The sequence below is a fragment of the Perca fluviatilis genome, chromosome 1, assembly GCF_010015445.1.
Source record: "Perca fluviatilis chromosome 1, GENO_Pfluv_1.0, whole genome shotgun sequence".
NCBI lineage: Eukaryota > Metazoa > Chordata > Actinopteri > Perciformes > Percidae > Perca > Perca fluviatilis.
This window is the reverse complement of record NC_053112.1, coordinates 11,080,443-11,152,531: the sequence shown is the minus strand read 5'-3', so window position 1 is coordinate 11,152,531 and position 72,089 is coordinate 11,080,443. Positions and strand designations below refer to the sequence as shown.

The following is a 72,089-nucleotide window of genomic DNA, read 5'->3' as shown; positions in this document are numbered from 1 at the left end:
AAGGAAGGAAAACGTGCTCTGGTTTATTGGCATTTCTTTAAACCGCACGCAAGCTCTGCACGGAGCCACTGCAAAATAGCCTCGGGAAGGAACTTTTTTTGGTGGAACATGTACGTTCAAAAGTTGTTTTAGTCATGTGTGAGAAAACTCAGATTGGACAGATAGTCTAGCTAGCTGTCTGGATTTACCCTGCTGAGATCTGCGGAGCAGGTAACAATAGTCCTCAGAAATCCACCGGAGAATTTCCTGCAGCATCGGAGCAATCCCGGAAGTGGAACGTCAAGGATATAGACTATAACTATATAACAGTCTTGGGATTGCATAAATTGGGTCTGACTGGAAAGCTGAGGCTCTTTTGGATTCAATGAGCCCAATTGTAATCATGTGTGATGATGTTAGTCCCTGTAGTTTTCAGAAAAGAAGTGCTCGCCCTCCGACAACAGCCATTGAGACACAATTAAGCATGGTGATGGCCAATGTATACTTACAACATAAGGACAATTACACATATGAACACAAACACACACAACACTGGTTCTGTGAGAAGGTTACTATGTAGATAATAAAGAATATCAAAAGAAGTGACAACACATAATCTTAGAGCAGTGAAACAAACACAATATAGTGAAATCAAGGAGTGAATAACCCGGCAAGGTTAAACACCAGGGAACTTCCAGTATAAAAACCAAAGCTCTGATACGAGCAAAAAAAAAAACTTGTTTATCCTGTCTTTATTATTTATTTACTGCTGCTGCACTGATTGCCACCAACGCAATTTTGTTGAGTTCATACAATGACAATAAAGTATCTTGAATCTTGAAAAATTTCAAAACCGTACGGCAAACCCAGTTACTTTTGGCTTACTACTAGTAGAAACTTCAAAGATGAGAGAAAATAACAAAGGTACTTCACAGTCTCAGCGGGAGGTGGGGAGATTGGGGACTATGAAAAGGGGGAAAGCAGGGGGGGAAAAAAGTAAAATGTATAAACTGATTTTTGTTTTTATTCATGTGTTTCTGCTTGTTTTGTGATTTTTGTTATGGCATGTCTTAATTGTAAGTCTTTGTATGGTCTTTGTTTTTATTGTTGAAAATACAAAAAGAGGAAGAGAAAGAAGGATGCAGCGAGGATATGGAAGAAAGCACAACACGAAGAGCATTAAAGGAGAGAAGAGGAGGTGAATGTGTCAGAAGAGCAGTCGGGGTAAACCCTGTGGGAAGCCGCTGTATCTACCTCCTCAGGCAAAAAGAGAGAGAGAAAGAGGGTGGAGAACAAGGGAGACCAAGAGAGAGAATGTAGAAAATGAGAGCGAAAGAAAGTTAGCAAACAAGAGAAGGAAAAGAAAGTGACGCAGGGGACGGAAAAAAACAGCTCCTTGTTTTCAAATTGCCTTATTTTGTGTTGAAACGAGAACTTGTATAACCCATTTTAAAAAAACACACACACACACACACACACACACACACACACACACACACATACACACGCATATAAACACACTCTGTGTAAGCGGTAGAAGAAAGTGGGGAAGCCTGGCAGTTTATTGGGTCATTGTAGATTCCTCTGTGGATGAAATATGCTTTAATTTGTGAAACGCAGGAGGGACAGTCGATATCTGTGTGAGACGGAGAGAGGAGTGAAGGAGGAAGGAGACAGGGAGGGAAAGATGAAGAAGAAGAAGAGGAAGGAGGAGAGGGAAACAATGATAAGGTTGAGAGTGGGAGACCGGAGGAGGGAAAGGGAGGGTGAGAGGGTGAAGCGATGGAAGGAGGGAGGTTTGACAGCACGTAGCGGTGGACATATGAGGCTGTGGGGACCAGGGAGGGAGAGGGAGAGGAGGATAAGAGGAAGAGAGGGAGCATGGAAGGCAGTGGTGGAAGAAGTATTCAGATCCTTTACTTAAATAAAAGTGCTAATACCACACTGTAAAAATAGTACTGCATTGAAAATGTTACTTAAGTAAAAGTATGTAAGTATCATCAGGAAAATGTACTTATAAATATTAAAAGTAAAAGTACTCAATGCAGAAAAATCCTCACATTTTAGAAACTGAAGACGATCCAAACAGATCTGTCTCCCAACTAAGTGTTTAATGGTCTAATTATTTCAGCTGAATTTGTAGGCCATTATATTATTGGGTAGTTTAATTTATAATAAAACATTGTATATTATAAACTACGTGTGTTTTGTGTGCAGAAATCTTAAAATGCCCATATTATGAAAAAATCACTTTTTCTGGGATTTGGGGTGTTATTTTGTGCAAGGCTTTCTACGTCACAAGCTGGCTAACCGCAACCGTTAGCATGCTAGCGGCTAACGCTAGAGGCTAACGCTAGCATGCTACCTCGTTCTCAATAGCAAAGCACTGCTACAACACACACAAGTTCACCATAATCTACAATGTGCGCCCTCGTTTACAATTAGTCTCCCAGCTAATCCTGCCTTGTAACTGACCAAAGTTGGAGAAACAGCCTTTCTTTTACTGTCTATGGAGCTAGCTGACATGATCTACATCTGAGCTACTGCTACTAATGTGCGAGTGCAATCAAAGATAGTACAGAAGAAGAAAAGAGGTCTCACTCTGTAGCTAAAACAGAAACCAGGTGAAAAGAGGAGCTGCAGCAGTGAGAGAGAGCTGTGCAGTACAACAAAAATATGGTGTTTTTGAAAATGAAACCATGTAAACCTATTCTGGTACAACCTTAAAATACAATTATGAACCTGAAAATGAGCATAATATAGGGGTTTAAATTTGTAAAGGAACTAGTAACTAAAGCTGTCAGATTTATGTAGAGGAGTAAGAAGTACAATATTTCTCTCTGAAATGTAGCGGAGTAGAAAGTGGCATGAAAAGAAGACTCAAGTAAGATACAAGTACCTCAAATCTGTATTTAGTTACAGTACTTGTGTGTGTGTGTGTGTGTGTGTGTGTGTGTGTGTGTGTGTGTGTGTGTGTCATGTTTTCTCAGGAGTTTTGAACTTGTTCTTTAGGTTACCAAACATTAAGGGATCCACAGACTACTAACCTTTTTCCTTTCTAAAGCCACAGAGTAAAATGTACACCTTGGATCACAACCAGAGGGAACGGAGAAAGAGCATGAGCTCATGATTTTCGCTCGCAATTACCATACAAATAACTTCTATATATATTGTATAAAATTGAGTTGTATAATAAACTGGGCCTACAATGACATATTGTGTGGCCTAAAGCCTATATATATATACCTTTTTATGGTGCCCTACAAAACTAAGCTATTAAAATAATTATTTACATATTCATATATCATGATGTTTTAATTTCAAACATACATGTGGAAGGCACAGTGAATCCATAAGTTACCTGTATCTGTAGATGGCTACCAAAGTGGCTACCTTACAGGCCAGTAAGCGCGTCTCATCAATGTTGTTGAGGTTGTTGTTGTTTTAAAACAACATGCCGATTTATCTTTGCTAATAATATGTCGGATTCATATTATTATTTTCAGACATATTTTATTTTGTGGGGCGAAGAAAAACGTAAATAAAAAAGTATTAAACAATAATTTGGCGCTACAATGACACTGAGGACGACCTAGGGGTCAGGGACCCCCTGTTGAAGATCACTGCCTTATCAGACACTATACCATTACTCCTATGTCAAATGGAAAAGACATGACAGGAAGCCGTCAGGAGGGCGACCCATTCACACGTGTAGCAGGCGCCCTGTGGAACTCCAACACGGACAGCATCGCAGTCATACATCAGCCGGTCAGTGATAAATAAGCTTATTTCAATTCAAATACTAATTCTCACACCGTAAGCCAGTTATATAGCAGATTCTAGAAGACTGATCTGATACATTTTTGCCATTTTATATCAAATGTCCTGGGAACAAAGTTTTTATTTATTTTTTTATAAAAAAAAGAAATAAAAAAAAGAATAGAAAATAAAGACCGGAACACAATGTCAGACCAGCCTACATTGTAAACCTTGCAAAACCTGCTTTGCCAATACTGTAGCTGATTACAGCCGTGCTAATAAAGCGAATTCACACTTAATTTGGAAGTCATCAATCAAAGGGAGGGATAGGGATGAGAAAAGGCGAAAGAAGAGGATAAGTAGGAGCTTAAAGGGAAAGGGAATGGGAGTGAGGGCGCTATTATATGGTGAAGAAGAGGGATAATGTGAAGGGGAGAGAATATGGGAGGGTGGACAAAAAGAAATGGGGAAAGGAGGGAGAGTTAGAGAGAGCTTAGCAGGGGGCGACAGAGGAGGTAAAGGGAGAGTGGGTCAAGGGGAGAGACAGATTGAAGAAGAGAAGGAAGAGAGAGAGAGGAGCAAGACGAGGAGAATCTCAAGTGCTCCGCTCTTGGGTTCGGTCCGTTGTCATGGTAACAGCAGCGAGGCGAGACGAGCGGCAGATAGACTCGCTCTCTCCCTGCTCCAGGTCTCCCTCTATGTCTCTCGCCCAGAGATTAGTGGACAGTTCAGTTCTTCTTCTTATTATTATTATTATTCTGCTTCTTCTGCTTCTTCTTCTTCTCTCTCTCTGTGTATGTATATGTGTGTGTGTGTGTGTGTGTTTTCATTCCTGTTTTCTCTGGAGTTCTGAACTTGCTCTTTAGTGTTGGGACCATCAGGGATTGCGGCCTTCATGCAATTTCGAAGTCTGAAGGCTTTCTGTGACAAAGAAACGTGGCTTTCTTAAACAAAGAAAGGCCTGCATGTAGCTGTAGCAGCCTGACATTTCACACATCTATGAGAATTCCACGAAGGGAGGGGGTTTCAAACTGGGGAGGTCTAAAAACGACAGACGTTGTAGTTCACACCTTCTAAAACTGCGAATTCCGATTACCAGAAGCGGAACCTAAACGCAGCGTGGGTCCATGTCCAGTGGCCGGAATATAAAACTTCACGTCACCACTGAGCCCTCGTCTTACCCCGGTGGCTTCGGTCGGCAGCGTTTGTGCGGTATTTAGTTCATTTTCTGGACAAAAGTGGACTATTTTTGGTGTTCTTGCGAACGTCTTGGATCCTGGGACACGCGCCCCGTGTTTTCATATCTGCAGAAGAGGAAACAACATTTTTCTTCAAAGTCGACTGGAACCGTTCCCTACTGCCCCTCTGGGGAGAGACAGTTTTCTCCGTGAACCGCTGAGGAGCGAGTGACACGGACCGTTCTGTTTTACCGTGGAAATCTATGGACCTAACAAACGGAGTGCACACTAAGTAATTTTAATTCCTGGGCAGATTTAGAACATAGTGGGCTCTATCTTGCACTCAGCGCAATTGCCTTTATACACCGACGCATGTATCATTCCTATTTTGCACCCGACGCACAGCGGACTTTTCCCTCCAGGCGCACGTCTGTAAATTAGGGAATGTATTTGTGCTCCGGGGGGGGGTGGTTCAGCGAAAAGAAGAGGCGTGTTCCGGCGCAAACGTTCCCTGATGCTACTTTGCAGTTTCAGAAAACAATTCCGCCACTGACCAGGAAAAACCTGGTCTAAAGTCAGTGGTGCTAGTCTAAAGTCAGTGTTGCGTTATTCACATGCTATTTTAGGGGCACATGCTTGGCCATAATGTAGCGTGCGCACAACACGCATACACTTATCCCATCTACACGGACGCAGCAGTTCCCATATTTGCAAACCATACATAATTACAAGGACAAATATTACTGAAAATGCGCTTCAGGTGTTTGATAGGTCAGGAGGCACTTTAGAGTACAGTCCTCAAAAAGTCGCAGCATTCTTTGTGGCTTGTTGTGTTTTACACAACATTTCTTGAATCATGGATGTGTTGATGACATAAATGAGGAAATATTAGAGGACTTAAAGAGACGTGATGTTGAACTACGGCGGGATTGGACACGTGAGGGTCCGGGAGTGGCAATGCGCTCCTGGTGGAGCGGGTGGACGGAGATGGAGTGGGGGGAGGAGGAAGGGGCACAACAGGTGCAGGTGGTGCATTTGGAGGCCCACGCTCCATGGCTGCAGCAATCCTCTCCATACTGAGGAGATGCGCCCGAGAGGCCGCAGCAACATGGCCACCCGGCCAAGACGGGCATTTATTACTTTGCAGCATCCCGGACGCGATACTGAAATAGATTTATTTCTTCAACACTGATTTGTGTATATAGTTTTGGAAGATGATACAAATTATGTTGTCCTGCCAATAGGGGCATCAGATCAGAAAACACTTGTATGTATCGTTTTTAAGAACATGGACAAAAAACATATTTAGTTGTTTTATTTTGGGTAGCTCACCTGGTAGAGTGAGCGCCCATAAAGCAGCGGCCGCGGGTTCAGGTCCGACATGCAGCCCTTAGCTACATGTCATTCCCCCTTTCCCACAAAAAAATAATCTTTAAATACTGGAAGTTGTGTATGGTATAATGGAAGGAGGCCCAGATTAAAATAAAGTTGGTCTAACTTCACTAGGATAAAAAAGGATCATCAGTTGATATTGTTTTTTGTTTTTTTAATGGAGCAATGTATGTTCAATATAAATATGTATTTCCTCAACACTAAATATTTTACCTATTTCCTATTTCCTTTTGCCTGTTTATTTTGCCTCACATGCCATCATAACATCATCAAAGCTAATCTGAATATTTTTTGGATTATACTCATGACATATATTTCATCTATTCATTCATACACAGATGTTATTCATGCTAGCAGGCTCTATAGCTTGATCTCAGCATGTGACCTGCTCCAGTCTCCGAGTTTCAACCGTGCAAAAATCAGAGCCCAGTGCATTATGGTCCATGAATCAGAATAGCTGAGTGGCTTATAGAATGAAAGAAAAAAACCTTTTACCATAGTGGTGCCAACAGAAATGTATCACAAGCAGACTCAAATGCACTCCAGCAGGAGCTCAGCGGAAATGAATGTGAGCATCATAAAAATGTCCTCAACACGGTAACAAATTACACAGCAAACTTAAAATGTGCTACAGCAGCAGAGCTTTATGGCAAAGTGGTGTAGTGTGACGATTAGTAGCCTGAGGGTAATCAATGTGAATTAGCTGGATTTGATGCAGAACACATTTGCTGCTTTAACTCTTGCTTCAGCTCCTGTTTGTAATATCTTCCCAGCCTTTGGTTATATATTATTCATCATTCACTGGAATTATGTCAGCTCTCTGACCTTTGACCCTTTTAGTTGCTTGTAATGTTCGTTGTATATGTTAATTTTCAATAACTCAAATCTCAGTCTGTTTTCAATCTTAAAATGCAGACATTGAAGGATGTAGCTCTTCCAACTGTTTGCAATGTATTTATTTGAAATCCAGTGTTTCCCCATACATATGTTCAATTTGGGCGCCCTGAATTAAAAAAAATTTCACCAATCAACGGTGTATTTTTCACAGCGCACACAGACCAGCAGCCTCCAGCCCCTCCCCCTCGTTCATGACTGCATCAACACTGCACTTCAGGCTCAGGGCCTTTTTACAGTCGCCGCAGCCGATGTGACGTCAAAATGATGTAGATCTCACTGGCTCTCCAGGATTTTAAGTGCGCGACCGGAGGTCCACCACTGCAAGTCTCTCTTGTAAACCTAATGGGTTAAGATGAGTTCTTTTATGGTGAATGAAAGGCTTGATCCGACGAAGTAGGTCATAAAATCAAATCGAAGCATTGACGTCAATGCTGCTGCTAGTTCTGCCGTTGTTTACCTTTTTTTTCTTCTTCTAGTCCGTAGAAAGAGCAACGTCGGTAGCCTTCGTTCATTTAGTGACGCCTCTGTTCAGGAGAAGACTGCAACTAGTGTCGTCACCACCACGTGTGAGTATAAATAGTCACGGCGCTCCCATGACGTCACATTTGCGCACGACAGGTCGGCTGCGGCAAGTATACCACACATTTCACCGTGCAGATCCACCTGGCCGTGCGACATTTCTGTTGCGCCACGCTCCACTTTAATCCTATGGGTGACGTCAAGCGACTTTAACGCGCCCGCAAAGCATCCCGTGAAGATGCGCTGCATTTGAAAAAATGCTGCTCGTCAAAATGCTGGCCGATGCCCATCTTTATGCAAATTAATCCGTTGAACGCAACGTGACTATTCAATAGAAGTATAGCACAGGGGAGACTGGGGGAAGTCTTTCGCGGGTCCTTTGTTCTAGACGTCCTACTCAGAAAATGCTCAGGAATCTTTAGTTCCGAGTAGCGAAAATGAACGCGACACCACGCTTCAGTCGTGTCGCAAAAGTGGATCCGCAGCGTCAGAGGCTATCGTTATCAGAGCCCAGTTGTCACCCCTGTCCACGGCAGTCTCCTCTGCTCCATATCTTTATGAGCTGACTGGAGCTAACCGCTAACCAGGAGCTAATCGTTGCTAACCGAGCCTTCAGTTCTCCGTGCCTGTATCCATTAACTGTACCGAATAAAATCCGTCATTTTAATTACATTGGTTGTAAAAGTTTTGAACTACAACTCAGAGTTCAACAGGACATGCAGCCTATAGTACAAAACAGCATAAGGATCCCAAAAACACGGATTAAAACACTTCAAAAAAACGAACAATGATCTAACAAATGAAATGAACAAGAATTAATCTTTAGATAGCCCAAGTCTTTTATGATTTAACAGGAGTTAGGAGGAGACAGTGTTGAGCTTTATAATAACATAGCCTAACTATCTGTATGGACAATATTATAGTATTACAATTAAGTTATTTATAACATTTGGCCTCCATGTAATCAGGTATTTTATCACCTGAACCATTAATATTTGGCAAAACATTTTTTTATTGACAAAGCACATCATGCCTACACTTTCCTTTCATTTTCATTTTAAATTCAACCAGCAATTTGACGATTTTAGCAGAATACTGAAAGTAGCAATATTTTCATCTGTATCATCTTTTTGTCTAATTTGTTTAATATGTAAATAGTTATTTCTTTCAAAATTATCTGTTAATGTTATGTAGTCATTGTTTTAAAAAACAAATAGTTCCTAAACCTTTGTTTGACTAGTTTATTGCTAAACCCAGCCATCACGCACCGCGCCATCACATCCTGCACCACCCACCACCACAAGTAAATTATTTTCAGTGGGAAACACTGTATACACAACATAATGATGGGCAGGGAGGGAAACAATACAAGGATTGAAGTAGCTCAAAAAAACATTACAATATCAGCATTCTTATAAAATATCATATCAGCAAGTCATAGCAGAGCCAATGTCCAAATGTGTAGAATGATAAGCCTAATAACAAACAATGATATGGGTCATCTTGCACATACAGGTCTAGGCTGATCATGGAGAGGGCAGAGGAAGACCCTGCAAGGTCTCAATATGTCTATGGAAGGGCTGCCAAACCCATTCAAATTTGGAGGTGGAGCCACATAGTGTATGTCTGACTTTTTCTACCTTCATAAAATGAAGGACATCAGCCCCCTATCTTGTGTGTGTGGAGGGGAGGGCACTTGTCCAATAAAGTAATACAAGTCGCCTGGCCAAAAGTGTTACAAAGGCAAAAAAGTCACGCTAGTAGGCAGGCAGTGAAGTATCTGGTGGGAGAACACCAACAAAAACAGCAATAGGAGAGAGCTCAGAAGGGCAAATGCTGGTTTCCAGAAAGGGGCAAGAGCCAGAACATGTGTAAGAGAGTGGCAGGGGCTTGGTGACAACGAATACATGAATACATGTTACCCAATACTTGGGTCAAATCTGGCCAGTCTGCATCTGGTCCAGTGAGTTCTAGGAACAAGTTCGAATTGAATTCCCTCATGCCTGGCTCGGAGGGTAGAGCAATGAACTCTGAGCAAAACGGCTTTCCAGGTTGGGTCATGTATAGCACCACGTACAGTATGTCTTGGGACCAGGCTGCTGAACATGTGGAATTTGCTTATTATCTAATTTCCAGAGTAAGACAAGTCCATACATACCCTTCTCATCTCCGTGCGTGCTGTAACGCTGTCTGACGGCTCCAGCATTAGCTTAGCCCAGCACAGATCCTGCAGGTAACTGGTTCCAACTAGCCTACTGCTCCGAATTGTGACAAAAGACAAAATAACGCCAACATGTTCCATGTCTCATGTTACGTTGTTTTTTGTACACGCTGTGACTCTACAAATCACAACATGTAAATAGGAACATGTTGCCGTTATTTTGTCACTTATTCGGAGCAGTAGGATTACTGGAACCATTCACCTGCATGTTCTGTTATAGGCTGATGCTGCTGGAGCAGTCAGACAGCTTTACAGCACGCACGGAGATGAGAAGGGTATATATCGACTTGTCTTACTCTGGGGGTTACGGTGAATAAGCTAAATTCCCAATAAATCAGCGTGTTCCTTTAAGGTAAACGATACAAGAGATTATAGGGCAAAAAGGTAGTTATAAAGCATAAAAATGGCCCCTCTAAGATTAGGGTCAAATTTTAGAAGAGTAAGGGATAGAGTGAAGAGTGAGGGATAGAGGGAAAACCAGGACAAAGTTCATAACCTGAAAATATGTATAGCTCTTCAACTGTTATGCACTTTTGAATACTCACAAGTTTCTGTAATTTTAGACCTTGCCATGCTTCACTTGCCCACTAGACACCCTAAATGTGTTTTCCTGCTTCTGAGTATCACCTGGCTCAGATGACCCCCCAACAAAAATAAAAGAAACCATACTGATGGAAGCAGAGGGCACAGGAAGGAATATAATGAGTAAGGAGACAAGTATGAAGGGACGTGCCCATTTAGAGTTTTGTCATCAGATACAAGTCTCATCTGACATGGAAAGGGAGCCAATAAAGGGAAGCTAAAACGATTTAATCATTTGAAGACTTTTAGTACTACGTAGATGCCCAAAATGTTTTAATAACCAAGTCTGGATGAAACAAAGATGTGAATTGGGATCTCTGCATCGCCCATGTTGCTTAGGTATAAAAAGGGTTGTCTTGGTGATTTATTTAATGTGTTGATCAGAAGAGAGAGTAGGATCAAATGTAACACCAAGATAAAACCACTGGAAGAGTCCTTTCAGAGTGTCCGATAAGTCTGGAAGACTTTTTTTGGTCCAATGGAAAGTTGAGGCTGTGCAGTAATTTTACTCACATTGTGTGGGCATTGATAAACAACCACATAAACCTCTCAGATACAGTATATTATTGTGAACTATAGGGCAATAAACCTTTTTGCCTCTCACAGGCAGCAGCATATTGTTTTTTTTCAAAGATTATTTTTTGGCAGGTGACCTCTGGAATAAGATTTCTTCTTCTGCGAAAAGAGGGTGACTACTTAATTGAGTGTCTCCCAGCAGGGTGGACAGCAGGCAGGGTGGCTATGGACCTGCCTGACCCGAAACTCCATTAGTCATCCCAGACCGATCCTCAAAATCTTTTCCCATAGGCGCACGGACGGCCAGGCCAGATGCGTCGTCTCCCCAGCAACAGGAACGTGAGCGAAATGCAGAGCATAAGAGCCAAATAGCCGGGATGTCCGAGGATGACGTTGGCATCTTCGGGGCTGAAACAGAGCATGTGCCCAAGGGAAAACAAAGAAAATGTCAAGTGCGATTAGGGGAGCAGAGGATGCGAAAGGATCTGGAGAGATGGTGAGGATTGTGGAGAGGAAGGCTTTGCATTTTGATGTGTAAGGGGAGAGGGATGTCTGTGTGTGTGTGTGTGTGTGTGTGTTTGTTTCTGTGTGTGTCGTCCCGCCTTACTGACTCGCTGCTCCGCCACCTGCCAGCTTGTTTGCAAGAACGTGTGTGCTCATGCATGGTCATATCACTGCTGGTTGTACTGTATGAAGTCATGTCTCTGGCTGTGGTTCATTTTATTCACGCAAAAGTAGTACCTTAGAAAGAAGCCCATCCCCACCCCCACCACCTCCCTCTCCACAGTAGAGATTTAGCTTTGTAGATATAGATCAACCTAAGAGTATTCTCACATTGCCAGACAGATCTCCACAGCTGGAGTAAGGTGTGGCTACACCATACATTAATTTTAAGACAGGAGGGGGAAAAAAATAATTTTTAAATTAATTTTTTTTTTTTAAACCAATCACAATTATCTTGGGTGGCGCTAAGCTTTAGACGCAGCGACGGTGCCTCTGCAAAATAGTCTCTCGAAGAAGCTTGTTTTGGTGGAACATTTGCACATGGAGAGGCAATCTCTGGAATGGTTAATTAGCCACAAAAGAAAACACATCAAATAATAAATGAAGTTAACTGTTCACACAATACAGTAATGTGATCTATTTAAATTAGCTGGATCAATGGTTAAACGTGATTTGCTCTTAAGAAAAATATTTCTTCAATGACAAAAAATATCCTGCAAGTACAAACTAAAATCTTTCAAGTACAAAAAAAAATCTTTCATGTACAAAAAAAAAATCCTTCAAGTACAAAAGTACAAAAAACGCCACGTGACTTTTGGCACTAATTTTCCGCCTTGCTGATCCACACACAAATGCCCTCAGATCCACACACAAATGCAGGTACATTTTCTAAAAAATTTCCTGTAATTTGCAATCCACAACAGCAGGTGGCGCTGTTAAGTCAATTTAAGCCTACCAGGACCATAGATATATACACGCGGATTTTTTTAAACGTTATTAAACTGAAGTTTAATAACGCCCTAAACACCTCCGAACTTCATTATCTAAAGATATAGCTACTCTGGATGGTGTTGTCCTGGCCTCCAGCACTACTGTCAGAAATCTAGGAGTTATTTTTGATCAGGATATATCCTTTAACGCCCATCTAAAACAATGATCGAGAACAGCCTTTTTTCATCTTCATAACATTGCCAAAATTAGGAATATCCTGTCTCAAAACGATGCTGAAAAACTAGTCCATGCATTCGTTACTTCCAGGCTGGACTATTGTAATTCCCTACTGTCAGGTTGCTCAAATAAGTCCCTTAAGACTCTCCAGCTGATCCAGAATGCTGCAGCACGTGTTCTGACGAGAACTAAGAAAAGAGATCATATTTCTCCTGTTTTAGCTTCTCTGCATTGGCTTCCTGTAAAATACAGGGTTGACTTTAAAGTCCTTCTCCTGACCTACAAAGCCCTAAATGGTCAAGCACCATCATATCTAGAAGAGCTCTTAGTACCTTATTGTCCCACTAGAGCACTGCGCTCCCAGAATGCAGAGTTACTTGTGGTTCCTAGAGTCTCCAAAAGTAGAATGGGAGCCAGAGCCTTCAGCTACCAGGCTCCTTTCCTGTGGAACCAGCTCCCAGTCTGGGTTAGGGGGGCAGACACCATCACCTCATTTAAGAGTAAACTGAAAACTCTCCTCTTTGATAAAGCTTATAGTTAAGAAGTGAGGAGTTGCAGCGTCCGCCTAAACCGGCCCACCTGCTTCTCTTTGTAGTCATCAGATTTATTGATCATATAATCAATAATATAGTGAGAGTAGAGGGAGGCAGGCCAGTACAGCCTCTCATCAATGTTTTCATTTGTTTCCTTTTGTATGCATCCTGTCCCAGAACTGCTTGTTACTAACCTAGCTCTGGGGAGTTTACTCCCCGGAGTCCTTATGTTTCTTCTTCGCAGACTATGCTTGCGATTCCCTTCAACGCCCGGCCTCGTCCTGCTGCGTCCGCCGCATCCACCCATGCTCTGCAGCACCACGTTACATCCCACAACGTCCTGCTGTGACATGAACTACAACGACTACCTTCAAAGTCACTGGTCCACTATCTTTAATGCGACTATTATCGCCATCACACCCCCAACCGGCCCCCTCAGACACCGCCTACCAAGAGTCTGGGTCTGCCGAGGTTTCTTCCTAAAAGGGAGTTTTTCCTTGCTACTGTCGCAATAGCCACAGCTAATGCTTGCTCTTGAGGGAATTACTGTAATTGTTGGGGCTTTGTAAATTATAGAGTGTGGTCTAGACCTACTCTATCTGTAAAGTGTCTCGAGATAACTCTGTTATGATTTGATACTATAAATAAAATTGAATTGAATTGAATTGAAATTGAATTGAATTGAATTATTACCGTGCATAACTTAGTGGAACAAAGCTGAGCAACGTGTTGTTGCTGGAGACAAAACCACTGATTATATATATGTATATTGAAGCGATGCTGGCGTTAAAGACCCGCTAATCGCTGTCTGATTATCTGAAATGAATGCCAGCATTGAATTGTGGGAAATCGGCTTTGCATGCGCCCAACTCTGATCATATCTGTTCTGTCTTATAGCATACTGCAATATTTCACCATTAATAAGACCAAAATAATATTATTAAAATAAAGAAATGCATACTATGATAATATCTACATATATGTTGCTAGATGTAGTATTATAATTTAAAAAATATCAAAACAACAAAGCAATCCAGCTTCCCTGGCCGAAATAGACCGAAATAATAACATTAAAAGAAATACAATTAAACCATGATAAGATCTGGTGAATAAATGTTGATTAAAACAGCGGTTATTGGGCTAAAAATAACAATAATAGCAAAGCTGTATACATCTTCTTTGTACAGAAATAAACATGCTGTGATCAGGGAATCTGTGCCATTGATGCCTGTCCTTGACCTACATAGGCATCGCATCCATGGGCCCGTCACAGAATTTTCAGCGAATCTGTGAAACTGCCACAGTTTTTGAGTTAAGGGGCCATGTTCATTTCACAGAATTCTGTGAGACCGGCAGCCTGTAGGCTACTACAAAGCAAGGTCAACATGCTGGATTTCTTTCAGTTACCCGGCTTCACCTAACCTAACAACCGCAATACAGTCGCTGCTTCCTAAAACAGGAAAAAAAGCTGGCAAAAAAAATAGCGGACGCTGTAGCCTAGATGCGTAGGCCTAAATCACATGGCTTATCAATTTCACTTCCCCATCAGTCAGGCATAATATCTGACCATAATTACACTTGTGCTTTCCATAAACTGTCGTTGCTTTAGCCTATTATTTGATCAGTTGCAACCCTTGCAGTGGAAGCGAAATACCGAAATAAAAACATAATTCAAACCGATGTGCGCATTGGCGACACACGGCTCAACAGGCCGACAAATAGCCTAGCGGATATGCAATTCCCTCCCATTAAAATCTAGTCTATATATTTCATAAAAATACCCATCAGGGAATGCTAACGGTGTTGTTGGTCTCTAAATGTTTTAACTTTTATGAGCGCATCTCTCTCTCTCTCTCTCTCTCTCTCTCTCTCTCTCTCTCTCCCTCTCTCTCTCTGCGCACCGGGCTCCACCTGATCTTTTAAGAACAGTGACGGCTTTATCAATCGAGTAGCCTATTGACTGGTCGGTAGGCGGTGCTTTTACACCAATTGATCTCTGATCTCCAACTTAACCTGCTCCCGACCAGGTTAGGTGTTCAGAATAAGTTACCACGGTGATTGTACCCGGTAACAACTGATCCACCGTTACCATCACTGTGTCACCAGTTGATAACCAGCGTCGTGACACAGGTTATGCAGGACCCCGGTTGTTTGATTAAGCCATACACACATACACTACATCTAGCAACATATATGTAGATATTATCATAGTATGCATTTCTTTATTTTAATAATATTATTTTGGTCTTATTACTGGTGAAATATTACAGTATGTTGTAAGACAGAACAGATATGATCAGAGTTGGGCGCATGCAAAGCCGATTTCCCACAATGCACCGTAATAACGTTTAAAAAAATCCGCGTGTATATATCTATGGTCCTGGTAGGCTTAAATTGACTTAACAGCGCCACCTGCTGTTGTGGAGTGCAAATTACAGGACATTTGTTAGAAAATGTACCTGCATTTGTGTGTGGATCAGCAAGGCAGAAACTTTGTGCCAAAAGTCACGTGACAGTTTTTCGTACTTGTACTGAATTTGTTTTGTACTTGTAGGATTTCTTTTTGTACTTGAAGGATTTTTTTTTTCGTACTTTTTTTTTTTTTCGTACTTGTAGAATTTGTTTTGTACTTGAAGGATTTTTTTTTGTACTTGAAAGATTTTAGTTTGTACTTGCAGGATATTTTTTGTCATTGAAGAAATACGTTTCTCTGTATTTGTTTGATAGGTAGGTTTCTTATTTGCAGAACAAAATGCATTAGTTTGTGAATGATATTTTGTATTTGCAAACCACACTGAGTTTGTTTGTGAATCGTTGGGCGTGAGTAAAACACGTTTTGTGTGTGTGTGAGGTTTTGGCATGATTCTAACTCCATATTTTTGGTGATCCATATACAATAACTGGCAAGTAGCAATTCTTTTGTCCGTTATCGTGTCCGGCATAATGAACTGTAGCTATTCTCCCCTTTGACTGAAGGTCCTCCATTATCACTGTGTTTAACGTAACCCTTGATAGCTCATTGCAGACTATAGGCCATGCTTGTAAAATAACCAATGGACAAACATGCTAGCACGTCCCTGTTGGATATTAAATGCTGTAAACATATTATTTTTTAAATTTGAACAATCATTCAATGAAAGAACCAAGCAGGCCTGCTTTATTGCACGATCCAAATATTTATCAAAACTTGCCATTTTCAGCATGTGGCTTGATAGCTCAAAAGGTTGTTGTTGTTTGCCGTAGCAAAGGGATTTTGAGAATGGTAACACACAGATAGCAGAAGCGGAGGAGCAAAGCCTGACTGATCTGGCATGGAGACATGACAAGTAGATTTTTATTTCTGCTACTATTTCCAACTATGAGCTCAACCAGAATGCACTTACATCATGTAAACACTTTGATCAGAATAAACCGACCCATTCCAAAACAAACTTTTTGTCTAATCTCTTAGATAAAATGAAAATGTGTCACGGTAATGTTCTTTCTGAATGATGACTATGTTCAGATATGTTTTATCCTTGCCATGAGTTAGATGAGAAGATTAATACCACTGTCATGGATGCACTGTAAATATGAAGCTACAACCAGAAGCCGATAAGCTTAGCTTAGGTTAGCATAAAGACTGGAGGAACAGAGGGAGACAGCAGCTTCTCTCTTCTTTCCAAATGTAACAAACCCCACCTCATACCAACACCTCTGCAGCTCACCAATTAACATGCTTTGTCTCGGTTGTTCAATCTGTACATATGCTGTGACTTTCTGGAGTTTCTTTTGGTTGCCTGGCAACCTGGCGTCCTGTGATAAGCACCCATGAAACCCAAAATATAATGTTTTGTGTCCAATTTGGTTTTTCAGATAGGAGTTGTCGCAGTAAACATAGAAGCAAACCAAAAATGGTGCCAAGCCTTTGGCATTTGGCACTGGTCTGTTTTTTTAAGAGTTGTCTCATCATAGAGCGCTGGATTTGGGGTATTGGACATTACTGTAAGACTGATTCTAAGTATCTGTGAATTAAAGACAGATATTTTTATGCAACTTTCAAATAATTCTAGTGAATATTCAGGTGACGGTTTGTAAAATTGAAAATTGCTGCAGTCCATGTGCTGTGTGATCTTTTTCAGCTACTCAATAGATATACGTTCAGAGGCAGATGCATTTTAGTGACTTTCATTCAGTATGTTTGTTCTTCAAGAGATTTGTGGAACTCAAATTGTGGCACAAACAAGCCCTCAAAAAGTGAGGTGTGAAAGAGAAAACTCACTTCATTGAAGTGTGTGCTTCAGCTGTAAGATAAATCCAGCGCGACTGGCTCCCTACACCCTGAAGTGTCCTTTATAATTGGAGCGGTCTCAGATCTGATCTCAGCGTCTGGGATGGCAAACCTTGCTTGCTTTCCTGACTTACTGTGAATGTTCTTGCATCAGGGAAAAAAAGCAAATCTGAATTTTCAAACCAACCATCTTTCTAAGGATCTTCTGATGTTGTTGTGTTAAGGAAATAGCCAATATGTACATATACAGTTAACCATTACATTTATTTATTTGTTTTAACGTCTTATAATTTCTATGGCTTTAGTGTTTATACTTATGTGTACGTATGGTCTTAGTTATTTTATAACGATTCATACGGTTTTATACGTAGAAATAAAATGGATAGAAAGGTCATTTCCATTCAAATCAACGTAGCAGAATGGTCAGAGCAGCAGCCATTTTTATGTGTACCATTGCCATGGTAACGTAGAAACTTCCGATAATACGTTTGTAAAGTGTCTATATGTCTATATGTTTTGAAATTAGCACTTTGCCAGCAAGCAGTACTTTGTGGGCAGTTATGCTAAAGTTTGCTTGCTAACATGACATAAACTGGCTGGCAGACACCTCGCAAATAACTGAGATACAAAGGAACCATGACGCAGAACTCCAAAAGGGTCACAACGCCGTAGGAGCGACGCCGTAGAGTTTACAGCTTAGAGTTTACGCAGAAGCATAAAACAGCCTTAACAAGTAGCGGAGTAGTAACGTCCATTTTATTTCTATGGTTTCATATTATGATTGATATTGTTTTAAACATTTCACTGTTTTTTATATATATATATATATGAATAATATATATATATATATATATATATATATATTATTCATTTTTATTCATCTAAGTGTGCAATAGTCTCTAAATCGATTTTTATTTTCATTTCTTATTATTCCTTTATCTTGTCAGATATTTTTCAATCACTGTTCAGCATTTTGTTATGTTTAAAGGTGCTTTATTAATAGGGATTGATTGATATATTGATTGATTGATTGATTGATTGATTGATTGATTGATTGATTGATTGATTGATTGATTGATTGATTGTCTGTGTCATAATGAAATAAATATAATACATACTTTACGTAGCTTGTAATTTCTGGCCTCTGCCCTTATTGTAGGGAAGTCTGAGTGAACTTGTGTACCTCAGTGCTCATCAATTGCTCCATTTAATCCAGCTTTAGAGCTTTTTTATTGTTGTTACACATTTTTCCATTCTTAAAATCGCTGTTCTGCTTTTGTCATGCTGCTCGCAGCACCCTACCAGCCTTGGAAGTAAGTCCCCTTTCATTGTATTTCTTTGTAAGAAAAGTGCTTTATAACAACATTTTTTAATATTATATTGTTCCATTACGACCTGCAATATTTAAAAAAAAAATCGTCCGCTTTCACAAAGTGTTGTAAAAGGTTTAATTAAAGTATTGTTTTGTAGATGCATTTTTTAAATTTGCTGTCAGCACTACGCTTAGTGACAAATACATTGCGTTTCCTGCGTCTGATTTATAATAAAAGCCACCCTGTGTTTTCAATGTGAAGCAGCAGTAGCAGGAAATGTTCAATTCATAAGCGATAACTTAATACAGCTCTGGTACTGTTGAGAGAAAGTAAGCACTGGATTACATACATGCTCATCTCTGATGAATCCCTAATTAGACAATTTGATTCCTGCACGGGGATGGTGGTGGACCACTGAAATTTGAAACTTCTATATAGAGGTGATTATAATAAAAACATGGGCATTGATTTCATGATCTTGGGCCAAATTCTTCCAATATGCTGCTCTGCTGACCTTTCTGCGTCCTTTGTAAGAATTAAGCCCTATTCACTTGGGATTAGGATTACCTGGGGACCTTTAGTAATTTTTTATAATTGTAGAGGAATCGTCTGTGATCTTAATTCCATGCAAATCTGCCCTGTCTATTATTTGTCAAGTAAAAATTCCACAGCAAATGACCTACCATATTTCACCAAACACAGAGGTTGTGTGATAATATTAGCCACGTGCAAATCGGCATATCTGTGATTCGGGGTAGTATTGGCTGCGTTGACAATTATGAATGAAAGTTTTGACAGAGCCTTGACATCATATGTGGGGGATAATGTCAGTAAATTTAAGTTAAGAACTGACTTTGCGAACACGAAACAGAGAATTTTTAAATCGCGAGGTCCCCTGGTAATAGACAGATCATCACAGCCAACACATTCTTAAGATCATGGAGTAACTGATGTAATTTAGTCTGTCAAGTTTCAAAAGTTTAACTGTTATTGGGAGTTCCCTCTGTTTACCTACTTACATGATCAAAGTTGCGTAAATTATTCATTAAAATCATTTTGTTTGAGAAGTTGCTTGTTTTAATTGGCTCTATTACCTGAACATTTACGCATACCATGTGGAATCGGCAAATTTGCAGCATATGAACTGACAACCTAAGCGGAACAACGCCAATCAAAAATGTGTTTCAGTACTGAAAATTAATATTCTCTTAACAACACTGCAATTACTTGCAAGAAATCACTGAATAAGTTTTGTTCTCCACTTAATCACTGTTTAGAAAACGAAACTATAATACAGGACCTTCACTGTCTACTAAAAACAGATTTCAAACCACTGCACTTAATGTTATAATTATCAAGTTCTTGTTCACCAGCATCCTTCACCTGCACACTGTCAGCTCCTTTCTGTTGTTGTTTCTAAATCCTTTTAGCATTGTGTTTTCAGCTCAGAGTGCCACGTTCTATAAAACAAGAGTGTACTCAGTCAGATGAAGCCTTCCGAAAGTTGAGTAGCAAAGAGCATACCCGTGAGGACAAAAATGATGTGATGTTTTTACTGCAGTAGTCTAGCTTTGCCAGACCCTCCTCCACACGCTGCGGGGTTTGTCTGGCTAGTCCATATAGAATTCTGGGATGGGAGAAAAATGTGCTCTGGTTTATTGGCATTTCTTTAAACTAATCACAATCGTCATGGATGGCACTAAAATCCCCACAGAGCCGCTGCAAAATAGCCTCGGGAAGGAACTTGTTTTGGTGGAACGTGTGTACGTTCAAAAGTTGTTTTAGTCGTACAACAGAAAACTCAGATTGGACAGATAGTCTAGCTAGCTGTCTGGATTTACCCTGCAGAGATCTGAGGAGCAGTTAACCGTAGTCCTCAGAAATCCACCAGAGTTTAAAATTACAACACAAAGAAAGCGGAAGGAAGTGGACATCGGCGAAGAGAAATGGATCCGGCGGAATTTCCTGCGGCACCGGAGCAATCCCAGCAGTGGAACATCGAGGATATAGACTATTACTGTAGTAAATCAATTGAACAACAGTTTACACAGTAATTCAACTAAAACTATAAAACAGTTAAGGTGATATCAAGCAGGACTGAAGTGGATCTGCCACAAAGTCAAACTTGTGGTTGTATTAACGTTCTAGTTACAGTGTTTCTGGAAAAGATCTGTTGGTATCAGAAATGCTTATTGTGCTGAAATTGTACAAGCCTTTGAATAAAAATATAGTCAAGACTCCAATGTTTCCAATACTAAAAATATCAAATCAGAAGATGTGTATATTTTGAGTTGAATTCAATTTTTAAGTGTTGTAATGCTGCAATGCATTCTTTTGAACGGGTACCAGTCACCTGACAGTTTGCGGTCAGTTTAGTGATCGTTAAGGTTAAGTTTAGCCGGCAAAAGGTGACTGTGAGTCGGGTAGCGGTCACCGTCAGGTGACGGTCATGACAGTGGCCGTCTCAGTTAAGTTTAGGCACCAAAACTAGGGTTTGGGTTAGGTTTGGGTTAAAAGGGTTAGGGTTAGGTTTTTCTTTTACTACAACTTATATATTCAGGGTTAGGGTTATGGTTAAATTTTAAAAAAAAAATTAATAAAATTATTTTTTTTTTTTTTATTTTTTTTTTTAAAAAAAAAAAAAAAAAAAAAAAAAAAAAAAAAAAAAAAAATATATATATATATATATATATATATATATATATATATATATATATATATATAAAATATATATATATATATATATATATATATATATATATATATATATATATATATATATATATATATATATATATATATATAGGCTATATATATAGAATATATAGTATTCTTTTTTAAGTTCACAAAGATAAAGACATGTTTTCCCATCTCATGTTGAGTGAGAGCAGTTGCCAGCATTACGCTGTAATTGTAGCTATCCCGGTCAAGCACTCAGGTAGAAGCAGCTGGAGCAAATCACCAGCAGAGAGGCTAATCCTTAAAAATCCAGCAGAATGTGAGTGTTTTGTATAGACTCTCCTGCTCGTGGATTCATTTGAGCTGAAATGGAAACTGAAATTGGCTTGGTTGTTGAATACTCTGCTGGCCTCTCAATGCTAAATGGGGCAAGGAGAGGACACATACTGTATGAACGCACACACACACACACACACACACACACACACACACAATCACAGCTTGACCCGTCTTCTCCAGTTGTTTTCTATGGAAGAGAGAGGCCAGATTGGCATGACATGTAAACAAGTAATTGTAGGAAAGAAACAGACACCTACTGTGAAATTGAAGGTACTTGAAACCAATTTGGACAAACAAGATGGTTGGAGGGCTGAGATGGTAGAAAGTCCTTTATTTTTTTTGTCTTTTATTTCTGTGTTCATATCTTTCTGTTTTTTCTATGTACTGTATTTCTCTCCGTTCTCTTTACTCACATTGTTTTCATCTTTTTCCACCCTTTGCTCTTTTCCTGCCTCCCTCTTTACCTCTGTTTCCAGCCTTATGATTTTTTACCCTTGTGTTAATTTTCCCATTTTCCTGCATGACTCTGTTTCTGTCACTCTTCGCCTCATTGTCTCCCCTCCCTGCCCTCATTTTCCACCAGAGCCGCTGGAGAAACCTCTAGAAATCCACTGCTTCCATTTCCAAGCCGTCACTGGTGATCAGTTTCTGAATCTATCCAATCCATGTATCACACAGAAACTCGCCGTGACTACTTGGTAATGCAGATGAGGCCATACCGCTCCCATCTACATTCCCTGTCCCTCTGATTCAAGCTGTTCCGTTCATTAGTGGGTGTTTGTTGGCAGGCTGCTGCCTCTTGGTGGCTGCTGGGGGTACGCTTGGTGCCGTTCACACCTGGGTGGGAGAATTCTCCTTGCGCCCCTCGCCATCTGTCTCAGGGACTCCATTTCCCAACTGAACCCTCCTTCCCTGCTTCCACCTTCACCCCCCAATCTTTTTCTTCTCTCTTTTCAACCTTCTAACAGGTGTTGCTTTCCTTCTTATCAATAATTATTGCATTGTGAAAGGCCTCAAAAAGCTGTTCCATTTGCAAGCCAAGGCACAGCACCAAGGTTTTACTTCACATCCCTGTTAATTAGCAGTTAACACTGCTTGTGTCGTCCAATGGCAAATGAAGGCTGCATTTCTTGGCCACATTTCTTGGATCCTTACAAATAGGACAAGCCTTGTTGACCCATTATGACATATTTGATCTAGAAATGTTGACTTCAAAGGATCCAGGGAAGGGACACAGCAACTATCTGCCTTTTGATCTCTCTCCTCCTTCATCACTCCATATTCCCTTTTTTGTTCTTGCCAAAGCAGCATCTTCATGTATTGATCATTCCAACATCATTCCATTGTGCAGAGTGGTGGGCTGTAGGCTGCTGTTTCTGCTGCCTGCTGCTTCTATTTTTCAATTCAGTTGTACTGGGAGCTTTCCATCCTTTTTACACTTATCTAAAATTCTAAATGTATTTGGGAGTGTTTAAGTTAGCAGAGGCCTGGTTTAATAATTTGGTCAGTCGTACGATTTTACAGTCTTCCATTTTCTGATGTAGGCAGATTGTAGACTTAAACAAGGGCTGACCAAGGCAACAGTCAGTGATGTCTAAGTGCAGAAAGGGAGTTGTGAGCAGGGGGATGTTATGCTGTTGACCTATTAGATCCAATTTGTCAATGTTGCCATAAACACCTAACCTGACGCGCCAGATGGATTGTTACACAGAACCAAGGTGAATAACAATCCTGCTTGAAGAGAAATCTCTTTTACTTTTAAATCTCCCAAATAGACAGTGTTGTACAAGTTTACACTTAACAAAAACAAGCTCAAATTTCAGTTGGTTCACACAGATTAAAATGAACTAGTTAACGTTCATAGTTCACAGTCCCAAAAAAGAGAATTAGTTCACGAATAAGCTGCTTCGAGATTGGTCTGATGCTTCAACTCGATGTGTCGTTTCAAATTTGTTGCCGATGTGGACGTTCGGAGGAATAAAAAAACACAATGGACTCTTCAGAAGAGGTAATAATCTTCACATGAGTTTCTGCACGCGAAAGTCGTTGGACGACACCATGTTCTAAACAAAGCCATGCTGTGAAATACAGAAATGAAGTTGTCTTGTTTTGCTGTGTATATAAGCAGTAACTTGGTAATTATTTTATTCAATTGGATCCATAACATGTAGGCCTAAAGATGTTACCAGTTGGAAAGTGACAACATGAGTGTAGCAGTAAACACGTTTTCACTTCTCTTCCTACATCTTCACATCTGCCCTTTCTCACAGACACCCCCCCCACATACACACACACACAAACAAGAAATCATGGCTGGCAGTCTAGTCACCTGCTATGCCTGACATTTTTCTAATAAATTCAGCACATGCAGGAGAGGAGAAATACTTAAGCAGAGATATGGAGAGAAAGAGGCAGCAATGGTGAGTGATGAAACATCTGAGATTGAAAACAAAAGACGGAAACATGAAACAAAACTTGAAGGAGTAGAAATGATGGGATAAGATAGGGGGAGAGATATTACGAAATAAAGAGACTGATGTTGAGAAATCACAAGAGAATTTAATAGCAGAAGGCTGAGATTAGAAGATGGAAACAAACAAAAGAGAAATTAGACGTGCAGGCAGTAGAAAGGCAGATACAGCACAAAAAGAAATCATATATTTGCAATATTGCTCGTATTTGACATTCCTGTCAATTAAGCTTCTTTAAATAAGATAGAAAGGAGAACTGACTGACTGAATAAAACATCAGGGCAGATGAAAAGCATCTCTCTTTGAGAATCTTTAAATATGTGATGCTTTTGGAAGTTTTGTTTTTCAGCTTTCATGTCAAGAAATTACATAAAATTTAGATTTTCTCCACTATCACACATATGCCTATACTATCACAGATATTACTGCAGTACATGGTTCAGGCAAAGAGGTCCCGGTGATTTAAGACTATTAATGATTATGTTCTGAACATATTTCATACCGATTTTTTCAGATGGACACAAAACGACCAGGGCCCCCCTTTCGATGAACAGTCTTAGATGAGTATTTATCATTAACCCCTTAAACACCATCCAACTATATTACTGTAAAACAAATTGACAATATTTTTGATTTGCTATCAATCAATTTGCTTTGAAGTACAGCTGGGCGATGTGGAGAAAATCAAATATCACAATATTTTTGACCAAATACATTTATGTCGATATTGTGGCGATATTGTAGGGTTGACTTATGGTGATTTCACAAAATATTAACACAATGAGAGTTTTCATAAATAATCACCAATAATGTGGATACAGTGACAAAGTGGGTAAAGGAAAATAAACATCAGATTTTTAATGTTTCAGCTGTATGGGCAGAGTTACGGAAAAGCTGCTCTCGTGTATCCTCGCTCATAGCTCCTGGGCGATCCTCGCTAATAGCTCCTCGGAGATCCCTCCTTGATGCTCGCTCCTCGGGGCAGAAAATAAGAGCTTTGAGACGGTCTCTATGAAGGAGGGACAGAGCAACTTCCAGTTGAACTGAGGACTGAGAAGCAAGGAGCTATCAGATATGGGAAGTGAGATGCACCTAATGGCTTCAAAATTTAGCAGATGAACTAGAGATGTTCCGATACCGAAAAGCCTCCAATACTGCCTAAAATTCTAGTATGTGTATCAGCAAGTACTCAATTTTATGCACCACTCCGAAACCACGTAATTTAGCCCCAGAGAAAATCTACTTTAAAGTAGTTTATTTATGTTATTTTTCTGTTATGACTGATTGTCAAACTGGATAACAAAAAAAAGTTTGTTCATGTTTCACAAAGAGTTTAACAATGACAGCAGTTATATCACATCCATACAGAGATAGTAGGATACAGCTGTTAAAACATAATAAAATATATGTTTTTTATAACACACTGGTATCGGATCGGTACTCGGTATGGACCGATACGCAAGTTTAGGTATCGGCATCGGTATCGTGAAGGAAGAAATGGTATCGGAACATCTCTAAGATAAACTAACCAATTTACCAATCTACTAAATCGTGGGATATTTCTTTTAACAAGTAATTCAGTCAATTCAATTCAATCAGTCGGTCGGTAACACTTTACATCGTTACCCTTCTGAAAAAGGGTAACTAACCTTTTGAAAAAGGGTAACTAATCATTCGTTACCCTTTGAAAAAGGGTAACTACCCCTTTGAAAAAGGGTAACTAATCATTTGTTACCCTTCTGAAAAAGGGTAACTACCCTTTCAAAAACAGTAACTAATCATTAACTACCTATTTTTTTGTGTACCTTATTGTAAAGTGTTACCAGTCGGTCAATCTTATTGCTTGAATTAATGGGAAGTTTCTGCATTCTATACATTTCATTCTTCATTCTGGACTGAAACCTACCTGCCTCTCACTCCTTTGCTCTCCTTGCAGCCTCCCCCATCGTTTTATTCCTCCCGTGCACTCTTGGTGCCCGGCCGTCCTTTACAAGGCCCTGTCGATTTAATGTGATGGACAGAGGAGATGAGAGAGAGCGTTCCTCTGACAGCTGTAACACTCTGCCTCCAATTGACCTAGGTCTTCTGCTACCACAGTTAGTCCCATTTATGGACAGCTGAGGTCATAAATCTACTGTAAAATGGACACAGACCAACACAGGGGAGGAGGATGTAGGAATATAATTTCCACACACCTGGATAAGACGAGCTCCCTGCCTGTGCACATGAATATGCAAGATGTACATATGCAGTGTATATCAAAAGGTTCTTCAAGTCATTAAAAGGTGCAATTTGGAAGATTGCACCTTTTGCTAGATTAATATCCATAAATCATGACCAGGTTCATTATGAGATGTTACCCTAGCTGCTGTAAACAGATAAGAGTAGTGCCGAGAACTCTTTTAGCCTACGTCAGCCGTTTACTGTTTTTGCCATTATGTTGACTTTTCAGAAAAAGGTCATGTGGAATACTGACAGCTAGCGTTTAGGATGGTTACTGCAGTTCAAATTCAAAATACTGGAGCGAGTCGTCTCCCCCGGGCCCTCCTCCCCTGACTCGAAGTTCATGGGGGTTGCCAGGTTGCGAACGCTAAACCTAGCTAAAACTAGCTAGGTGCTAGTCTCGCACAGCGCAGGGTTGTTGCTAGATGCTGCTATGTATACGGTTATAAATGCCTGTGCTCTCGCAACTAAACGTGACAACAACAACCGCTTAAAAGACTGCGACCTTGCGGAGCTTTGTGCTAGACTGACAGCCACCCTTTCTCGGCTTAACGTCACTGCTACAGCCGCTAAAAAGACCCCGACCTCGCAGTTGTCTGTACCCAGGGCAAAGTCACCGTCTGTCAGCAACAACGGCTGAACGGAAGCGGGAAAGACTTTCCAGTACCCGTTATACAACTTGACTAACACTGTAAAATTGGTGTCAAAATAGGCAGTTCACAACGACACACAGGCCAAAATATAAACAGACATTCCGTCCCTGAATGGAAATTTCAAAGACGAAGATACTGGCTTTAGCATTGTTGTCAGAGAAGATGGTATTTCAACTTGGGATGATTTCTTAATATCTGATAACATATTGTGGTCATATTTTGATTACATACAGTAAATATATTACATATTGGACCTTTAAGGTTATTTTTATTTTGAAAGAAGCATCCATAATTGTTCCATTTTCACTGATATTACTAACAAACAGTCAGACAAACAGAGCTGAAGGTACAACCTTCTATGCAGAGGAGGTAACAGCCAATATGCTTCACTTCAAGATGCCTGTTTTCCAGCTGCAACACATTTTCCACCACTCTTCTTACACATTTCACAAGTGCAAACAAATATTAAGTTGGCACATCTCATTACAGACAAATGAAATGCAGAAAACAATCGAACAAAGCAAACAAACAAAACAATCTGTTATCTCAGGAAGATAATTTAATTAAGTGCTGATCAGAGGAAATTGGTTTGTTGTCTCAAAATAATGAGCTAATTAACTTGTGATGTCAAGATAAGAGGCCTAAAAAATGCTTCCCAGAGCCAACTTACTTCTATCAGACTTTAAAAACTTTGATTTTGATTTCCAAGTCAACCAGCCATAGAAATAAAATGTTGGAGGCTCCATACATAACTCCAGCTAATTTTAAGATGTTGATGTTTTAAAGACTATAGTAAATTGCCTGACTGTTTTTGTATTGTTTTGTAGGCAACTTGTCTTTTTTTCAATAGGATTCCGACCTTTAAAACACTTGCTTTGATTAAAAAGGGGTTAAACAAAAATGTAATTAAAATTATATTAACCAGCAAAGTCAAAATAACAGCAAAGAGCCAGTGTTCTGTGAGAGTGTATTAAATGTGGAGAACTAAACCATGTTGGTGCACATATGGGTTCCCTGCTCATTACTCAGAGTTGTAATTCTGTTAATGTTCAACTAATCCCATTCCAACACATACACAGATTTAATTGCCATTCAAGTGTATCAACTAAAGTGATTGTAATGAGATCAATTAGAAACCAGACCTCACTTAAAGTTGCAGCAATCAAAAAGAGGTGAACTGCTTCCACCAGATTAGTTTTTTAAAAGTTCAAATGTTATTAAAGAATAAGCACCATAAATAACCTTCACACGTTACCTCCAGCCATATTTTTACAAAAATAATTTCACACATGTGAGTTGCACATTGTGACTTCAGTACGCCTGGAGGCGTTTGATTTGGCAATCAGCCAGAAATACATGCTCTGTTAAACTGGCAGCACGCTATCGTCGCTACCCGTCAAAAAAAAACGGCAAACAAGACAAAGTGTACGACAAGCTGTTGAAGAAAGAACCATCATTTATTAGCAACATTCCTTAGAGATATTTATATTCAAGCGACCAAAACAAAGCTAAAAAGAGAACTAATATTGAACTTATATTAATTTGGTAGCCAGAAATACTCAAGCTTATTGATGATGTCACTTCATGTGTGCCTGTATACAGGGAATTATTTTATCTTTTACAGTGGTGCCGCCCTCTGGTGGCCTCTCATAATTATTATGGGGGCAGAGCAGGTAGTAAGTGTGAAGGCGGAAGGTCCGTGTACTTTTTCGTTCATTCGATTTTCATTCCATAAACGTGTATTAAAAAACAAAAAACTAATGGTTATTTGATTTTCGTTTTAAAATACAAAATTTGAAATTGAAATACAATCTGAATATGAAAAACCAGGCGTTTTTTCGTTTCCGTTTTCGAGTGTTTTTTTTTTTTGTTATGTGAAATAGAAAATGAAAATCACAGGATATTTAAAATTTCTCCCATCCCCTTTTGACCATGAAAAGGAAAAAACGCCCTGTATTTCAAATTCATTTCACCCGTTTATGAAATGAAAATCGAATGAACGAAAAAGTACACGGACCGCGGAAGTATAACGATGCTGGACTTTCACCCAGGAGACAAACGGGACAAACGGAACTACTTCACGCTTTGCGTTACCTGCATAACCAGAAGATAAGTAACTAAATCAATTATTTTAACCCAAACCACAATCTTTTTCTAGACTTAACTAATTGGTTTTGGAGCCTAAACATACCCAAACTGGGAAATTTTGAGGACGGAAAATGCTCCTATGGGTGACATTAGACAACACATTCTCACTCCCATCACGTCAAATACGGATGCCTGGTCATGTGCCTTCGGCGTTCGTTCTTGACGCTAAAAGCCTCATTTAGCATCATATGTAAATGCGCTTGGTTGGGACTCTTGGCATCACTTTTTGATGCTCTGGGTCGGGACGTACGTATAACTGACATATGGCACAAGAACGGAACGGTTAGGTTTAGGACACTATCGTGGGTGGGGTTACAAAATGTATGTTTCTGTGACAGGCGGGACGAGAACAGGACACGTACCCGGTCTCCCTATGTGGCATTTTGGTCTTTCATACTACTCGCTACCGTTGTCGTTCTTAATACTACGTTATCTTACAGCGCCGTGGTGGAGCTACTGCTATACCCGGTGCGTTCCGTACAGAAGGGTGATTTTTGCGTGGTATCTGAAGCTGAGAGCCACCGCCCAAGCGTCAGTATTTGACGAGTTAGGGGCGAGAACGGACTGTATCAGATGGTAGGAATAAAGTAACTATATCTTCGTATGGTTCCAACTTTGTTGGAATTGAACTAATGGACTGACAAGACATTTTGCACAGATATCTCTTTTTTCAAAAGTCTTTTTATATCATTTGGGAATTTATCCATGACACTGGGACTATGGAAACACATCCTCCAAACGTTGTGTACAGCATGTGCAACACCACGGTCACACATCTTTAAACACTGTCTATCATCTTACTCTCCTCTTTGAAAAGTGTGAACACATAAAAGTCCATTCTGTAACCACTGCAGTAAATTGATTTGTCAGCTCTCATTGAAGCGCTCATGTTACTCTACATGATTGGTCTCAGTATTCCCATGGTGGAGATGTGTCAGGGCCACACAGTCATTCCTGCACATTCTCAACCACTTTCCACCCACTCACATTTAAGGCAAGCCCCACCAGTCACATTCAGCAGCGTATCTGTATTCATCACATCTCCATTCACAGCAAACGAGCTATACCAACGTTCCCGCCGGCAGTGCAGTGTCATCTCTCTGCACATGGCCTCTGCCTCCTATTCCAACACTAACATTTGATTGTGAGCATTTCATTGTGAGATTTGTATTCCTGCGCCTGACCTGATCTGTCAAGCTCGATGAGATTTTGCCAGCAAATGTGAGCTAGGTAGTTTTTCTCGCCATGGTGAGGAACAGGTTTACAGGTTTTGTGATCTCTGTCAAGTCGCTTCTTATGTTTGTGCAGATTCCCCACTTGAAAGGGATTTGATGCATCCACCCTGAAATGAACTGGATTTCACTTACCGTATTTTCCGGACTATAAGTCGCACTTTTTTTCCTACTTTGGCTGGTCCTGCGACTTATAGTCAGGTGCGACTTATATATCAAAATATATATAATTGAACATGTTTTTAAATGTTAATTCATACTGAAAACATTACCGTCTACAGCCGCGAGAGGGCGCTCTAGGCTTGTGACAACTAGAATGCTGCTCCTAAAGACGACTACAAAGAGATTACAAACTGCAGGTAGTAAAATATGCAGTCCGAAAACGGTAATTGAGCAGCAGAAAGAAAGTTTGAAATGAGGGAGAAACTTGTGAGGGACTGGCGAAAAGGTGACTCTTACTGCAATGAAGAAAACAAAGAAAGCTAATCGGCTAATCGCGGGCTGAGAGCAAGACGGCCAGAGCTGGAGGAACGAGTCGGGAGGGGCTTGTCAACGGTGCAGTTACGTCTCCACGCCTTTTAATACATCCATGCTCCACGCCCTGGTAGCTAGTTGTTCTGTGTGTTATTGTATAGTTCAATAACTGTTAATGTGTTACGTTAACATACCGGACACCTACCATATTCAGCCTGTTGTTCTGTGTGCTATTGTGTAGTTGACAGATGGATTTATTTATTCTAAATAAATGCGACTTATAGTCCGGTGCGACGTATAGTCCGGAAAATACGGTAATGACCAAACACTTCTTTTCCTTCAGCAGTTCAATTTGACAGTTCCATTTTAATTATTGCTTCAGCCAAGGAAGGCATTTGGATTTTTGCAGGTCTTTAAGATGCTTAAGAGTTTAGTCTTTTCTAGCAGTAGCAGTAGCAGCTGCAGTAGCAGTAGCAGGTGAAAAATCTTTAATAAGTATAACTTTATTTACTTCAGTTATAATGGTACTGATATGTCCCATGTTTGCTTCAAGTTCCATGAGCTCACTCTAAACTGGGAAACAACTGCTTTTAACATTAGTGCCGCTGACTCCTGGAACAAATAACAGCACTTTCTTAAAATCAACTCACGTGTGCCTTTTGGACAATTTAGAAATCTGGTTTTAAACTTGCAAACTTCTACTTGTACTTGCTTTATATAATTGTACTTTTTTCAATTTATTCATCAAAATTGTATTCATCCATTTTTTTGTTTAAAGTTTTATTGTCTTTTTTTCCTTCTTATGATGGTGTACTCTTTTCTGTGTTGCTGTTCTGTTTTTGTCTTTGTAATTACCCGTCATTCCAAATGAGGGCAATTTTTGCACCTCAATGATCTCTCGAGTTTAAATAAAGGTTGAATTAAAAAAAACAAATTGTCTCCAAAAAGAAGATCAGGCTCACTCAATAGGTTTCATGGTGCGAAGCGGCTTTTCAGGCGTATCAGTTGTGATCTTCTTCGTGCTGTCAGTGGTTTGTCGTTGTTGTTGTTGTTGTTTGCTTTCAGCCATTGCCTTGGAGGAGCCAGCGAAGCAACTGTGGACAAGACTGAGTCAACAGAGAGACAGATGGAGGGGTGGAGGAAAGAAGGGAGGAAGACAAAGGTAGGAGGGAGGGAGGGAGGGAGGGAGGGAGGGAGGACATGTTTTGGATAAGGAGGGAGATGTGGGTCAGAATGGTCCACTGTGTGCAGACTTCATAGGCACAAGGGCACCATCCCCTTCATAACAACACACACACACACACACACACACATACACACAACAGATACACCAACGCCGCTACAGAGCTTCGTGACGCCGGCTACAGACCTCTGTCACAGCACGTCATGTCAGCGGCAGTTAGTAGATGTGTTTAGCCGCAAGAGAGCTCTGCGACACCGGCTACGGTGCTCCGCCAGGTCAGCGGTAGTTGGTGGTTCAATTACCCGAGAATAGGTGACTGTAAGCCGGGTACAGAGCACCATGTGCTGCCGGTCGTGGTGCTCCGTCAGGTCAGCGGTAGTTATTTGTTCAGTTACCCGAGAATAGGTGACTGTGCACCGTGTACAGAGCACCGCGAGCTGCCTGTCGTTGTTGGTGGTTCAGTTACCCAAGAATAGGTGACTGTGAGCCGGGTACAGAGCACCGCGAGCTGCCGGGTCCGTGGTTTGTATTAAAACACTCCCAAGGAACACGCATTTCCTGGGTGAAAGTCTTTTGTTTTCCCCGGGAAGCGAACTCCGCTCCTTGGCTTGAAAGTCCTGTGTGTTAACGCCCACCCATCACCCCAACCACCTCTCTACGCGGCCAGCCGCGTTCTTATACAGCAGCAGTCAATGTGGTGCGCCCAGCAAAAAAACGTGGAAATCATACGAATTACAGTAGCTTTTCGAACGTATGGTTCATGAGAACAGGCTGCACACACACGCACTAGAAATCAATAAAAAATTCAGCAACTTCAACCTCCTTCTGGTCGCACAACCTGAAGGTAATTCGGTGCAGACTGTGTAGTTTAAACCAACTTAAAATGATGGCAAGTTTGACTGAAATTTAAAATATCAAAATTTAACATTATCATTATCCATATAAATGTGTGTAAATTTTTAGAAATATGTACAATTTCATGTTTATTATTTTAAACAAAACAACTTGATGAAATTCAAGTGAAAAACACAAGTGCTGCTTTGTCTTAAGTGCTTCACACCCACATATAAAATCCTCCAAACAAAAATTCATTAGTGAAGACGCAAAAAGTCCAAAATATTTGCATGAAACCATCTGTTTGTAGCAGACAGGTGAAGTAGAGAAAAACCTTTCTCAGTTTGTAGTTAGGATCCTGTTAATATCCTCTTTTCTAAATCCACGAGTGTCCATCTGATCTGTTTTATAAGCAGGTACAGGGAAACCTGTTGAGTTGTCTGTCCTCCGAGACTTCACTTCTGCTTTGTGATTCTCCAGTTATGGTGTCTGCAAATTGTTCCATCAAATTACTGTATATCCATCGTTTTTCTCTGCATTTAGCCAATACCCAGGCAAAGTACTTCATCCAGCAGGATTACCAGCCTTATCCCATGTGTGTTTGGAAGTTGTAGTTTTCTATGAAGTGTTCAAGGACACCAGCTGGTGAAAGGATACAGCATGCAGTGGACAGTCTTAAACCTGTAGAGGACAGAAGTGATTAATAGACACATTTGTTTTTAAAAGCTTCATCACTTTGATGTTTTATGCCGTTTAAATGTTAATATATTTGTTTGCATATATTTCTTTGATACCTACTCCCATGTATACAAGGTTGGTTGGTTATGTGAAAATATATTTCATTATGCTGTAGTTGCTTAACTCACTCAGTGTTAAAAACACTAAGCACTGTCGTCCACTCATGCTGTTGCACATCCGCACTTCACGTAGCAATGTGCAATTATTTTACAAAATGATTTTACTATTTTACTATTTACTGTAATTGTAATCCGTTTAACATCTTCACATTCTCTGCTCTGTTCTTGGTAATGTGTGTTTTTATGTTTGCAGCATAAAGTTATACTTTTAATTCCGTTGCATGTACTTACAATGACAGTAAAGTAAATTCTGATTCACCGAAACATAAGTCTATATATTTTTCAGGACAATTCCTGTGCCGTCGGAAATTCCGCCGGATGTCCCTCATTTTCGGCCGGTTATCCGTCACTTTCCGCTTTCTTTGTGTTGGCATTTTAAAGTGCTCATATTATGCTAATTTTCAGGTTCATAATTGTATTTAGGTTATATCAGAATAGGTTTACATGGTTTAATTTTCAAAAAACATCATATTTTTGTTGCATTGCTGCAGCTCCTCTTTTCACCCTGTGTGTTGAGCTCTCTGTTTTAGCTACAGAGTGAGGCATCACACTTCTATTCCATCTTTGTTGGAAGTCACACATGTAGCTAGGTAAGGACTACTAGCCAGTCAGAAGCAGAGTATGAGGGCTTGCCAAGCTAGCAGCTAGGCGAGCATTATAACGTGAGTTACAAAGTGACGCACGTTTGTCTCTGGCTGGACTACAGTAGAGCTGTTTGGAGCAGTTTGTGAACAGTGTTTTCTGTTGGAGATGGTAAGTTCCTTTTGGGGTGGACTTTGGGCTTTTTCACTTTGTAAACCTATTAGGTGCTATTATGTACTCTTTGCTCACATCTTACATGACAGACCGAACCTACCGGGTAACTTGGAGAGGATCTACATCAGAACCTTGCCCACCTCTCGGGTCCTTCATTCACTCGCACAGCTTTTCTTATCACAGCTACGCAGATGACACCCAACTAATTAACTCCTTTTCAGAGTCTGAAACTCAATTAGCAGCACACATCTCGGCCTGTCTGACTGACATTTCTTCTTTGATGTCCACACACCTTCTGAAACTCAACCTTGACAAGACTGAGCTCCTTTTCCTTCCAGGAAAGGGCTCTCCTACCCAAGACCTGACTATAACAAGTGACAACTCTGTGGTAGTCCCCACCCAGACTGCTAGAAATCTGGGTGTGACACTTGACGACCAACTCTCCTTCACTGCCAACATCGCTGCAACCACCCGATCGTGTCGATACATGCTGCATAACATCAGAAGAATACGTCCCCTTCTAACGCAGAAGGCGGCTCAGGTTCAGGTTCAGGCTCTAGTCATCTCACGTCCCTCCTGATTGGCCTGCCTGCATGTGCCATCCGGCCCCTGCAGCTTATTCAGAACACAGCAGCTCGATTTGTCTTCAACCTCCCCAAGGTCTCTCACACCACACCGCTCCTCCTCCTCCACTGGCTACCAATAGCTGCCCGCATCCACTTCAAGACACTAGTACTTACATACAGGGCCACGAACGGATCAGCCCCAGCATACATCCAGGACATGGTCAAACCATATACCCCAACCCGCCCACTCCGCTCTGCATCAGCCAACCTGCTTGCTGCCCCCTCACAGCGAGGAACAACTAATCACTCAACAAAATCCTGTTTGCTGTCCTGGCTCCTAAATGGTGGAATGAGCTCCCCATCGACATCAGGATGGCCGAAAGCCTACGCATCTTCTGCCGAAGGCTAAAAACACATCTCTTCCGAATACACCTAGGATAAACATAAAAAAAGAAAAGAAAATGTATATATAATTCTTGAAGCTGCACTTTCATATGGCTCTTTGTAGTTTTGCTTATTTAAAGCTAATGTACTTGCACTTACTACTTGTTGTCTGGAGTTTGCACCTTCAGGGTTAAAAGCACTTAATAGATATATAACACAATAAAGCAAAGGGAAAAAGCCAAAAAGCATAATATGAGCACTTTAAACAGGAAAGTGCCTTACTTAGATATAAAGTCCAAGATATGTGTAATAACAAAAACTGAACCCCTCACTGACATATAAAGGTGAAACTAGTTGAATCAGATCCTCAGTAGCCTTGACAACAGGCATTCCAGTAAAACTACAATTAAAGTAATGGGAAAGAATAGCACTGTTGTTAATTTTCAGCCCATATATTATGGGCTGTAGTATGCACAGTGAACTGTAGAGTCTGTCGGTTTGCAGTGAGTCTATTAAAGGGGAAGTAAAGTTATCTGTGACTTTGTATTGTCCTCTATTAGCAGCCAGTGGAGACTGTGACAGCACTAATACACATGATCTGCTACTAAAATCAGAGAAAGCTTTAGCAGCTAAATATAGTCCGGCAGAAGCATAACGGCGATGTCATCAGTAAAATCATAATACTGAAATGTTTATGCTTCTTTGTGATTGTTACCTCTGGCAAGGAGATGGTGTTCTTGCTATTTGGTCTCTGAAATTTTAAAAACTTGTTAAAAGTTTTTAGATGGAAATTGGTGGAAAGTAAGGCACGGAACAGAGAATCAATAGCATTTTTGTATAGCTATAAATAAAACATGAGATGAGAAAATTTTCTTTTATTACATCAATTTGTTTGGACTACACTTGCGTATATTGTTTCAGTCACAGTTTTGGTTGGGTTTTACCGGATTTGAGATATTTTTCTCATATTATATATGCTTTAAGGGAAGAGACTACAGGCAAAAACATCCTTTTTCATATTTGAGTTTTTTGGCTATTTTGCGTCCATAACATGTCTTCTTTCAGACTAGTAGGAAAAAAACATCCAACATACACATTTAGGTGTTTATTTTACTACTCTTTGACTATTTGTGCCTGTAAATTTCTGCTAAATTGACCAAAAGTTAACAGAAGATAGTGGCTAATTTGCATATTTAAACATAACATTTCAAAAGACTTAACTAAATTATTGTCTTAATAGTAGTCAACTGGGGAAGCGTCGTGGTGATATCTATTGGGTAAAGTATTTTCCCTATTGACCTGCAGTGTCTCCCTTTAATATTGCGCTTGAATGTGAAACATCTGGCACACCTGCCATTATTGTGTATCCCTAAGTAACATTTCTAAACATTTTGTATTATCATTTCTATCATTCTTAGTTTTATGAGAAACATTTGCTCACAGCTGTGAAGGCCAGACACTTTCAGTAACCCCACTTTGTATATCTAACATCTTGTCCCTCAAGAATTGCTAAACTGTGAAACCATGTGAGCAACGTGGTGTCAGTGCACCAGAGTAATGACTGACAATTTGTTATTAAAGTGAACAACTTTGTCCAAACAACCTTATAGAGCCTCAGCCCTGAGGGTGTACCAGACTGTCCACAGAACTTTGTTTTATCTTTTCTTGTAATTTATTATTTATTGCATTTTCATATTACAAGATGTGTATTCTTTCTCTGAACCCATTTAGTGATGCTGTTTGCTAATCGTATTTCTCATTCTGCTACATTCACGACTTGATTTCTTTGGAAAAACAAACTTTATTTCAACAGATATACTTGGCAGTGTTGTAGTCATAGAAATAAAATGGATAGAAAGGCCATTTCCATTCAAATCAACGTAGCAGGATGGTCAGAGCGGCAGCCATTTTTATGTTTTAACGTTAAACTTCAGGAAAAGCCGACTTCTGGCGAGTTAGTCGCGGAGGTGAAGTTTTGCAGCAACAGACAAACAAGCAGTGGAGTAGTACTGTAACGAGGCTGAGAGCCAGCCGCTAAATGAGTCAATTAACTCAATGCTTCATTCACCCAAAGCACACTGTTATCGCCACGAGTGACAGCTTTATTCGGCTCATTTTCTGGAAACTGTGGTAAGGGGGTACAGCCAAGTTAGCAAGCTAACGTTAGCCAACTAACAAGTTGTTCACCAGCTAGCTGGTTCTGCCGTGCTTTTATGCCACATCGTTTACAGAGATGAGCTGAACAGCGGGCTGGATGTAACGTTAGCGGTCCGCTGACCCACTGCCGCTGGGTCTAATTGTTCCTCCTCACTCCCATGAATTTATTAAGAGACACTCCCCGCAGCGAGAACATCTCCCGAGCTGCGTCGGGCGGCTCTCCTCCCAATGAGCTGCGACCGTTGGCTGCGACAGAGTTTACGGCCCCACTGACGCGTATTGTCACAGTGACAACACAGTCGCCATGTTGTTGTGTACCAATCAAATGACCACGGGAAACAGTCCAATGGCCTTTCTATGCATTTTATTTCTATGGTTGTAGTACTCGAGATCAGTCTTGGTCTCAAGACCGGTCTTGAGACCAATTTTGAAGGATCTTGTCTCGGAATCAACGACATTTTTACTCGGCCTTGTCTCGGTCTTGGATAAAGAGGACTCTGGATTTTATTTCAAGACCGGTCAAGACCACAACTGCAGGGATATCACTAAGTTGCCTGCCGGCATTGTCTGATTTAGGCATATGTGTTAAAACTAATAACTTGACTCATATCTAATTAGAAATTTGTTACTGTAAACCCCCCTCTCCCTGCCCCCTTTGCACACACTCCCAAGAAAGTTATTGCGGGAGACAGGAGAAGAAGCTCTGGCGTTCTAACACAAATCCGGTCTTGGTCTTGACTCGGTCTCGATACACTCTGGTCTTGGTAATGACTTGGTCTCGGTTTAGGTTGTCTTGACTAAAACACTGATACTTCAAAAAAATGATTATAAGATATGAAGAAAAAGTTCTGTTTAGAAACCTGGCCAACTTTTTTTTTACTGGCCGTCAAACATTCAACCTGCCCTTGCTCTGCAGCGATGCTAAGTGTAACTCTGTGTGACACCCGTGGATGGAAACAAAAAGAAACAGCTCACTGCGGAATGCTTGTGGTGATGTGTTCTTACAGCCGGCGGAGGCGAGGACTGGGAAAGACAAACACATCTGTTGTGTTACATCAAATTGCTTTTATCTCTGACTGGTACAGAGAACATGATGAACTGGAGCAACAGGGGTGTCACTCTTCAGGTCAGATCATCTGAGCAGCAAAACAGAGTGCTGGATTTCTAAACGCAAAGTAGCTTGTAGTTATCAAGCATCTTGCCATAAAGATGAACTATTGATGTAATGCACAGGGAAATCAGCCTTACATATTAATTAATAATATGCACTTGTGCTTTACATTTAATTTCTTGATTACAGGTTTTAAAGGTCCCATATTAAAAAAAAATATGTCATGTCTTTTTTATTATAAAGCAAGTCGAGGTGCTACAGTATATATAAATACTGTTAAAGTATCAAAGCGGTCAATCGATAGAGAAATACGCACGCACAGCCGATATATTGAAACTGTGCCTTTAAACGAGCTGTCACGGGCCACTTGTGATGTCACAAATATACAATATATATGTAGAAAGTGCCACTACAGTGTCATTACAGTCATTCCTCAGCTGCAATGATGGTGAAGAGATGTCACGAGCGCAGATGCGGATGACCTGGAAATGCTGACCAATCAGAGCAGACTGGGCTTTTTCGGGAGGGGGGACTTAAAGAGACAGGCGCTAAAACGGAGCATTTCAGACAGAGGGTGTATAGGTATATTCAGACAGACAGTATGAGGAAAATAATGTTTTTTTATAACATTAAAGCGTGTTCTAGTAGAAACTCAAAATACAAGTATGAACCTGACATTTAGCATAATATGTCCCCTTTAAGTGTTAATTTCCATATTAGACGTTCAAGATTCGGAACATCTCTTTTTAGTTTCTTGTCGCACTTCTCGTCTGTGTGATATGAAATAGAGTATAATCATAGTCATATTTTCGTGAGTCCTGAGGATTTGTGTTGTGCCACCATCACATCAAATTAATCATATAATGTCAAGTTTGTTAATGTTACATTTTTTGAGAACATTCACAGTCCCAAACTTTTTGATTTTTATGATATTTACTCTTGCAAACCTCCACACGTCATCACACTAATAGCAAGACTCTTAGAATAGTTTCTGTTTTTCCAAGGCCAACAGTTTCGTATTGTGGGGTAGGGCGTACATTGCAGCCTCTAGGGGGAGAAATGTAGGCATTACGCCAGTTACACACTGCCTGCGTGGCGTGAGTGTGGCGTTTCTGTTGTGTATCAGCTGCGTGGCATTTTCTATGTCTTTACACACCAGAAACGTGTCTGACGTGGTGCTGCTGCTGCTAGCCTTGTCTGGACACATGTTTCCCATTGATAAAATGCAATACCATGTTAAACATAAATATATACTGATTTGATTACAGCAAAGACAACGTCGGCAGTATTGATGGCAAAATAGGCTACAGAGTATTTCGTTCTGTATTGACAGGTGCAATATCAGAAAATCTATTTTTATTATTATTATATACACGCAGGCAGTGTGTAAGCTCTAACCTGTTAACATGGGAGCCGAAATATAAACGGACACGCCACGCAGCTGACACGCTCACGCGGCGTAGCCAGTGTGTAACCGGCCTTAGACCTTGGATTTATTCATTATGAAGTTGGATAGCTAATTATAAGTGATGTGACTTCGGCTCAACAGTGGCCACAAGTGGTATTTACAGGATAATGGTAAATATCTGTGGGCAGATGTGTTGCTTACATATCCTGATTCATTGGTTTATAGAGTGACAGACAAACCTGGAGGGGTCTTCCTCCTTAGAGAAGCGTCCTTTCACCTCGATGCTGTTCATCTTGTTCTCAAACATCCCATAGCTCAGAGTCACCTGCAGTGGAGAGAAAACACCCACCGACACACACACACACACACACACACACACAGCTGTAAGAAAAAGTGTTATAGCATCTGCATGTGTTTCTCTGTGTGTGTGTGTGTGTGTGTGTGTGTGTGTGTGTGTGTGTGTGTGTGTGTGTGTGTGTGTGTGTGTGTTGGGGGGGTACCTGGTGTGGAATGCTTCTGTGGTTGATGAGCAGCAGGTTTTCCAGGTGGGAGTGGAATAAAGGACAGTGGACCATGGAGATGCCCAGCCTCTTCTCCACGATGAAGCCCACCGTACAGTCGTCAGGGAGACGGATCGTAGCCGACGTCTGCTCGAACTTTGAGCCCCTAAAGTACACACATACAAACACCCACACAAATATTAATTAATTAAGTTTGACAAAATTCGGAGGACTAAACACATGCTTTTTTTGTATTTTCACATATGGTGCCTTCAAATTATATAATTTTTCTCAGTGGTGGCATGTTACTAAGTACATTTAGTATTGTACATAAGTACAAATTTGATGTAGTTGTACTTTACTTACTTAGGTCTTTTCTTGCCATTTTCTACTTCTACTCCACTACGTTTCAGAGAGAAATATTGTTGACGGTAGTCAATTAAAAGCCGGGCCTCTGATAACGGCCCGGGGGCGTGGTCAACATGGACAAATAAAGGCCGGGCCTTAAATTAAGGTGATGAAAATATTAGTGTGGATCATCTCCTAAGTGCCTTTCATATAATATTACGTAAAAATAAAATTAATAAAAACCAGTCGGGGCAAGCTTCATTCACAGTTAATTTCCAAAGGGGCAAATGTTTCTTAAAAAAATTAATGATCTCTGTCCACTGGAACTCTATGGCTTTTCATTTAAAACTGTTTATTTAAAACAATTATACTTATAAAACAGATGGAATTAGAAATAAAGGCCTGCCTCTAACAAAAGCCTGCTTCAAATAAAAGCCTGGTACCTTCTGCAGTTCAGGTAAATAAAGGCCCTAGTTTTTATTTGAGGAATTACGGTATATATACGTATATAAAATATTATGTTTTATTTTAAATGAAACTACCCAACAATATAACGGCCTACAAGCTGAAATGATTAGACGATTAAAAACCGAACTGTTTTGATCGTTTCCAGTTTCTAAAATATCAGGATTTTTCTGCATTTGATACTTTTACTTTGAATACTTTAAGTACATTTTCCTGATGATACTTACATACTTTTACTTAAGTAACATGTTTAATGCAGGACTTTCACTTTTCACTTCTTATAGTGTGGTATTAGTACTTTTACTTAAGTAAAGGATCTGAATACTTCTTCCACCACAGATTTTTCTGGTTATGAGGGCAGTAATTTTCCTAAATAAAAGCTATAAAATAAAATAAAATAAAAAACTCTAAAACTGCCTAACTTTAAACCTAAAAGGAAATTGTTGCAGATCTTGCATGTTTTGGCCCATTAACTATATTGCATGTACTTTACTGCTGACCTTTTCCAAAGAACACCGTAAATTCTTAGATTGATTCCCTACCTTGTGGCCCTGGGCAGCCATTAGTCTCAGCTCTTTGAGAGCAGGATAAATACAAACTTGCAGAGACCTGAAAGTTACTTTAGATTGGTGATTCATCACTCTGAACATTTGGTCATGCTTTACTCTTTTTTTGGTCAAAGTTATGCTGCTTGCTAATGCAGTTGGCTTAAAGACGCTGTTTTGAAAATTGTGGTGCATTCAAGTGTTTGCAGGAAACTGTGACTTTGACAACAGAAAACCTGCAAAGAGGCCATCAAAAATCACATTATGTATTGTATGTCTTCTGTGTTTTTTATAGTCTCTTAAAGGCGCTCCAATCTAAAACAAAAATAATGGCGTCTCAGCGTCATTACTGAGCAACTATAACATCATTTTGACAAACATAAATACAAATAAGGGCAATTAAATGTTCACTGTGGTGAATTACCTCTTGCAAGCAAGTTTCAAGTCTCTTCAAGTTGATTTCCATTGTCAACTTGAAGTAAATTAGTTTTGCATTTAATGGACTAATAAGGGCAAACACATTAAAATAATTTCTGATAAAACCTAGCTTGAGGGAAATGATAGAACCTGCACCTTTCAAATGAAAAGAATGCATACACTTGTTTTTTAATTGTGTAGACTGTTGATTTTGACTGATCCATACATTTGGTCCCAACGTACACACACACATGTGCAGCAACCCAGTCTCACAGCAATTTGTGAAATGGTCACGTAGTTTAATCTATTGATTTGTGTACACGGATACATTTATCTCGTATTTTTCTTTTTTAAACTAATGTATTAAGAGCAACTACAGTAGCGAGTAGTATGAAAGGCCGAAAATCTGCGTGGGGAGGATGGCTGGGGTGGTGGATGGGTCAAACAACACAGGACTTTCGCCCAGGAGACTGGGGATCATGTCCCGCGTGTCACGTTTCCTTTCCCCGTTCTTCTTTTCCTAAACCCAACCCAGAATTCTTCCATGGGCCCATCATGGAATTTTTGGCGATCGTGTTCATTTCACGCCCGATTGACAGAAAGAATCGTGCTGTGATCCCGAAAGATGCTTCCCATTGAAATACATTAGTTTCAAAAACGCGCTGACCATCACGAAAAAAAACGAGATAAACGTGTGTACACAAATCACGGTGACTATTTCACGAACTGCCGTGAGACTTTGTTGTGTGCAGGGAGCATCAGTTGGTAAATACCTGGCCCATGGAGCCATCTTCTCCGCCAGCTGCCGACTCAGACAGAATCCTGCTCCTCCTGTAGCGAACCAGAACCGCACTTCCCTCTGAGTGACAAAACACACACACACACACAGATTTTCAGATGCATTATTATGCAGCCACTGTCACAGAAACAGACATATATATATCATTGTTTTTACACAAAATTCCCATCCCTAGTTTCAACGATCGAATGAGCAAATGGGGAGAAATGAAAAGTGATCACGCCTGATGCAAAACTCCAAAAATTGCAGAGAAGCGCACTGCACCAAGAAACACAGTTTGCACTTCATTTTATGGAAAGCTCTGTGTTGCCATAGGGGGGATGCCAACACAAAGGCCAGTGGCCAGCAACACACTATGTTGGTTCAATCAAATAGAAGCAAACAGCATGCAAACAATGACAAAATTATTGCTGCTGTGACAACTTCTCACAGTTGTAAAGCGGCGCCTGTTGGGTATAAATGTTATTCAGTATCCCGGCATCTGATAAGCCGCCAAGGTCCTCTTGGATTGTATTTCATTTTACCCCCTGAAGCACTTCTCCTACACCAACACAGCCTTAAACCTTTTGATCCAGTGCTGTTGCTCTTAAAGACTGAATACTGTAATGCCATTAAGGTGTAAATCACATTCTTCAAATGGGATAACATGTCTTAGTGTGTGTGTGAGGGACAAAGGCTGCCTGACGTTCAAGTGTAATGCTTTTTCCTATACTTCTTATGCCTGACAAGAGCTTTGTACCTGCTTATTTTCTTGTGAGTCTTGTTACCTCTCACACAAACACACACATAGTAACACACATCCGCAGTTACATACACATTTCAATTTTTCACATTTTCAAAGTTTTATTGTCGTATGCACAGAAAACGTTTCCCTGTACAATAAAATTATTCCTTTGCTGTCCATAGAATGCCAAGCAATGTAAAATCTACAATAAATACTACAAATATACAAATCATCTGCAGTATCATGAGTAACCACTAGGGCTGGGCAATATAATATCGATATTATATCGATATCGTGATATGAGACTAGATATCGTCTTAGATTTTGGATATCGTAAAATCGTAACATATTCAGTGTGGATTTTTCCTGGTTTTGAAGGCTGCATTAGAGTAAAGTGATGTCATTTTCTGAACTCTAGCTGTTCTGTTATGTGCCTTTACACACTTTGTCATTAAACCGACATTTCTGATGATTATTTAACAAAAATGTCGTTGTATAAATAATATTTTGTTAAAGCACCAACTGACAATCCTTCAGTATCGTTGAATATTTACATCATGGTATTTGGTCAAGAATATCGTGATATTTGATTTTTTACATATCGCCCAGCCCTAGTAACCACTTTATTTGGGAATAAAGACACCAATCCTAAACTCGCAAAATGAACACAAAATCTGTATGCCCAAAAATATTGAAAAAAAAAAATACACACAGGAATACTAGAAATATTTGACAAACTAGAGATCTTTCGCTCTGATAAACAAACTATGTCTGTAATAGGTAAGAAATACAGAAGAGTGCTTTTCTCACTGACCCTAAAATAATAAAGTGTAATTATTTTCCTTGCCTCTCCTATCTGGTTTCCCTTCAGACTTGTATTGATTGTTTGTTCTTTTCCAAACCACCTGAAATGAATTGCATGTCTTTATCTGCTAACTCTGCCATTTCACAAGATGATGTTTGTTTTATTATCTGCAGTAAAAGTGTTTAGGTGTGTTAAGACGCGGCAGCCAGATTAGGAGTTTAGGGGAGGGCACAAATGACTAGACTGTGCGTGTTTTCTTTCCTTTCCTTTCCTTTTGCTCTGCTGTACGTCTTCTGTCTTAATTTCCTTCCCTTTTATTTCTCCTTACTCTATATTATTACTATATTATTATTTCCAAGTCTTTCTTTCAACTATGTATCCGTGTTTTTTTTCATATTCTTAATTATCTTTTCCTTTACACTTTTCTTTTCCATTTTTCCAACACATCCTCATACCCAAACATCATAGGTTGATTTCCAAAGACTCCCAAAACGACACATACAGCCATTTTATTTACTGCTGCACAGTGGCGGTTTAAACATGTTACCGTAGTAATGTGACCGTTCAATTTAACGTGACCTGGCGCAGTTTCAAACACGTAGCAAACGTTGTGAAATGGAACCAGTTAAGTTTAGGCAACAAAAACAGGTTAGGGTTGGGAAAACATAAGGGATCGGCTTCAGATAAGTCCCGTAAAACTACTAAAAGGAGGCTGTAACGTGACGTCACGGACGTTACTCCGTCACATACTAAGGTTTGTACCCATCCAGTACAGACAAATACTTCACACATCTACAACGTGAGGCAGGTGTGTCAACACATTCTCACTCCCATCGCGTAAAATACGGACGCTTGGTCAGGTGCCTTTGTCGTTATTGACGCTAAAAGTCTCCTTTAGTGTCATATCTAAACACGTTTGTTCGGGACTGGTGTCACTTTTGACGCCGTTAGGTTAAGGAAAAGATCGTGGGTGGGCTTATAAAAGGTACAGTACAGGCCAAAGGTTTGGACACACCTTCTCATTCAATGCGTTTTTTTAGTTATTTTCATGACTATTTACATTGTAGATTCTCACTGAAGGCATCAAAACTATGAATGAACACATATGGAATTATGTACTTAACAAAAAAGTGTGAAATAACTGAAAACATGTCTTATATTTTAGATTCTTTAAAGTAGCCACCCTTTGCTTTTTTTATTAATAAGGGAAATAATTCCACTAATTAACGCTGACAAAGCACACCTGTGAAGTGAAAACCATTTCAGGTGACTACCTCATGAAGCTCATTGAGAGAACACCAAGGGTTTGCAGAGTTATCAAAAAAAGCAAAGGGTGGCTACTTTGAGGAATCTAAAATATAAGACATGTTTTCAGTTATTTCACACTTTTTTGTTTGTACATAATTCCATATGTGTTCATTCATAGTTTTGATACCTTCAGTGAGAATCTACAATGTAAATAGTCATGAAAATAAAGAAACACATTGAATGAGAAGGTGTATCCAAACTTTTGGCCTGTACTGTACGTTTCCGTGACATGCGGGACAAGTTGGGTTTAGTTAAAGAAGAACGTGATAGTTGGGTTTAGGAAAAGAAGAACGTGATAGTTGGGTTTAGGAAAAGAAGAATGGGACAGTTGGGTTTAGGTAAAGAAGAACGTGATAGTTGGGTTTAGGAAAAGAAGAATGGGACAGTTGGGTTTAGGTAAAGAAGAAAGGGACAGTTGGGTTTAGGTAAAGAAGAACGTGATAGTTGGGTTTAGGAAAAGAAGAATGGGACAGTTGGGTTTAGGTAAAGAAGAATGGGACAGTTGGGTTTAGGTAAAGAAGAATGGGACAGTTGGGTTTAGGTAAAGAAGAACAGGATAGTTGGGTTTAGGTAAGGAAGAACGTGATAGTTGGGTTTAGGTAAAGAAGAACGTGATAGTTGGGTTTAGGTAAAGAAGAACGTGATAGTTGGGTTTAGGTAAAGAAGAACAGGATAGTTGGGTTTAGGTAAAGAAGAACGTGATAGTTGGGTTTAGGTAAAGAAGAACGTGATAGTTGGGTTTAGGTAAAGAAGAACGTGATAGTTGGGTTTAGGTAAAGAAGAACGTGATAGTTGGGTTTAGGAAAAGAAGAATGGGACAGGTGGGTTTAGGAAAAATGCCACGCGGGACACAAACCTAGGTCTCCGGGGTGAAAGTCCTGTGTTGTTTGACCCATCCACCCCCCCAACCACCCTCCTTAGATGGAATTTTGGCCTTTCATATTACTCGCTACCGTTGTCCCTCTTAATTCTACGTCATCTTCAAGCGCAGCGTAGCTGCTGATATGATGTTGACCTTGTCTATTTTCACATACATGTTTGTGTTATTTAACACACAAGTAATGTAAAGTATGAAGTTGTGGACTCTTTTTGTGTTTATCATTAGTATACAATATGTTTTACTCTTATCTATTAAAGTGATGGTTCGGAGTAATTCACCTTAGGGTCCTTTGCACCATGACCTCGAGCCAAACACCCCCCCAGAAGCTTTTTTCACCTGGGTCTAACATTGGGAGAGTTAGCTAGAGTAGCGTTATCAGCTGAATAGCTTAGCACAGGGGCTAATGGACCCACGTTTGTATCTTGTAAGTTACCCCACTAATAATGCCCGAAATGATACCAAACGTCTACAAGTAGTACAAATAGGTTATGCTCTCATAAAACGATGGATTGGAAAGTTTGTAAGTACACCAGAAGTTTATGAACACTTGTCTGCTCTCTTCAGCTCTCTGTTGCTGCTGCTGCTACCGGCTGCTACCTGCAGTTAGACGAGTGCTTAGGGCCGTCTACAAATTACTACACCGAAAAGAGTTACAACAAAAATATTTATTAATTCAATGATTAAATAAGGTAATGTCTCCAAACTTACCTCAATTATTACTTGTCTCCTGCTAGTTATACTACAGCACTTACTTAAAAAAAAAGTTAAATTAATAAATATTTTTGTTGCATCTCTTTCGGTGTTGTAATTTGTAAGCCGCCCCTTAACGCTGGTCTTTACAGCAGAAACAACAACAGCAGAGAGCGCAAGCCCGGCCAAATGGTTATTTACATAAACTTCTGGTGTACTTACAAACTTTCCAATCCATCCTTTTATGAGAGCATAACCTATTTGTACTACTTGTAGACGTTTGGTATCATTTCGGCATTATTAGTGGGGTAACTTACGAGATACAAACGTGGGTCCGTAGCCCCCGCGCTAAGCTATTCAGCTGATAACGCTTACTCTAGCTAACTCTCCCAATGTTATACGAAGAAACCAGGTGCTTCTGGGGGTGTGTGGGCGAGTCGTGGTAAGAGGGTGAATTACTCCGAACCATCACTTTAATGGATAAAGTACCAGCAGGTTTTGGAAATATGTCCATCTATAGATGCTCTGTATCATTTTTTGTGTGCATTAAACTTTAAATATTTTTTGAAAGTTAGACAGTGTGGGTGAGTTTCTTTGCTATGTTTGACCTATCCAGCACCCCAACCTGCCTCCTTATACTTCTCCGTTTGCTCTCGGGATAATTTCTACTAGGGGTGGTCTCGGTTCGGAGCGTGTGTGCGTCACATGGTTCGTCAGTACACTGTTAATGTGCACTAACCACTTACTGCCGTAGTGCCCACTTTCGAAACCTATGTTAAAACACTTACCGGAAATGACTTGGGGGATGAGCATGACGAACGCAACACATGGCAGCTGATTGGACGAACGCGTCACGTGGGTCTTGCTGCTCACGAATTTCAAAAGAGACTCTAACGGCGTCTCGTTCTGAATATGATCTCGTATTTTACTAAAATAGTTCAACGAAACATGTTTCTGAAAAAATTTTAAGCGAATTTTGAAGCTGTCTGTTTTTTTTGATCGACAAAGGTCAGTTTAAAAGATTTTCGTCAGATTTTGAGAGGCGCCGAGCCGACCGCTCCTCAAGTGGAGTGTGGAGTGCTGCGGGTCACGTCACATGCAGAAATGTCAAGTGGGAGAGATAAGGAAGGCTGCCCGGAGTTGGAGGATGCGTCAGAAATAAAACAATATATAGAACTGTCACTGTGTGCATGTATTGTGCATCATGCATTCAACATGCTAATTTTTGCTATATATCATATGCTGAAGTATATTTCTGGAGAGTTAAAGATTAAAAGAAAAAATAACAAGAACCGTACAGAACCGAAAACCGTGACCCTAAAACCGTGATACGAACCGAACTGTGGGTTTTGTGAACCGTACTACCCCTAATTACTACAGCCACGAGAGTTCGCCCCCTAACGAGAAATGTAATTGTCGACAGTTATGAGTTGCTTGCATGACGACCCATATGGTCATTTTCTTCTTTCATTTCCTTTCCAATCTTTTTCTTTCCCTTTCCCCATTTCCTGCCTTGTTGTTAGCACCTTTCTGTCTCCCTTCCCATTCATCCTCTTGCTTTTGATTTCTTTCTTATCCTTTTCCTTCCTGTGGATCATTATCTTCTACTTCCTTCCTTTTTGTGTTAAAGGCCATTCCTTTCCTTTAATTTATTTTCCTGCCTGTCTTCCCTCTCTTTTCTTTCCTGCCATTTATGTCCTTTGGCTCTTTCTCTATGAATTCCTTCCTTTTTTATTTTTTTTATTCTAAAGTTCATCCCTTTCCTACCATTTCCATTTATTCCCTTCCGTTCCTTTCTTTGCCTTCTTCTTTCTCCCTTCCACCTCTCCAACCTCACAACAGTGGCAGGAAAATCAAAAAAGACAGTCAGCGAGACGTAAGAAACTGAGATGAAGAGACAGAGAGGGAGCTTGACATTTGTTTTCTTTTTTGTTTTCTCCATCACCCATCTAAACCCGGCGAAGGATGGAGATGATGAAAAGTAGGAAGGAAAGAGGAAAGTGGAAGAGAGCAGTGGGAACAAAAGGAAGGAGGAAGGGAAGGGAAGGGAAGGGAAGGGAAGGGAAGGGAAGGGAAGGGAAGGGAAGGGAGAGAGAGAGACAGAGTTACTACGGAAGCAAATAAATAAATAAAGATCTATTTTTCCGGTGTAAATGGGTGCAATCAGAGAGGAGAATGTGACACAAGGGAGATGTAGAGAGTAATTCCAAGAAATGAGTGAGATAGATTGAAAAGAGCAGGGAGAATGCTATTCAGAGAGCTTGCTAGAACCAGGATGCACTTTAACTCAATAGGAGCATTAATTCTACTGTAAAGCATGTGAACTCAGTGACACACACCTGTAAATAGGTACATGAGTATTCCAAAAACAATATATGTGTGCGTGCGTGCGTGCGTGCGCGTGTTTTACCATACATGTACTTCCATCCATCCATCCATTCATTCTCCCCCATTTCCCGGCAGCACTGATAAGAGTGAAAATAGAAAGTGTGCATTAGGAAAGTATGGATTTTGAATGGCAGTGTTTAACCTGGCTGGGTTGCATTTGGGCACAAGACCAATGAAAAGGGGAACGCAGCTTTGTTTTACAGTTCATTAGTGTCCTTGGTGGAGCCAAAGAGCATCTTAAGAGAGGATAGAAAAAAAGGAAGGAACAAAGAATGGATAGACGGGGTAGAACTGAGAACAAAGGGACAATAACAAAAGAGAGAGAAATTTTAACGTTTTTCAAGAGAAACAACTGACAAACATCTAAAAATGCTTCCGGAAATGTGGACTGTAAACTGGCCAACCATGGTTAAAGGTCCCATAGCATGAAAATTTCACTTTATGAGGTTTTTTAACATTAACATGCATTCCTCCAGCCTGCCTATGGTCCCCCAGTGGCTAGAAATGGTGATAGGTGTAAACCGAGCCCTGGGTATCCTGCTCTGCCTTTGAGAAAATGAAAGCTCAGATGGGCCGATCTGGAATCTGTCCCTTATGAGGTCATAAGGAGCAAGGTTACCCCCCCTTTCTCTGCTTTGCCCGCCCAGAGAATTTGGCTCACCCATGAGAGAGAGACATCATGGCTTTCAAACGAGTAAAGTGGCAGTTGGTCAAGACCACACACCCACACTCCACCTTGCCCCCCCTCTCTCCTCCTCAGACACAGAAATGGCACGTCCTAAGGAAAGCTCATTGTGGGACTGGCTCTAGTGGCTGTAATTCTGCACCAAGGCTGAATTTCGGGAAAGAGACGTCAGATACAGTATTAGGGGACCACTAAGGTCTATATAAAAGCATCCAAAGAGCACCATGTCATGGGACCTTTAAGATTTTATATCTCAAAATGTCCATTGAAAATCCCCTTTGACCTTTGAACTACAAAGTTGTTTTTAAATGCGATGATGGATTATGTTGGGTATTGTCCATACCTTGTCTTTGAAGAAGAAGGGGTTGAAGAGTTGGAACATTAAAATGGTTGGATGTGTGGCTACGAGTGGGAGAAGGTAACCTGTCCACAGGCTACAGGGAAGGACTTTGGTTTGGTTTGAGAGTTAATTTGGTTCCACAGTGAAACATCAGAAAACAGCAAAGAAGCCAGGAAGGAAGAATGCAACAAAGGGATTCATGAGAATCGCTGAGTGAATAACACAGCAGGTCTGTCTTGGTGGGATGGAAAAAAATGAGAAGTCGAAAAGTGAAAAGAAAGAAGAAGGTAGGAATTCATGATGGTAAAGAATCTCGAGAGGCAGGACAGCATGAAAACATAAATTAGTGGAGATATGTTAAAGAAAGTAATGTATCTCAGAGGGGTCCCCCTGCCTTACAGAGTTATCGGCCCCCATAAATTCAATTCAGCATAGGTTTCAGAGGAGTTTTAGTGTGCTGTGGTGCAAATGCTGTTTCAGAAGCCTTTTTACAATCCTGGGGAATAAGCTCTGGGGAAACATAGAAGTAAATGATTTGCCATATCTGGTCTCCTATAAGTCCTGTGACCACACCTAACTGATGATGAGTTCATGCAAAACACCTTCTGGTTCTTACCACCCTTCCCCTGGGCATTGCTGTTTGTCTCTAGGCTTATTTAAGCCTGTAGAATGACATGGTTTGCAAGTTGTGTTGAAGATGGTGCTGACAAAAGCACTCACTTTTTGTCAACTTTTCCCCCAATTTTATCATACCTTGCACGGCAGCTGGATTCTCGCGATGTCACGACATCGCATGAGAATCGCGTGATCATATATCGCACGAAAATCTATCTTGTCAGTCTCACTTTGCCAGACCTTCCTCCACAGCGCTGCAAGGAGAGTCTGGCTAGTCCACACAGCATTCCGGGATAGGAGGAAAAAAACGTGCTCTGGCTTGTTGGCATTTCATTTAAAAAATCCCAATCGTCTTGGGCAACGTTAAGCACCGGGCAGATCCATGCTGCAGCTGCAAAATAGCCTCGGGAAGAAAACTGTTTTGGTGGAACCTGTCAAAGGTTGTTTTAGTCGTGCAACCGAAAACTCAGATTGGACAGATAGTCTAGCTAGTTGTCTGGATTTACCCTGCAGAAATCTGAGGAGCAGTTAACCATAGTCCTCAGAAATCCACCGCAGTTTAAAAGTCCAACATAAAGAAAGCGGAATGTAACGGACATCCGGCCGAAATGAGGGAACGATCCCGGAAATTAAACGTCATTGATATAGACTAGCACATACCAGGCTAAAACTCACATGTAATAGTTTTTTACACTACAGTATAGAACCTTTTCAAAGTGTATCTGTTTACTATCAGAAAATATGTGTTCATTTGATGTCATGAAGTGATGACCTCAGCATTGTACTCAGCATAGCTCTGCCCAGCTTCAGCCAGCGTTATATTACTGCGTTACAGCAAAAAACTGTAATTGCGTTACTTTTGTAACGCGTGTAAGATGAGATTTATTTTGTGACTATTTAGTTAACAGATGACCTTTTTAGGGTTACTGAAATAAGTCACATATTTCCATTAATTGTAGCTTCATAGTGTATTCTGCTCCTTGAATTAACAAGGGAGCTATCTAACATGTTATACCCTGCCTGTAATTCAGTAACAGTTATGTTGGCGGAGGGATATGATGTTGAGATGATGAAGCACATTTTGTTATGAGTCTTGAGTTGTCCTACGCTTGAAGAGTGACCAAGTTACACAGTTGAAACTGTCTCCGTGCTCTTACTCTGTCCACGGCCCAAAAGTACTTATATGTAATAACGACGAGTTAATAGTTCACGCTAACAATAACTAGCGTTACACTCGTTACTCCCAACACTGTGGGTTACATTGAATCAACACTGTGGTACGGTACCGTTGCATTGCCCTCCAGCAGTTCATGAGCAGTGATGGGCTTGTCCAGACTCGGTTTGCCCACGTAGATGTCGCCGTCCTGGGGAAAGGCTGAGAGCAGGGAGAGGAGGGCCTCCGGGTGCACGTAGTTATCATCGTCCACATGACAAAACCACCTGAGGAGCCCCAGGAGAAGAACAGAACAAAGACGCAGTTAAAATATGTAAACTGGTTTGTTTTAACAGTCTGGGTTTCTGTGCTCCTCTCCATTCCTACTGTTGATGTCTGCAGCTAGCAGATCAGATATTCAATAGCAATTTTCCTCCTTTTTGGTTTCATTCTTGCATTGAATGAATCCAACGCCGGAAGAATTGAAAATTGCTTGAACCTCAAATCAACATTAGCTTTGTTTTTCTTTTAAGGACTAAAGTTTGTGGTTTATCATTGTGCCTGAGTTGTGTCTTTTTATTTCAGTGTATACACTGAATATGCTCACAGGAGGAAATGTAAGTCTACCACAGGAAATAATTCCTCAAAACCAAAAGTCCAAGGTTTACTTACTACTGGGGGCTTGGGGGGTTTGGCCAAAAAATTAAATCTTGATTTTTTTTTTTTTTCAAACTTGGGGTAGATTCCAAAATGCAAGAGGAGTAAAACATGATTGAAAAATCATATGTTTTAGGACTTCATGTGGAATACAGAAGAACATTTATAATAACAAACTGGCATCACTTGGAGCTGTCGTGACTCAAGACAGCTAATGTAGCCAGCTATTAGCTATGTTTCTTTTAGACTAAAAACAAACTTTTTGTGCACGTTTTAAAAAAATGAATTTTTATGATGTATAGGTCTACATTTTACACATAGTATAAAAAACATATATTCCAATTAATTTGATGTATCCCCCAGCCTACACTTCCTATTTCTGGAACTTTCAACTGTGTCCCACTGTCTTCTTTGTTTCTATGGTGTCATCATCACCACGCGGTGGACATGGAGTTTAAGATTACTAATGTTTTTATGGGGGAGAGCATAACCCTTGGCTGTATTCAAGGATCAGAAAAAGTCAGAAAAGGTTCTGAAAAAGCTAGTGAGTGAACCTTAGAATAATGTATCACAGATATGTGTTATTAGTCCCAGTTGAAAGCTTTTTTTCCTAAGTAAATTTCAAAGACTTCCTTTCAGGAAGAATTTGTAAGTAGAGGAAAGAAATACAGGGGAAAAACAACGGCACTTCTATTAATAATAAATTTAATTTTATATAGCGCTTTTCACAAACTCACTTCTGTCTTCTTTTGTCTGTCTGGATTACCTGTTATCTCCATACATGAGTTTCACTGTATTCTGTGAGTAATACAGCTTTCTTCTGCCACCTTAATGACTGGACACAATGTCAAAGCCTCATTCCAAACCATACACACATTTACAGCAAAATCAGAGTCCAAATGACAAAGCTTCTGGTACCAAACTGAAGTGGTGGCTTTCTTCCTTTGCCATCCTTATGGCTGTCCAACAACACGAAAGGCTTCCTTCCAAACCAAACAGCCTCACTTCCCTTTCAGTCCAAATAACAAAGTGGGCCCTGGAAACCAAACTGAAACGCTCTTTCATTTTCTCTGCCACGCTAATGACGACAGCAGTCAAAGCCTCAGTCACACACCAAACGCAAGCTGTCGAGCCTCATCGTATTTTCCACAAATCAAAAATATGAACAAATATCAACAACACGTTGTTCAGTATACTGGCAGCCTAAAGCGGTGTCGTGAGTTAAAACCAAGTAAACAAAAAAAAATCCAAATGACTCACAGAGTATGATCTAATACACAATGTGGCCCTCTCCAAATACTACTTTTATTCTACTGTCATATTATTTTTTATTTTATTGCTTTGGAAATGAGTTAAGTTAAACAATAATTGATTCCTTTGGCCACTCGGGGGCAGCAGAAACAAGCTATCAACACAACACTGACATGTCATCACCATGAATTGATATTGGCAAAATTGTTAGTGAACAGCAGCCTATTTACACATCAGCAGATAAAGAGAAACAACAGCACTGAAGCTAATGCAAGTATGGTATTCACTCTCCTTCTTAACTCTGATATGGTCTCCGCTAACTTGAGAGAGAGAAACATCTCACTGTTTAGCTGCTACATGCACCTCGACGTTCATTGCTAGTCGCTAACGTTGTCTGTCTGGCGTTTGGTGCAAGCAATATCTGCTTGTAAAGAGTGAGAAGGAGGACTGAAGACAAAATCTAAGAAGCATGCTTTTGTACTGCCCACGCTGTTTGAATTAACATGTGACCTCTGGGAAATACTGCGCAACGAAGATGTTGGCAAGATAAAAAGATGTACTCCTGTTAAGAATCTGTCTAACCCCAGATGATTAACTTGTTTGATTTCTCCTCGCACCACCTGACGCGGTAACAGCCCAATTTCCCCACAGTGATTATATTAACGTTTCTAATCTTAATCCGATCTTCAAAATCCAGTGTAGGCAGGATGACAGACGGACCTTAATTTGTCTCACCTCTTGTCTGAGGCCATGAAGCCGTCGTACTCAGCGGACATCTTGCAGGACAGAGCCTGCTGGCTGTGATCCGACTGGCAGCCTGTTACCACCATGTTATAACCTGGACAATGAGAGACAGAGAGAGTGTTTGATTCATTCAACTTGATTTTCTCAGTTTCACAGGTATTACACATAATTATCATGTAGGCCAGATATTGATGATTATTATTATGGAGAGAGAAAGTGGAGGCGAGATGGGAGATTGTGAGGAATAGATTAGGGAGAGCTAGAGAATGAAGGAATCAGGGATGATAGCATTTCTTATTTTAACCCTTGTGTTGTGTTCTTGTCGATGCATGCACTTGTTGTCCTCCTCCCCGGGCTTTTTTGTAATTTGTTTCTAAGCTTTTTAGACATTTTCGACACTTTTTTTCACTACCACCACTAGTTTGGAATGGAATCAATTGTCAATAAACCTCATTCGTATGAAATTATGTCTACTTTCTGAGTTAATAAAAAAAAGCTGAAATTCTGAATTATTTTGACTGATAGTTATCACAGACGTAAAGTTTAGTAAAGTTTTGTTTTTCTTCAAATGCTATAGCATGAAATAAAACACCCTAAACTCTCCCCCATCCATGTTTTTGGGCAATTTGGTTTTAAAGACACCAAACTTTCTGGTAAAAAAAATTTGAAAATGGGTCAGATTTCGACTGAGAACAACAGGAGGGTTAAGCTTTGAATGTGAATTTAGGGAATAAGACCTAACAATGGAAAACAGCGCCAGGCCAGAAGTACATAAAAGTATGTGTCCACATCATGTTATCAATCAATTTCATGTTGATCTAGATGTAAATTTGAGATTTTGTGTGTAAATTAGATTCAAGATTGCTGCTTACCTTCTGAATGCAAGTCCACATCCTCCGTGTCTGTGAAAATGAAAGTCTAGAACAACAACGAGAAATAAAGGGATTTAAATACACCAGCTTTGATCATATCTTTCTTCTTCTGCACAACAGTAGCAGAACGTCCTGAAAGCACCTTCATTAAGGACTAAACACACAAACACACTCTCTCTCCCACACACACACACACAGACAAACACACAGGATCAATATCATTTTGAATGGAGCAAATTCAAAGCGACGGAAACAAAGTTCCCCAATGTGAGCTAAAAATGTTACTGCACACAAATGCAGAACACACACACACACACACACATACACACACACACACACACACACTTATGATCCAAAGTGGTCCGGGAATCACTATATGGCAGAGTCAATTTGTTTTTTGGCAGATGTATGATTCAAATAAGTCTCAAATCACACACATTCATAAACAGCTTGCTGATACTCTCACAGCCCACAAACTTTGTTCTTACAGTCACTCAATCAGATAGATAGATAGATAGATAGATAGATAGATAGATAGATAGATAGATAGATAGATAGATAGATAGATAGATAGATAGATAGATTTGTATTTCCCTTTGTAGTACAACACTGACCTCTGGTGGTGTAAAATTGTAAAAATATTTGACCATTGAAGCTCCCAAGCAGCAGATTACATTTTATTTTACTCTTTTTAGAGGAAAAGATTTTATATAATCGAAAGTGAACGAAAAATAAAATAGTAAAAGTTTATAGTTCATAGTTATGCCTATGTCTATCCAAGTCCAGAAAGAAACTTAACATACCATTAGACAAAGAAGAAATTGTAGAAAAATGTAATATTGTAATATATAATAGCTCTTTTATATTTTAAACAGAATTCAATTAAGTTCAATTAAAATGTCTTCATTCAGCTCTCAAGGGACATTGTGAGGGACCTTGAGTGAGTTTGCAAAGACACACACATGAAACATTTTTAGTCATTAACAATTTTTTTTTTTATTTAAAGTGATAAGGTAAGTAAATCATTTAAAGACGATTCAAATGTTATTGGAAAAATAGGACCATATCTGCTAATTTCCCTGCAAAGATATATCATATTATCTGGCTGTTCTTTGACTCAAATGCCAAGTCATTCACGATTCCTTTCAAATTCACCAACATTTCAAAACCAGTTGGAATCCTGCACTAGTTTCATTTAGCAGACACTCCACACACAATATACACATATTTATGGTGCATGATTCACTGAGACTGAGGAGGCTTATAACAGGGGATTTAAACTGGCAACCCTTGCGTCACACTCCATCTCTGCAGACCCTCAGGCTAAACCGTGCGGTGTTTGAATTCCTTTGCCAGGCAGGCACTAAATAACCTCAGAGCAGGACAAATCACCCGTTGGATAAGATAAACACAAACCATAACTCATGTTTTATTCAACACCTGCAAATGTATTAGTGTGCCTGTGAGTTTTGGCTGAAATACAATAAAACTAAAACTCTTTCAAGCATACTTTTGAAGCTCTGTCAAAGTAACTACAACATAATACACACTGAGAGGTAGATACAGTTAATTGCTTTTGCTATTTATTTATTTTAGTCACACCATCAGATTAATATTTAATGCCAACACCTATATTGTATGCTTGGCTGTATTGAAATTCAAAATGAGTGATCAAAGTGACCAAAAAAGTTAGAGGTGACAGAAGGTTGTCTTCCCCGACCATGTCTGAGCAGGTCCTTTTGTTTTCCAAAATGTTGGTGTTTATTTAGTGTATTAACAATTGAGAGCATTTTCAAAAATATGTTTTTTGGGTTTGAAGAAGCATAGTGTGAAGGGAAGGTCAAATAGAAAGAAGAACTGTACATAAAAATATTCAAATCTAAAGTATGAGGGAAAAGTTACAGCATTAATAGTGTATCTAAAATGGGGGCAGCAGTTTTTAGAAAGACAAAAATAAATAAAATGCAGCAAAAATATTATTTTAAATGTTGTTAAACCATTGTATTTATATGTAGTGAATTGCAAATGATAGAGAAGCCAAGAGATGTGACTTGTGACTGATAGGCGAGAGTGTGTGTGTGTGTGTGTGTGTGTGTGTGTGTGTGTGTGTGTGTGTGTGTGTGTGTGTGTGTGTGTGTGTGTGTGTGTGTGTGTGTGTGTGTGTGTGTGTGTGTGTGTGTGTGTGTGTGTGTGTGTGTGTGTGTGTGTGTGTGTGTTTTAAAGAGACAGAGATATATAAAGAGGTGATAGTCAGAGGATATAGAGTGTGAAGCGATCAGGGTGTGACATTTTTTTCCCACGGTACAGAGAGACACTGAATGTATGATAAACGTGTGTGTGTGTGTGTGTGTGTGTGTGTGTGTGTGTGTGTGTGTGTGTGTGTGTGTGTGTGTGTGTGTGTGTGAGATCTTTAGACGGAATGAATAAGTGAGGTGCAGTGAGAGAGAAGCTTTCCAGACTGCCTGACAGGCAGCTCCAGCTAATGACTGTAATCCCTAGATTACATGATCAGATTAGAAAATATCATCCAGTTATAACTTTTAAAAAAGCAAGCGGTCTGTTATTTTATATGGATGACAGCAATATTTCTAATTTCATGAACTTTTCATGGCCAAAGAGTTGAGTTCAGAAAGAGGACTTTGGAGAGGGAGGAGCTTTTGAATCGTGGCTAGTAATTGTATTGCAGCCATCCAATAGAGGGCGACATTGCTACTGTTTCATCCAGATGTGTATGTGTATGTTCTTGTTCTCCTACCTTGTGAGGTTTTGAGTTTAAGACCTTGAGAGTGAGGCCAGTCCACACTTCTAGGTGTAGGAGTAGGCCTGTTATGGGGACAATAACCTATTCACACACTCACATTGTGGGCACTTCCTGTCCATCTGGGGACAGATAAAACTTAGCCCACAAGCTTAACTAAAGAACATCTTTGAATCACACGAGTCGCTGCGCCAAATCCGGCCAGGGGCATTAAGTGTGTGCGTGGAGGGGCTCCATATCCATTTTAGAACTTGGCCTTTATTTTGATGTCAACTACACACCTGTTAAGTTCTGTGACTGTATCTTTCCCAGTTGTCGGGGCAGGAGCGTGAAGTGGGGGAGCCGAGGCTGTTGCTCGGACCACACACATTTTTTTAACTCTGCCTTCATTTTGATCCGAAGTACACACACAAAGCCACAAGATAAAACAAAATGAACGGCATCAGTGTTGCAGCTGGTAATCATTGATTGTTAATTATTGTACTTGACTTTAGGTTTTTAGGTTAAAGGTCCCATGACATGGTGCTCGTTGGATGCTTTTATATAGGCCTTAGTGGTCCCCTAATACTGTATCTGAAGTCTCTGTTATATAGACCTTAGTGGTCCCCTAATACTGTATATGAAGTCTCTTACCCAAAATTCAGCCTTGGTGCAGAATTGCAGCCACTAGAGCCAGTCCCTCAATGAGCTTTCCTTAGTATGTGCCATTTCTGTGTCTGTAGCTATTGAGGAGGAGAGGGGGCAAGGTGGAGGGTGGGGGTGTGGTCTTGACCAACTGCGACTTTGCTCGTTTGAAAGCCATGATGTCTCTCTCTCATGGGCGGGCCAAATTCTCTGGGCGGGCAAAGCAGAGAAAGGGGAGGTAACCTTGCTTGTTATGACCTCATAAGGAGAAGATTCCAGATCGGCCCATCTGAGCTTTAATTTTCTCAAAGGCAGGGCAGGATACCCAGGGCTCGGTTTACACCTATCACCATTTCTAGCCACTGGGTGACCATAGGCAGGCTGGGGGAACGCATAGTAATGTTCAAAAACCTCAAAAAGTGAAATTTTCATGCCATGGGACCATTAATACTAGGTTTAGTTTGACAAAATATTCTGGACTAAATGACCTGTTTCTGTTTCTTCCAGGAATTTCAACCACATTTAATGACCTTCATCAGAGGATGGGTCTTTGCTGAGTTGTCATGAAAATGCATTGAAAAGTGATTATTACTTCACTAATTCCTTAGCAGTGTACGAATTAAATCAACAGAATGAAAGTGTGTTGTAAGTGTGCAAAGCTGTGTGCTTTAACAATGATACTGCATCACAGTGTTCCTTGCTGTGTATGTTTCTATATTAAAGTAATTCATCTCCATAATATTCTCTCAGCTGCACTCTAAAAGAAAGGCTGCATCATCTATTGAAGCACAGTTTTACTGTACCAACCAGTACCTCCATCAATTCTTAACACTCTTCTACTTTACCGTTGTCCATTCCTCCCTCTCATCCCTCTAGCAGAAAGAGGAGGAGGAAGTACAAACGTACATGGATCAATCCTCGTCACCACTATGACCAAGACAACCACCATCAACATCTACCACAGTAAAACCCTGAGAAAGGGCCACCATCACAGTTTCCTCCCCTCCGGTCATAACTCAAACCAAACTACGTGCACTGAAATCAGTCAACCTGGGCCGAGGAACAAAAATGGCAGACCATCAGCACGGAGCGTCTTGTAAACAGAGATTGAGAAGACATTTTACTGAGGTCAGGAAGACATGCATGAATCTCGGCTTGTTTTTTACGCTATTAAAGGGCCATTAAGTAAGATTTGTACTGCCCCATAGCACAAAATGACAGCAATACATCTGGATAAGGCTTCTTGATCAATACTTCAAGATTTCATTGGCTGTGTGATTTAATTGGCTTGCTTTCTGCAATCTGGCATTTGGACCTTAACTATTTTCAACTGGGGCATATTAAGATATCGCAGGGGAACTTTAATGAGAGTGAAGGAGAGGAAATCATTTTAATTACTTTATATTGATTTATCTAGTTGCTTAGCAGATTTAAGCAAATGACCTGACAGCAAGATTTTATGTTTAACGTTATTCATTTTTACAACATTATAATATATTTAAGTGAATGAACAAAGCTTTAAAAGAATAGTTGGGAAATGGGAACTATGCTAACTCGCTTTCCTTCTATAGATGAGAAAACTGATACTACGTTTATGTCTACATGTTAAGTGTGTGGCTGGAGCCAGAGGGTGATTAGTCTAGCTTAGCATAAAAAGATAAAGAAAAAAACAGCTCACCTGCGTCTCTGTTCACCACAAACAGTAATGTAAAAATGACAATTTGCAGTTTTACAGTGAAGTCATCTGCTGTAATAGCCAAGAGTAGGGACTTCCCAGAGGCTTGTCATTACAGTGACGGAGATACTGCACACAGAGTCTAAAGGTAAAGTCTACTCCAAGGAGCTGGAAAGGAGGCATCGGCCGATAGTCGAACCTCAGATTGAAGAGGAACAATGCGCATTCTATCCTGGCCGTGGAACGACGGACCAGCTCTTCACTCTTGCAAGGATCCTGGGGGCGGGGAGGGGGGACCTGGGAGTATGCCAATCCGGTCTACATGTGTTTTGTGGATCTGGAGATGGCGTATGACCTGGTCCCCCCGGAGATACTGTGGTAGGTGCTGCGGGAGTATGGGGTGAGGGGTTATCCAAACCCTGTACGTCCAAAGCGAGAGCTGTATCCGGGTTCTCAGCAGTAAGTCAGACTCGTTCCAGTTGACTGATAACTGAGGGCTTCACTCACACAAACCTTACTCTTAACACACGTTTACCACCTTTTCCTCTTCATTAAGCATCCATTTTAACAATAACTGTTGCTACTCTGAGGCCAAACACTGCAACTCTTCAACATTAACATTTAACAACATTTCATTAGACAACACAGCCGCTAGAGAAATAACACTGGATACCAGCAGCCAGAGAAATTACAGTACAATATGGTTGAAATGAAAATGTCCTAAAAGTTTTTGGAAGGCAGCCACAGAGTTTCTTCAATCCACCACAGCTGATACTGATATTATTTTGTGTGAAGTCACTCAAATTATTCAAACTGTAAACATTAATTTCTGTATTGGTGTTTGATGGTAGTGTTTTCTTTGTGTGTTCTTTGTGACGGTGTGTGTTGTCAGTGTTGGGGAAGTTGACTTTCTACGTGAACTAGTTCAAAGTTCAGTTCACAAATTTTAAAATGAACTAGTTCAGTTCATAGTTCATACTTCAACATTTTGAACAAAGTTCACAGTTCCATAAATGAACTAGTTCATAGTTCTTTTTTCCATATGTTGCCGCGAGCTATTATTTTTCAAAGTTATTGCCACAGCCCATATTGAACCACAGACAGCAATTATTTTATCAGTTTTAACCCCTTAACGCCGACTGTCGCTAATTTGCATCAAACCCCTTCCATTCCGACTGCCGGCGAGATACCGTGTGTATTCCCCCCAATGCTGGTTTGTTTACATGCGATACATACCTCGGAACCTTTTGCATGCACTGGTTTCTCGTAGGACCAGTCGGAGTGGGAGATACATCCGGTTCACGGAAGCGAAATTAAACCTACCCCTACCCCTACCCCTAACCCTAAAGAAACTACTGTCAATGTTAGGGAGTAGGAGAGTGTTTTCTTTCTTGCCGTTGTCAAAATCCATGTATTTGTCAATTACAGTTTAGAAGTTCTAACAACTTTGTGACATGAATGAAATCTACTATGTTTTATTAATTTTACCATTTTGTAAAGAATTTTACCATAATGCCTGTTGTCGCTAATTTGCATCATACCTAAATTTATATCTATTCCATATGCTATAGACAAATTAACAATCTCAACTTAATTTAGCATCAGTTTGGAGCCAGAAACACACATAATATTTTGTTTATATAATTGTGAATAAATTCAGGCGTCAAGGGGCTAAGACTGAAACTACGCGTCAGATTTAATCTTCATATCCAATCAGTTCAACGTGCCGTTTCAGGTTTACTGTGGATGTGACTGAAGGGCGGATTTTCTTTTTGAAAGGCGGCGGGCAAAGTTTGCACAGAAATGTACGATTTTTCGCATCCTCCCCGAGTTTAAATGATCATACGACGCCTCCTTGCTGCTTCGTCGCGTCCACGCTGCTTTTTGTTTTGATGATGTATGCAGCGGTGCAACACTAGTGGCTGGTGTTGCCAGATTGGGTGTTTTTTCCGCTACATATTAAAGTCTGTTTACGGTGTGTTTTAGCCGTGTTTTTGCCTGGAAGGCTCTATAGAAATCTGGCACCCTATTGAACGAAGTTAAACTGAGAGAGCGTGCCGTTCACAGACACCAGAATGAACGGGTTCATAGTAATGTTCATCAGGCAGTAATAGGCTACAATATGTTACAAAATATGAAAGAGAAAAAGAACTATCGTTCAATGAACGCGTTCAGGCACACCACTGTGTGTTGTCTCGATCAGGATTGTTCTTAGTGTTTGGCTGCACTGAGACTGTTTTGACACGTGTGTTAAGAGTTGTGTTGTTTGGAATACGTTTTGCAAGTGACGTGAATTGTTTAGCTCAGGTGACTGTTGGTAATGCAGACTGTGGTTAGAGTTTTGCACATGTGGATTCAGTTGTGACCACTGTCATTTAGCAATCAGAAAAAAAAAAATCGGCCTCTGCTGTAATTCATGTTTTGCACTAAACACTGCAAACCTTAGCATGCAAACACGCTAAGCGACGCACTTGCTAAACATCATCGCGACATCATGTCAGCATTGCAAATGAAAGCACGTTAGCATGCTGACATAAGCATTTAGCTCACAGAACTGTGCCTCACAGAACTGCTAGCATGGCTGTTACCTTTCCTCTAGTCTGTATTGATGACGTTTCATGTCTGGGATTGTTTTGGTGCTGCCGGAAATTCTGCTGGATGTCCTTCATTTCGGCCGGATGTCCGTCACCTTCCCCTTTATTTGTGTTGGCATTTTAAACTCTGGTGGATTTATGAGGACTATGGTTAACTGCTCCTCAGATCTCTGCAGGGTAAATCCAGACAGCTAGCTAGACTATCTGTCCAATCTGAGTTTTCTGTTGCACGACTAAAACAACTTTTGAACGTACACATGTTCCACCAAAACAAGTTCATCCTCGAGGCTATTTTGCAGAAGCATTGTTGCTCCGTCCGGGGCTTAGCGCCAACCAAGACGATTGTGATTGGTTTAAAGAAATGCCAATAAACCAGATCCCTTTTTTCTCCCATCCTGGAATGCTGTGTGGGCTAGCCAGACCTTCCTCTGCAGTGCTGTGGAGGAAGGTCTGGCAATGCGAGACTACCTTTCATCAGATGATCGTACTTAGACCGTTGACCTGGGCGCTGTAAAAATGATTTAGGGGACCCAGACCTGGATAGGGACCATAGATCATTTTAGGGATCAAATAAGTCAATGTTAGGGGACAGTTTCTGTTGCAATGCTCCTGTTTCAGGATGGAAGCAGATTAGCTATTTGCCGAGCTGGTTAGAAATTACTCTTCACCCTGTAAAATGGACAAAGTGTGTGTGTGTGTGTGTGGGTAAAATGAGGTTCATTCTTTTTGCAGTCTGCCTTCCCACTTCCTGTTCTATGACCAGCTTCCGTTTCAGTATTGTTAACAGAGTTGCTACACAGCGGCTGCTTCCCCTCGGTCCAGACAACCAGCCTGCACAGCTTCCTGTGTGTGTGTGTGTGTGTGTGTGTGTGTGTGTGTTTTCTTGTATTGCTGCGTCTATACTTGCATCTTTGTGTGTTCATGGGTAGGCTATATATATAAGTGGGTCTGTTTTTGTGTGGGTTACGTATTCTCAAATACAAGAACTGGCTAAGCACAGATAGAACAATCTTGTGTTTTGTCTTTGTAGTGAGAAAGAGGAATACACTATTAGTATGTTCCTCTTTCACTCTTAAAATCATGCCTCTTATTTCTAACAGCACAAGCAACAGCAAAGACAGAAAACAAGAAGATCACTTCTCATCTGTATTACTTTGTTCCGTGAAACACAACATTGAATCATATTAAAAGTGTATTCCTTTGAAAGAGATTTATAAAGTGCTTTGTTACAAAGCGGTCTTTCACTCTGCCATAAAGAAATGTTCCTAGTAAAGTGTGTGTGTGTGTGTGTGTGTGTGTTTGTGTGTGTGTGTGAGAGAGAGAGAGAGAGAGAGAGAGCAAAAAAAACTAAATCAACTAAACTGAAAGAGAAGATGGGGAGAAAAATGGGCCACTGCTACCTGCAAAGCAGCACTCAATACCATAACTCTTGTATGCTCAAAATCTTAAGCTGATCTGTAATAAATCCTTTTAAACTGGACTGATGGCAGAATAACTGATACTTCAAAGACAAGGCTTTCTAATAGGTTTGTTACTTCCTGACTGAGCCTCAAAAGCTCACTCATGTCAGATCTTTCACACAAAAAAATACCATACCTAATGTCACCTTCCCTGGAGCCTTTAAACTAATCTAAACCCTTAAACAGTGATGAGCGTTATATTTTGAGTTTGGAAATTCCGTCTACATCTCTGCGAGCCGTAAATGTTACAGGTGCAGGTAAGAAAACTGGCCGAAGTTGTGCTTTTTACAAATTGGTATTCAGAAAGTTTTCATATGTATGTTGTTTACTAAACTTAACTTTAATCAGCCAAAGTCAATCATCAGACCTGCAGTTTCAAAGCAGGAAGGAAGTGAATGCTTTCATTTCATCATACAGGCCTTATGATGAAATGAAAGCATTTAGCACATGACTTCTTTTAGGCCAAAGATGGCTCAGATATCTAGATTTTTTTTGTATTCAATAAATGTATAATATAATGACTTTAAACACGTTCGGGAGTTTCATCCTAAATCTCTGGTTCAACATTTAGCCAAATATATATATATATATTATTAAATATATATTCAAAATAAACAGAGACAGTTGGCTTACATATGAACATAACTTTGGTGCAGGTGGCTTTGAGTGACAGCAGCAGCTGAGTGTCTTAATGCAAGACTTTTCAGAGCAGCCCACAACAGCACGGACACAACAGACACTCACGTGCGCCTTGGTTCTGGAGATCCACGTCTCCAACAGGAGCGCAAGACGCGTCTTGTGGAACCTCCCGGTGGTCTTCACGGCGACGAAGATGTCCTCCAGCTTCAGTTTTGGCTGGGTGACATGTGCAACTCCGGAGGCTGGGTGTCCTCCGTTCCCGGTGCTGCTGCTGCTGCTAGACGGGGTCTGTGCGTCCGTGGCCGGGGATGGAGCCCGATGGATGGGGCGCGGAAGAACAAATGGTGACGGATGGTGAGCCACGCTGAGCTTTGGAGGGCTGCTGGTGCGTAATTGAAAGTCCACATAGAGAATAATGAAGATGGTGAGAATCAAAACGGGCAACCTCCGACGTATCCATTTCTTCTGCATGATAGAACTAAGTTATTTACATTCCATAAAGTGTGAAACCCATGTTCTTGGTCCCCTCATATAAAATGTCTAATTTCGTGGTGGTTCCTCCATCACCTCTCCGTCTTCCTTCTTCAAACTTTTTCATCGGTGTTCCTCATTAATCAATTTGCATGACTGTAGGAGACTTGGACTGGAGAGGGTTTATCAGAATAATTTAATAATCACTTTTTAAGTATTTCGCCTGTTTTAAAGAGGCACTCCAGCAGCATGGCAATAAGACAGATGTTCCTCTCATTTTCTATAACGCCGCTGTCACTCGGATATATGACTTTTGTCACAGTCCCAGCTCTGCCCACCCAATGTCACCAGTGTCAAGCTACACGGAATCAAATTATGAGACTTCCTGGCTTAGATTTCAAAATAAACTACAACAGTGAAAATTATAGTATACTTCCGGTTACAAACTGCCCTTTTATTTGAGAGTACTAAATAAAAAATGCACATGGAAATATGAGTAAATAGTAGGCTATATTTGAAGAAGGAATTTGTTGTTTTTCTGACTCATAGCACACATTTCAAACCACTTAAATGCAGCATATTTTTGCACATTGTCTGTTTGTCTGTTGTTTGTTTGGTTGTTTGTTGGTTTGTTTTTATTGTGAAAAAACTGCTGCTGTAATAAGTGAATTTCCCCATTGGATAAATAAAGTATTATCTAATCTATCTAATCTAATCTAATCTAATATTGCACTGGTGCCAACCTCTTGTACTTCACAAGCAATACTCACAATGACTACAGAGGTTGCATACTTCAATGAGTTGTGTTTAACCAAAGAGTGATATCCCCCTTTTGAATTGTTTATTTATTTATTTTTTATATTTTCTAAGAATCCTGAAGAAAAGTATTCGGTAACACTTTACTTGAAGGTATCTACATAAGAGTGACATGACACTGTCATGAACACATGACACTGTCATGACATATGAACCCTAACCCTAACCATAACCATAACCGTAACCAAACTTGTCATGACAAAAACCGAATGACACTTACTGACAGAAGCGTTATGTCATAAAAGTTTATGACTTGTTTATAATGTTTATGACACGTTAATGACAGTGTCACATCACTCTAATATATAGATACCTTCAAGTAAAGTGTAACCAAGTATTTTAGTATATGTGAGAAAAGTCAGAAAAATTGAAAATGTTATTGTTATCATCTTGTAAAACCTTTTCTCGCAACCTCTATCAGGGGTCCTGATCCCCAGGTTGGAAACCAATGATAAATATGAAGAGCTGACAAAAATTCACCAAATGAGAATTCATCACAAACTATGCACCAGACAACTTATCACACCCCACTGAGCCTTGGTGTCATCTGTTCACTCAACCAGAAACAGCAAACCGCAGCGAAACCCTCCGCCTTCTTCCTTCCTCCTCAGCGCTCAGAGTTACCGTTAACGGCGCTCGCTGAGACCTTCGGCTGTACACAGAAACACTGCAAAGCTGCTAAATAAATGAGTTTTTTTTTTTTTTTGCAAATAGAAGGTTTGATTCCAAAACACAAGTGTACACTTCTTTGTTTTGGGGATCATTCAAGTTTTACCCTCCTGAAATGAATGTTTATATTTTACACTGATAATATCTTCAAAAATGTAACTGTTGTTTAAGCAAAAGCCCAAGGATGACTCATAATGTTAATGATAGGTTCACTGTCAATAAGCATCATGTCAGCAAACAGATTTTTTTTTTTTTTTTTTCTAAAATGGCCATCTTATTTTGAAAGGGAACTGTGTGTCAGGATCCAAACCCACGAGGCCAGTCTCGTCCACGGTGCACTAAAGGCGAAGGTTTGAGAACAGTTCTAACACTGATGTAGAGTCGTGAGTATATTTTTGGAGGTGAAAGAAATGATCTACATTATTTATGCTCACGAATACCCTTTGTGTGAGTTTTTGAAGCTGAGTTGCTGTGAATTCTTTTAAAAGTATGAATGATAAAGAAAAGTCAGGACACATTAAAAGAAAGCCATCTTTTTTTTTAGATGACACAACATGATTAATGATAAAGATGCAACAAGTAAAAGGAAAAATGACTTTCTGATGGATTAGGACCGGCAAGTGTCCTTGAGCGAGTCCTCATGGGGAGTAAAATCAAAGCATCAGTGTAAAACTGAACCTCGCAACTTTGCTTGGCTGGCTGCTTCAGATTAGGCAGACCAACAAAAAGTCCAAGTGGTCATTAGCCGCTTTCCAACCAGAGGTTTTTTGCAGTTCCTAGAACATAAAGTTCCTAGAACCCTTTTTTTTTTCTCGTGTTTCGACTGGACCAATTTGGGGATTTTTAAGTTCCTCTGGCCACAGTTCCTGTAACTCTTTCAGTTCCTACTTCCGGGCAGGGTCTTTTCGCTGTTCCCTTCTCAGCATAGGAACCTAGGTCAACAAGGGTCGGGTTTCCGGGAACAGACAGACCAACAACGGGACAATTTTAACAATTTTCGCCATCTTATTCATCATTAAATTCCCTTCTGACAGCGTTTAAGGGGAGAAATTAACTGTTTAGATTTCGAATATAGGCATTCTTGCGAAAATTGAACTTTGCTTCAAAGTTTCCGGAGTTGAGAAGCTCCATTAAGTGAGGAGACAGCCAGCAGGCGCCTGCTCCGGTCGCTAACTCGTCGCTCGGCCAGTCCTGCTCAGAGACCGCGCTGTAAGCCGGAGGTCTCTCAGACCGCTCTCGTAAATAAGAGGCTGTTATTACGCCGTTGACGGTTCGTTTGTTTAAATATCACAACACATGTCCATCATAAGATTAACGGGAACCTGTGGTTAACTGTCTTTTCGGAGTTAAACTCCAAAAGCGTGGACACACACACACACACACACAGCGCAGCAGGCAGAGGCGGGGGAGAGAGAGGTACCGGTTTCTCTTTGGGAGACTTGTTTATTAAATTATGACAAATATGCTATATACATTAGATTTAGTATTTAGTTCATACTTTTTTTGGTGTATTTGTTTTCTGATTTAAACGCTATGAAGACCGTTGCCATGCTTGCATCACTCCCTTACCCCTCCTATAGTCCCTACGGCCACTTGGCCAGTGCGAATGCAAATGGAAAAAACGGTTTCAGGGGAGAGTAGTTAGTAGATCTGCTTAGAAGTGGACTTTTCCTATAACTGCGTTCCTGTAACTACTTGGTCGGAAAGCGGCTATTAAAGCAACACTGGAGAACTTTTCCCGCTCTGTCCCCCTACAGGTTGGAAGCGGAATTGTCCATTACATTACATTGTCCAGTTCATTCGAACTACAGATCCGCTATCCGATCTGGCAAACTTGCATAATGATGTAATGTAATGGACAATTCCGTTTCCAACCTGTAGGGGGGCCGAAGCGGGAAAAGTTCTCTAGTTTTGCTTTAAAAAGAGGGCTCATCCCCTGGGAATCAAGAATGTGTTCAACAAATTCAATGTCAATATATTGGGTTCAAATGTCAAACAGCTCATGGAGTTTCCAAAATGAAATAGGTGCATACTCTGCACAGCACGAAAGTGCTATCTGTAAATTTTTAAATCTGCCGATCAGATTTTAATATTCTTAGCATGGAATGGCACTCGTCGATCAGTCAACCACTTTAGTCCAGACTGAAATATCTCAGCATCTAGTGGATGGATTGCCATGTAATTTTGTACAGACATTCATGGTCCCCAGATGACGTACAGACTCTGGCGATACCCTAACTTCCTCTAGCACCACCAGCAGGTCATCATAATGCCAAAATACCTGCAAAAATAATAACATTCCCATCAGCTTCAGCTGTACTTTATGTTTAGTGCTAATTAGCAAATATTAGCATACTAAAATAGTGAGGGATGACATTATGCATGCCAAACATTGGCATGCAAGCATTGACATTGTGAACTTGTTAAAGGTGCCGTAGGTAGGATTGCGAAGAGCCAGGACTTAGCCAAAATATTTGAACATCGACAACTTCTCAGTCCCTCCCCCCTTTCTGCTAAAGCCCAAAACGGTCTCCTAAGCCTCTCCCCCCACAAGGGAGAATGAATGCGTGTGCATGATCAGTGATTGACACACAGTTAGACAGGCTGCCATTGGCATTTAGCTTAAAGCACCCCTGTGCCTAAGTAAGTACAGCCTCACAGGGTTCAGGCCCCTCACTGCCAAAGTTATTTTTTTGTGAACTAGTTTTTTTGGTGTTGTAATAAACAAGTGTTTTTTTATTAAAATAACGATGGCCAATAATAAGAATCACCCCAAATAAAAATGATCTAAACCAAACATAATCTTGTTAAAAGCACTACATCTGTGAATGTGTTAACTGGCTTGCAACTTGTGCGCAAATTATTGCATAAAAAGTCACCAAAAATGAAGTATTTGAACCTAATAGTTAAATACAAAATGAGGGGGAAAACTGCTAAACAATCCACTTTTAAAAAAAAAAAGAACCCCCCTTCCACTAGGCTGGCTACGGGCCTGGGGTTGCTAGTGGCTGCAGACTCTCTAGTCTTGTTGTATGATTTGTGTAGATGGAGAGAAGACAAAGCATAGGTTTTCCTGTTGAGGAAATGTGAGTAGAGACAGATCTATGATGCTGGTGCCTTTAGTACAAATGTGTCAAAGAAGGCAGTGTATTTCACATGCAACCAGTGGTGTAGTCTACGTGATACGCAGGCATACGCAGTATACTCACTAAGAAAGCTCCAGGATTTCCATATACCCATTTAAAAATGCGCAATGACACACAACAACATACTTTCCATTATATTTTTGACATATTTTGAATTGTCATGTGTTTTTTTTTTCTTTGCATAGGCTAAATAAAAGTATTTCAGCTTTGAATTGGTGCATACAAGTGTATCAAAATGCAGGAAATGAAGTCTTTGACCCTAAAAATGTCCCTGGGGGAGGACACCCAGAGCCCCCCCCCCCCCCCAAGTCCCATTCTGGCCCATACATATACAGTACAGTATGCCCACTACAATACATTAGACTACACCACTGCATGCAACTAACCGCAGATCTGCAAAGATGCATGCTGCATTACTCCACTGCATTCTGGTTTGCTTGTGCTGCGGCTGCTATCTCTCCCTGTATGACCGTTAGACGTCTGCATATCTATATATCTAATCTAATCCAATGTTAAGTGTTGATGTTGGAGAGAGCTTTAAACAAATCTTTGCGATTAAATGAAATGATATCTGCCGTGGGAACATACAGACACAGTGTCATTTCATCTACATTTGTTCAGTGTAGAACTGAAGAAACATTGTATGTAAATGTTTCAGAGAGGACCCATTAAATGTACATGTTATCCAGCAAGTTGCCTCTTTAAGAGCTGCAGGTCTCTCTAAGCTGGTCTATGGTTTAATAGTG

At 40.3% G+C, this 72,089-nt stretch overlaps 1 protein-coding gene and 1 long non-coding RNA gene across 2 annotated transcripts; both read right to left on the bottom strand.

Annotated features, from left to right (window-relative positions):
* Nucleotides 1-25,111: 25,111 nt before the first annotated feature.
* On the bottom strand, nt 25,112-32,580 carry LOC120571013. The gene is made up of 3 exons (XR_005641205.1): nt 32,012-32,580; nt 26,226-26,316; nt 25,112-25,369 (listed from the first exon to the last, which is right to left on the bottom strand). It is a non-coding gene; the product is annotated as an uncharacterized LOC120571013 (long non-coding RNA).
* Nucleotides 32,581-33,198: 618 nt separating this feature from the next.
* Nucleotides 33,199-67,039, bottom strand: mfng (MFNG O-fucosylpeptide 3-beta-N-acetylglucosaminyltransferase). Its single transcript, XM_039816214.1, has 8 exons — nt 66,347-67,039; nt 56,492-56,537; nt 55,611-55,713; nt 53,101-53,254; nt 43,354-43,439; nt 40,806-40,971; nt 40,545-40,630; nt 33,199-33,747 (listed from the first exon to the last, which is right to left on the bottom strand). The coding sequence occupies exons 1-8, from the start codon at nt 66,710-66,712 to the stop codon at nt 33,696-33,698; spliced, it is 1,059 nt and encodes a 352-aa protein (XP_039672148.1). The 5' UTR covers nt 66,713-67,039; the 3' UTR covers nt 33,199-33,695.
* Nucleotides 67,040-72,089: the final 5,050 nt, after the last annotated feature.

What these genes read in the sequence shown, in the direction of transcription:
- mfng (XM_039816214.1), bottom strand. Translation starts at nt 66,712, where the DNA reads ATGCAGAAGAAATGGATACGTCGGAGGTTGCCCGTTTTGATTCTCACC. An exon ending in TCTCCAGAACCAAGGCGCAC is followed by an intron (nt 56,538 to 66,346) that starts GTGAGTGTCTGT and finishes TTGTTGTTCTAG; the next exon opens with ACTTTCATTTTCACAGACAC. An exon ending in AAGGAGGAAGACCCCTCCAG is followed by an intron (nt 33,748 to 40,544) that starts GTTTGTCTGTCA and finishes TGTCCTCTACAG; the next exon opens with GTTTAAGACTGTCCACTGCA.